This window comes from Diadema antillarum, unplaced genomic scaffold (genome assembly GCF_040938485.1).
Source record: "Diadema antillarum isolate AM-2024a unplaced genomic scaffold, OU_Dant_1.0 scf00000170, whole genome shotgun sequence".
Classification (NCBI taxonomy): domain Eukaryota; kingdom Metazoa; phylum Echinodermata; class Echinoidea; order Diadematoida; family Diadematidae; genus Diadema; species Diadema antillarum.
Genome location: NW_027271059.1, coordinates 4,147,963 through 4,220,051, shown reverse-complemented (window position 1 = coordinate 4,220,051; position 72,089 = coordinate 4,147,963). Strand labels below are relative to the sequence as shown.

Below are 72,089 nucleotides of genomic sequence, written 5' to 3'. Positions count from 1 at the left end.
CTCCAAATGTTAAGATTAAAACTACGAGTATTATCGTTTTGGAACCCTGGGGTGGAAGAAAGATGATAATATTGTTAATAAGGATGATAAAACATTCTCTCGTTTCAAAGCAAGCGATGTGTTTATTCACAAAAGACTTCAATCATGAAGAAAATGTGCGGAATTTCCCAGAGGTCATCATGTTGAACCTGATTTGGGGGGGGGGGGGCTAGGGAAAGGAGGCACTTGCAGGGCTGACATGTTTACTTTGGAAGTTTCAGTGAAAATGCAACGTAACGCTCTTTTTGCGTCACGTACGTGCAAATATTATTTTCTCTGAAGTGTGAAAAAGGACTGCAAAAGAGGAGGAACGGGGCACAGAGGAAAACCAGTAAGGATGCGTTCATTTTTAACTTTTTGGAAACATAATCAAGCTTTTGAAACACGTTTCGTATTTTTCTAAATATTGAATAAAATGAATAGAAATATTCAAAAAATATAAAAAGTACCTTCGTGAGCGGCACTTTAGATTAGTGTATCAAAACGCTGATATCGCCTTCTCAAATTGAGCATAAACGCACCACTACACTACACACATACAGGACTTGAACAGGTGTACAATGGCCAAAAATAAAAGCATTACCCTTCGTAGACCTCTCTGTCGTTACCTTGCTCTTAAACCTAAAAAGTTCAAACCAACCGGATAGATGGAGTTTCACACGAATATCGGTCACAATCACAAATGCAAATTAGATGACGTAATGATTTCATATGTCCATAGGTAGGCTATATTCTCCTATCTTTTCTGGACATGAATTCCATTTCAGTTGTTATGACGTACCACAAGCATTACATTCAAACGAGCGGGGTTGCAGTTGCCAGTTTATTGACTTTACATTGTTAATTTTTACATTGGTTAAATTCAGACGGTGATCCTTAACTTTGAGGATAAGCTCGTAATTAAGTTTGGGGCGCCGTGTGTCGAATGGTCTCTTTCGTCACGAAATCAGTAATTTTGGCAACGAAAGAGAACACACGACACTTGGCGCCCCATACATACATACTAACTCATCCTCGTAGTTAGCTGAGCCTCGAAGGATTACAAACCCTCTGTACGTCAGTAATGTGTGTCTATACTATGTCAAAAATACAATGCTCAATAGGAAAAGAATGGTGTGATTAATGAATGACATTTCAGTAGAGACACTCAAGAAAGAATGCGTGTATACTCGTATACTTCGCTCTGATAGTAGAGACTAATAATGCATCTGTTGTAATTTTGTGGACGCACCCTATTTGGAATGAGATCGGAAATCCTCTTCCATAAAACGAACATCCGCAGGGTGTTTCAACTGCTACAGGAAGCGGAAAGGAGTCTACAGTTGGTTTATACGACAGCTTGCCCCGACTGTCGTTTGAAATAATACGTGTCTAGGTCGTGTAATTCTGCCTCTTACACAATCTGTTGAGGTGACGTCTAATAAACATTTTTTTTCTCTTCATCTATAGTTTGTCCGTTCGTTTACTCATACAGCATAAAAACACGTAATATCTGTAATGATTCAAAGCTGTGTCTTTTTATTATGAATCTGTATCATCCTTCGCTTTTAGTTCTCAAAGACATGATATTTTTTTTTAATATGGACCGTATTTTGATAATGCTTTGTGAAAAAGTGCTAACCTATTGGAAGAGTGCGTTTATATTGCTAATTGTTGTGCTCAGTCTTACGTCTCCGGAGTAGCATCTTCAGAGTATACACTGGTGTACCGGAGGGCTTCGCCTCCGCCACCATTACCCCAAGCAATGCTGGTATGCGCAATGGGGTATCACATACCGCCTTGATAGAACCCGTCACTGTAGCTTTAAGGGACATCTCGGGCAAAACACTATCCCGACGATGTTAGCACCGACCAGGCTTCGAATCCTTTATTTCAAAGTCTTGAATCTTTTCCCCTTTACCATAGTGCTTTTTATGCAGAGGACAGTGCTCCCTGGTTTCAATTTCAGTATAGAAACAATGAACCTGACGTCAACACTGAATTACAACTAAAAATATCACTAATATTGTTTAGGCAAATCATTATGCATAGGTACCTATGCAATTATGTGTTAAGTCTCGGTACTAACCTTTCTTTTGGTGACCCGAAATTCATTTCTTTTGGCACATCCCCCGGGCCACCACGCTACGAACCTTATATATATATATACATATATAAGATTATGATTATTATGTATGTGTAAAATATTTCAAAACAAACACAAAGTCACGCAGGGAATATTAAAAAAAGCACGAATGAGTTCGACTGGAACAGGGCGAAATAATTGGGGAAACACTATCATTGATAAAGATCATCTTAGGTATCATGTCCCTATATATTTTATGAATAACATACATAGAAACAGATCATTTGTCAAGAATAAGGGCGAGAGTAAAAGATGTCATTACTTCTGTAAGTATAGTCTAGTATGGCAAAATAAAGTGGTAATTCTTTCATTAATGTCTTCCAGAATTTCTGATGAGGGAGAGGATGAGGGCTGAGGAGTCGCAGCAGAGGGTGCAGCTGTTGCCGGAGAGCAACGAACAAACTCACGCGGCTGCTGAGACATCAAACTTCATGTCTGGGAGCGGAGAGGGTCCAGAGAACGCCCTCAACAGTCTACCATTCTCCGACCGGAGGCCGACACCGCCCACCAAATCTCCAAGCAGCAGCATCAGTGAAATGTTCTCCACGCAGCGTCCACGACTTCCAGAAACGCGCAACACGTGCTGCGTGCTCGGCGCCAAGGCCGGCAGAAATGGCCACCTCTGCAACCCGGAGCACTACCGGCGCCAGATGCTCATGAGGTACGTTAATTAGCAGAAGAGATTCAGTTTGGTTGCTAAGTTGCAATCGGCCGCATAATCCACGGCCCAGGACTTCCGAGGAACCTACCTTAGTACCATACATGTTGGACAAACATCATATTTTGTCCAGGCGTGATATTGCGTGGTAGCCTGGTATTTGAAGATCTAAACTTTCGCTGTTGCATATTGTGTTCGTCGTTCTGACAATAAGCTGTGCTAGAACTTTGAGATTCAAAATGCTCGTGTCACTGAGTTGCACAGTTTTTGAGGGTTTTTTTTATCTTCTGTTACATTCTGGAAAGAAGAGAACTCTCCGTCTTAAACTATGAATTCCGAAGGACTCGAGATAAGGCCTAAAAAAGCGCAGCAACAATTTTGCAATTTGCTTTGCAGTTATTGCTGAGTGAGTGAATGTTGGTCTGTTTTGAATGATTCACTCTCGTTGCGTCTCCTTTTGCAGGCATGATCTGAACAGGCCGGGCAACTTCAAAGTCTCTAGAGTTGATCCTCAGCGTTACGTGGATATTCGGCAGTACAGCAAGTGCGTCTCAGGTGCCCTTCCGCGGTTGGCCGATGAGTTTCAGCGCTGCTGCAAGCAGGCCTACGTCGAAACCCTGGACTTCGACTCCAGCGAGCAGCCATTTATGCTCGAGCTCCCGTTGGGATTGGACGGCCCCTCAAAGCCGAGGAAACCTTCGCGATCACACCACAAGACGCACGTGAAAGTGTAAATTGAGTCGCCATCTCATGTCCCTTGAACAGACGTGTTCACCGATTACACGAGTGTGAATGTATACTGGTGTGAATGTGGTCGGGATTTGGTGTGAAGTGTGTGAGAGCGGTTCAGACTGATGTAAAGCGTGTCTGCACTGGCATGAAGTGTAACTCGGACTGGGTCCGATTACCAAAAAAAAAAAAAAAAAAAAAAACGACTCTGACGACCATTGTGCTGGTCAGAAGATGATCCAACAGATTACGAGTATAAATGATTATGATTAAGTTCTAATTATACAGATAATAAGATTTTTTTTATTTATGAGTTTTTGGAGATTATAGTGGTGTGGGTTTCTTATGTACGACGTAGATTGTTTCTCGGATGAATTTGGGCCTGAGAAAGAACTGTAGCAAATCAGCGTTTCCACCAATATGTTCTGTCCTTCGTCAGGATGAGCACGCTGTTGGCAATAGGGTACAGCACTACCCCCCCCCCCCCCCCCCCCCCCCGTCACCCCGGTCAAAAAAAAAAAAAAAAAAAAATCCCTCACACACACTTCCCCTATTGAGGGTTGCTTGTTACAATAAGGGGTCACAAACAAGGCAGAATCCACACCATGAAAGAGTGGTACCTGATTGACTTATCCTATATAGTAATATGGCTAATCGGCCATTCCAAGTCCAAACCTCTCTTCCTGTGTGTCGGATGCGTCCCCAGTGAACCTGAGCGATATACCCAGTCTCCTGTGTTATCAAGTATGGGAGTGCCAGATACTACTATTTTGGTATACAACTGAGCTGGAGGTCGTTGTCTTGGGGGTTAAAGTCAGGGTGAATCTCCAGACTCTTTCTGATTCTTTGTGTATGCCGATGTATAGAATGTCACAAGACAACCCCCTTACAAAAGAATGAAAGAAAGAAAGATGATATGATAATGATGGTAATAGTGATATGATTATTGTGAATTCATATTGCGTACCTGCTCATGAGTGTATAGTGTAATCAAAATAAAAGAAAAGCGAACAAACTGACAATTAACATAAATCAGTTCTTAACTGATAATTCCCTGTTGTTTTTATCTTTCTTTTTGAAGCTCGTTCATTTTTGCCGAGTTATCCAAATTCTCAGGCTCAGGTATTTCGTAATGATTTTTGTTAATGTTGTGTTTTCTAGTCTATTTGTATGAGTAGCAAAGTGCGCTTAGGAACGTCAGTATGAAGCGCCATATAAATGCAATTATTATTGTTATTATTAATGTTCAGCCAATGACGAATTGTCTTGATCCTCTCGTTTGATTTAAACTAAGTCACGATGACGTATGCGTTTTATATTCACAAGTATGACTAAATGGCTTGTAGTGTGTAATGGTGTCGGAGTAATTCGTTGTTATGAAATTTAGAGTATGTTTATACATTGTATGTGAGTATACAAAGTTGCCTCTCTGAGTACAAATCGATGAGCTGTGATCTGAGATGAAGATTTCTCTTTGGGCGGAGGAGGAGGACCAAGAGAAAATAAGATTAAATGTTAATCATCTAAAGGCATGGAATAAGTTTTGGTTGAATTGGCCGGCTTCAGGTTTTCAATGTTTGTTTGTTTTTTCTTGTTTTTTGTGAGATAATGGGAAATGTCTTATGAAATCATATGAAAGTGCATACAATTCTAAGAGGAATTCAAGGTTTCTTTGATGAAATTTGGTTTTGAAGTGGCTGAGATATCCAAAACAAAGCAATACTAATAAGAGGTGGGACCCACCCTTTAGTAGGATCGCTTTGTTTTACTGTGGTTTTGAACGTCTCGGCCATTTCGAAACCGACTTTCATCATGTAAACTTTTAATTCCTCTTGAATTTGTATACTCTTTGTTATTTCACAAGTGGTTTCTAGTTATCTTGCAAAAAGTTGAAAACTGAATCCCTATCTCAACCAAAGTATACTGTAAAACATGATATATTCGCGGCATGAATTTTTCGCGAATTGGAGCCGACGGCCTTTTTTGCGGCATGAAATTTTCGCGAACTGCCACTGGCATTCAGTGCATATAGTGTACAAAAGAACTTTCGCGTGCATTTTAATTTCGCGAATCTTCACGCTCGCGAAATTCGCGAAATTGAAATGCACGCGAAAATTTCTCGTTTTACAGTACCATTCCTTAAAAAAAAAACGACGAAGAAGAGTACGAGGTTATCTCCTGATAAAGTAGTACATCGCGGTTTTTTTTTTTTATGTATTCAGAAAGTCAAGGCATTCCGGATACAATGTACTTACATTCTGTCGATTTTCACCCACTCAGAGCGAGATATGCATCACTGTGGTTACCAGGTTAATGACGATGCGCTCAAAGCGCGTGACAAACCAAGACGGGAAACGGAAATTGTACCTATCATTGAACCCTCTGATTGTTGGTGACCTTTTTTTCATGATTCGAGTCTTTTCTTTTTTTCACGGAAATACCGTTTTGGTGTTGGTTTGTTTGATTGTTAAATTTCCCCCTCCGAAACTGTTGATGTGCAAGTGGATTCGTGCGAAATGCACTATTATATCTTTCCGTCGATTAACGTGTACATGCACGATAATTTGCATTCCCCTGCAGGCGACGGAAGAACACTAAATTTGGATAGGAAAACAACTGGCGTGATAGCATCTGGCCTATTGTAATGTCCCCAATGACTTAAATCCAGGTTCGCATTTACAGTCGTTGACTACCATTTTGTGCCGTACTTTCAGTCCGAATTTTCCCTTGTGCCAGGAAAGCATTGAACAAGAACATTGCGAAATATTGTATCAAGAGTTTAATCGCAAAACGAACCAATTCCATTATTGTTAAGTTGAGATATTTACGGTTACTAAGTTGCTACAAAAAGAAAATATGGGAATACGTAGGCCTATTTGTAATCACAAGTTCAGGAATATTCCTTGTGATGTTACCACTGAAGTATGTATGACTGGAAAGGGTTTATTTCGCTCTATCTGATGATGGACTTACTTTAAAATGCTAAAAAAAATGACAGTTAGCCCATTTTGTAGCGAACCTCTTTGAATATTGTGGTGTATTGAAAAGGTAGTATTGAAAAGGTCGCTCTAACTTCGAATTAAAAGAAAATAATGCTCGTTACGGGATTTTTAAGGTTTACTTCCAATTTCGGTTCTAACTAATTTTTGGGCGGCGGGGGGGGGGGGGACGGACAACAACAATAAAAGATGACCAACTTTCAAACATTTCAAACTGCGATGACGAAAGCTCGAGAAATTTGAGGAGCAATATATTGCCAGTATTATGTTTTTCATTGCATCTATATTTCATTATTTGGTATATGTGGTACGCGTATAACATAATGTCCTAAGCATAATACTGTACTTATGACTGTGCGCTGGCGTGTGTATGTGTGTGTGTGTGTACGTTAAAGCGTTTTCTTATTGTCATTGTTTTGTATTTCATCATCTCTGTATTTCTATTGTATTGAATAAATATATGAAAATGTGCATTTCTATCAAAAGGTGGACGTTTGTTTTGGCATCGCCCCAGTGTCTGATTTCAACATGTATCATGCAGTGGTGAATCTACCGTGTGAAATGGAGAGAAACCAACATCTTTCAGTATAATTTGGGCACAATTCATTTTCGATATCATATTAAGAGAGTATCACAGTGAGATGCAATAGGAATGTGGCTGATCGTAGAAACACAACGTCTGCACTGGGCAATTTTCAAACCCTGTCTAACATGGGCTAAATCATCGCGATGTTGAAAAGTGCATGCATACTGCTTTTGAAGAGCGTTTCCAGCTAAGGTGTGGCTGAGTACCAGGAGACAAACCCGTGGCCGAGGAAATGGAAAAAAAAAATCCCAAACATAATGAGAAGTTACCAAACGTTTCAGAGACGTAGTCAGAAACGTTGTCAAGAGACACGCAAACACACACACACGTACACAAATGAATTAAAAAAAGAAGCCTGTAAAGTATTGCACGACATTCATGATGAAGTACAATGTATATAATTATCGTTATTTTTGTCAAACTCCTGTTGCCGAGTATCCGTCATCTAAATTTCGTGTATACATTGTAGTTCCGCAAAGGAACGAAGCCCCAAACCTCTCTGACCCACAAGGTCCAACTCCTCCAGGCATTGACCCCTGAAAACAAAAGCATGAAACCCCAAGCCTAAGGCCAAGGCCAAAGCACGACACAATAACGAGCACGGGGGGGGGGGGGGGGGGGGAGTGGATATGAATCATTCAACTACGGAGTTTCGTAGAAAAACATAACACATTCTTCCTTTCTCTCCAGAACGCAATTAGTCGCACACAATAAAATATCAGAACCCTGCCATGGCCATGCACTTAGAAACACATGCCTTTGCTTGAAAAGAACGCATGGTACAATGTATTTGAAAACAGAAACAAAATCGAGTTGTTCTGAAGAATAATTACGCACTCAGAGGAATACCGCATGATGCTATATACTACACATACTGTACTTCTCTGTAAATGGAAAGAAGTTCTGAAAGTCTCTCGGGCCAAGGACACTTCACGCGTATCACGACACAAACAGCGTGATAAAGTACAGTACATGCAAACCAGTTTGCTTTCTGCAAAATCTATCCCAAAAGAACTTGACGGCAAGTGTTCTGAGCTTGTCGAGTTGCCTTCTCTTTCTGCTCATCGGAATGAAATCTGATGTCGTTTTCTTTTCAGGAAAATGAATTAGGGATGGTACAGTATTGGTGGAGATGAGAATTGGGCTTTTAACTTTTTGCGAGGTACCAAGAAAACACTTATGATATAGTACAGAGCATACAATTTAAAGAGGAATTCAAAGTGTATTTGATGAAAATCGGGTTTGGAACGACTGAAACATCCAAAAACAAAGCGATCGTGATTAAGTGTAGGTCCCACACTTTATTAGGATCGCTCTTTTTTTGTTGTTGTTGATATCTCAGCCATTTCAAAACCAATTTTCATACAATAAACGTTGAATTCCTCATAGAACTACATGCTCTTTCATATTTCATAAGAGGTTTCTCATTATCTCACCAAAAATGTTAGAAATCTGAAACAAGGTCTCAACCAAAACTATATGATCCCTTTAAGCTCTCCTCATATGAACATGGCAACGGTCCGGTTCTTTTTTATAGGTTTTTTTTTTTTTTTTTGTTCTGTCTTGGTTTTGTTTTGTTTTGTTTGTTCGTTCGTTTGTTTGTTGCTGTTGTACTATGTTGTGTTTTTGTTTGTTTGTTTATTTATTCATTGTTTTTTTACGGTGCCCCTCAAGAATCCATGCCTGGTTCAGTTTAAAAAAATCGTTAATTTGGTACAAAATCACCAAAGATTTTACACTAATGTCAAAATCAAGAGCAGCAAAATTATCAGTTGAAGATTTATTTTGTAGCATGATTATCAGGGGGAAGTGATATATAACAGAAGCAGACATGGTTCCTTTTGGCCCACCATAGCAAAACAAACAAACAAACAAACAAACAAACAAACAAACAAACAAACAAACAAACGGGGCACTGTGGTTACCATGCTCGGTGTATTGAGACTTTCAGAAGACAATATCATTTCATTTTGCTAAAGCGACTATAAGGTTTTGGTCTACCGTGCAATGGCATCAGAAATTGTTGTAACATGTAACATAAAGATTTAACTCTCGCAAAGAATCGACCATCCACTAGCCTATCACTTTGTCATGCTAAACACTTGCTGATATGTAAATCAAAGGAAAAATATGAAAAAATAACAAACAATAGCAAATTTGCAAGAACCCAGAAAACAATGATTAGTTGTGGCTGTAACTTCCTGTATACAAGTGTACCTCACTTTCTATGGCCTATTTTTTTTTCGTCAGATTGAAAGGAAATAGTGCTTGTTCCGACCTAGATTTCCAGTGATTAAATCCTAGTCTCTGTTCAAGTATGTACCTCTGAGCGGAGTTTATGGTACGATATCCCATGGGTACCAAACAGAAATCCGCCATTTTGTGGAATTTTTTGTTTGTTTGTTTGTTTTTTGGCGATGTATAATACCCTGGTTTTTTCCGAAAATGAGTGACAGTAACAGATTCCAACTCTCCCGTTTTCGACGGGAGATCTCCCGCCGAAAACCCATTTTTGCAAAATCTCCCTTTCTCCCGCTTGAGATTTAATTTCTCCCGCCCTGGCTCTGTGTCTCCCGTTGGAAAGGATTTCTTACTTATTGCTATTGTATGTTGAAAAAATAAGCCTTAGATAGCACCAGAGAGCATCTAGACCCCTAGGAACTTGGCGCTTCGCACACATCAACTTGGAGTCTCCCGTTTGCTAGGGGTTTCAGGCGGGAGAATCTCCAGATCAGAAGGTGCTTTGGGTTGGAGTATCTGCTGAGTAATCATTTCCTAGTGTTCCATGGAAAAAAAATTGTTGCGAGATGAGCTCAGCAGTGCAGCAGCTTCACGGCACCAGTGTTCATCGACACACACCCATTCGTGACCTCAGTGCTATGTTGCCAGAGTTGGCATAGTAGCCTATATGCTTTCTGGCATAATTTTAGACACTTCAGCATCTAGCATTATGCTAGGTGTGAATTCTTTGCTTTTTTAGCATAATTCTGAGCATAATTGCTACAGAAAGGAAGTCTCTAGGCGTTTTGTGGACTGTGGTACTTTATTTTGGTTTGTTTGTTAGTTTGTCAGCTGATTTGTACACGAGATTGACACTAGAAAACTGTGAAGCCCTGTTTTTCGTGTGTCTGTTTATTTTTCTCTTGTTTTGCCGATTGAGTGCCAGACAGCGGATTGGGCACCACAATGGGAAGACGACTTGGCACCACAATGCAATTGGTCACCAAGATGTGATTGGGCACCACAATTGATTTCTATTTGTGTTTTGCTTTGTTTTGCCAATTTAGCCTAATTTTAGGCCGCTTCAAGCACAATCCCATTTTTTTCGCTGGTCACTAGTCCACAGATAGCTGCACCCACTGAGCATGCTGAGCTCGGCTGCATCGCTGATTGATTAGAAGTGGAAGATTTGCTGAAAGTTGAATTTTTTATAATAAGTATAATGATTATAGAATTTATTTAAGTGAATGAATTGAATGAGATATATGTAACATGCAGGGCTCGACACTAACGGTGGCCCGGTGGCTCGGGGCCACCAAAAATGAAAGTCGGGCCACCAAATTTCAAAAAAGGGCAAATTTGGTGGCCCACCTCGGGCCACCAAAATATTTTGAAAAATGTCATTTATTTATGTTAAGATGTTGCAACCCATGTGCCTGTCAATGAATATTTATACTTAGTCTTACCATTCAGCAGTTAAATTTGCTTAAAGGATGGATGAAAAGGACTGAATGAGTGCCTGAGAGTGAGTGTTGCGAGTTTGTTGAGGTTTATTTATGAGTAGACATGTCCAACTTCCAATTCTTACTATGATAAAACTTAAATATTTGACTCATCAAAAAAGCAGGAATTTTAATGTTTTTTTTTTTGTTTTTTGGAGGTCACCAAATTTTTCTCTCGGGCCACCAACAATTTGAAATTGATGATTTTGGTGGCCCCATCGGGCCACCAAATAAAAAAGTTAGTGTGGAGCCCTGTAATATGTATTATGAATATAATGGTTATTTTTTTATTTTTCTGCAACAAATAATGCAAAACATTTATGTTTCATGTTATTTGTAATCTGTGACGTATAATGTTGTTCAATGAACAAATGTTATCTGTTTGTATCTCTTGTGTGTAACGCTGGTGGAAGGCGCATTTCCACTTTCGCATTGTGGACAATAAAGCAACCAATCAATCAATCAATCAATCAATCAATCAATCAATCAATCAATCAATCAATCAATCGATCAATCAATCAATCAATCAATCAGTCGCACTATATGCATGACCAGTCCACGGGAGACGTAAAATAAGTAGTCATAGCAGGAAGGTGAGACCAATCACCTCCCTTGTCATAGCAAGGTCATAGCAGGGATCTTAGCTTTATGGTCATAGGACAAAACAGTGGATTAAAATGACCATCAGCTATACATTGCTGCTGAAAATTTTCATGACAAAAAAAAAAAAAAAGATTATGCAAAACGACCCGCGGGCATAAATGTTATGTAGCATTAATGTAAGTATGGTCAAAAATCTCAATAACAGAACTGATTGGCATTGGGTTCATTATTACCGACTGCTATAGACGGAGAATGCAGTACGCATGCATGCAAAACGTTTCGCCCGCGTCAATTAGAGTCACGTCCACTACCGCTCTGCCACATCGCCATCGTAACATACTGCTCTCGGCCTTGTCCTGTTCGATGACAGTTTCGAGTCTCGATGACCTGGGTGATGACGGGTTAGCATATCAGCTGTTCGTTGGTTCAGTTTTGATTTATCTTTTCTAGTGTGTGGCTGTGAACTATGAATAGGGCCTAAGTGTGAGGGTCTATGATAAACAGTCGGATACCCGAGTACCGGTATCGGTAAGCCTATCTGGGAGACGGAGCTCGCTCCCGGGACTTAGGATCGTAACACATGTGGCGAAAGACTGCTACATGCGCACCCAGTGTGTGCTAGTCCCGGGTGCTATAATAGTCGCGCGGAAAGGCGTTAGCGCTTTCATTCCGATTTTTCTTTTCTAAGATTCAATGATGCAACAATATATAAGATTCACGAAATCAACACTTTATCAGTTTATTGATTGACCGACCAAGTTACCCGTTTTATGATTTAAATAACAAATCCATGCTCCCAACAAGGAAATCATTTCCTCTCTTTTATTGTTGTGCTGAAAAATACAGGCTACCATACATCATAGATGCCTGCATTTCCTGAAAAATTGCAGTTAATTTCTGCCAGCAAGCCGCATTCGCCACCCGACTGTTTAGCAAAAACGTTCATGGCAGTGAGTAACTAAACGATACGAACACGAGATGACAACATACAAAGCGGTACCCCGGGGTACCGCATGATGCATCATACATTGAGCAGATGTAGGCCCTATCCCACTGCAGATTTCAGGACTGAAGTGCAAGAACTTGGGTTCATGAAACATCAAAGACATGATTTCACAGATGTAGTTGTGAATACATTGTATCGAGAAATACTCTGTATCTTACTGGTGCATTGGTGCAGCGAGGTAAGACACCTCCCTGATTGGTGACTCGGATCTCTGCAGATGTATCTTCTTCAGTCATCAGTGACTGGTCTGCGGAAAACGCCTGTATGCTTCCCCGAGAGATGGCGCTGTTCAGGTTTTCAATGCAGAGCGCTCGTAATGAAGGACCCTGATTCAATGCAGATCACTTCATCTGATTCTTGCACAGTGCACAATATGGTGCGGTAGAAGACTCATCCCAAGCCCCATCACTGTCGCGCCAAAGATTCATGTGTGCTGAAATAAATTCGGAGGAAAAAAAGCAAGTATGTATATATATATGTATATATATATATATATATATATATATAAGTATATATATAAGTATATATATAAGTATATATATATATATATATATATATATATATATATATATAAAATAGCATACATACTTATGATACAGGCCGGCAGTGCATGACAAAAGTTTTATAAAATGGGTTCAAGAATGTAGCCAATTGGAAGCGCTGAAATGAGTCACGTGTGCGTGCATTAATTTCTTAGTAAATGCACGGCCGGGGCCTGACGTACGTCACAATGTTTACACTAGCAGTGCGCACTCAATCAGTTGTTACAAGTGCGTCACGCGCTACTATTGACCGATTCGGGTTCGTTGAGGGCAGCAGACATTTTACGGCACAGGGCGCAGCCATAGTGGGTGTATCAGCCGACCCCCCCCCCCCCCCTGCTCTCCCCCACCCCGGGGCGCGTTTTTTTTTTAAGACGGCACAGATTGGGGCATGGCGCGTGTTAAACCTATGGGAAAAACGTTGGGTTATGGTTTTTGGTTAGGGTTAGGGTTAGGGTTGGGGTTAGGGTTAGGGTTAGGGTTAGGGTTTGATGGTTAGGGTTAGGATTAGGATTAGGGTTAGGTTTAGGGATAGGGTCCCCAATAGATTTTTAGGGTCCCCAATCTGCGCCGTCTAAAAAAAAACACGCGGGGAAACATGTTTATCACGCACTTGTAACAAAGGTTCGCGCAGTAGCAAGCATTCGCGCACTCAGTACGAGACGCCTATTGGCTAAAGCAGTTTTTCATTCTGCGCGCGTGCTAATGTAGGGAGAGGGATGGGGGAGTGCGGAGGGGGGGGGGGGGGGGGGGTCGGTCGGCTGATACACCCACTATGGCTGCGCCCATGCCAAAAATACACATAGCGCGTCACAGAAGCGGTCAATACGCGCTGTCAATCCTGTAAACAACTTCTAGTTCGGGCTGCCACAACAGCCGGCGGCCTTTCTTGTGCATAACACGTGGCGTACGTATACTCTTATACGTACAACGTACGTACAGTATGGTAGGTGTCCAACCTACCGACCGGGTCCATAACGACCGGCCGCGCATTATAATGGCATTGCGCGTACAGAAAGAAAATGTACGCATGGGACTACGCGCAACGGTGTTCGATTCTTCACTGGGCTACGCTACCGAGTAAAATGTGGCGAAAACAACTAAGTATTCCCTCTAAATTACCGAAATTTAGCAAAATCGAATAAGGTTTATCGTGTAACTACATATAACTAGGCCGGCAGTGGCCTACCTTTGCTGACTCGTTGTTAGATGTAGAGTATCCTTCCGTAATAAATTTGACGATTTTGACCGCAAAATTGTCACCGCCGCTTGTACGATCGTGCACACACGTTACACGTACGTACACATACACATGACATAAACATTTTGTCGCCCGCGCGCTACGACCGTACTGGATGCAGAAACGAGAAATGAATGTGAAAAAACAAACCGACTCATCTAACGTTAATTTATTTCAATTACGATGAAAAGTTTCCTAATGTAAATCAAGTCAAATTCATCAAACAGTCCTTCAAAAGTAATATCGAAGGATTCTAAATATATTCAAATATTATTGGGGAAAAAATGACGGCTAGAGAAAAAACAGCGGCCTGTCGAAAAAACGCATTTAAGTGCCCTTTATACGTATTGTCAGGGTGGCCGGTTGAAATGAGCAGGGCAACTGAGTGCGGAAAAAATGACACCCCACGCGTTCGAAGCCGCCATCTAAGAGCGCGTACCTCAGATCGCATTTTCAGTGCGCGCTTGTGAATCCGGAGTATTTTCTCCACACGTGAGTAAAATTTCAGGCAAATTGTGAGATTTTTCACGTTTCTATTGATAGAAAAACGTTAGGTGTCCGGTATTATGAACACCCAACCATACTTATGTGCGGGATTTCCGAGTGCGACGTGCGTAAATGTTTGGGACGAACATCTTCGGACATCTTGACTTTTGAGCGAGTGCTACATGTAGCTGACTGGTATTGACCCACAAAGGTACGTGAATAATGCTGTTAGTTTTCGACCCATTTTATAAAACAAATGATGCACAGGATTATTTCGTGGCGTTAGTGAAGGTGCGGCTCACTCTCGAGTATTGACAACGGTTGCAAACATGCACTCGGCTGCGCCTCGTGCATGTCGCACCATTGTCAATACTCTCGAGCGCGCCGCACCTTCACTAACACACTCTATCCTGTGCATCATTTGTATAATAGTGCACGCAAAATATAACGATTGCAAACGATAACCCACTATCGATGTGACTATCGGTTTTTGCTCCCTCACTTTAATCATCGAGTACTTGAATCCCATATCTTATCGACTCGATTGCGCCACAACCGCGATATGCTTTGCTCGATATTATCGTTATTCTCGATCCTCGCTGGCTATGCCAGCAACTTATCTGTGTGGGACTAGTCTTTCAGCGGTAGATTTAAACATGAAAGCTGAAAACAACAGCAGGTTCGCTACTTTTACAGAGACTGATCTCTAGATAAGGACACAAAGAAAACAAAGGACGTCATCAAATACGCCCTACGAATTTTAGACTCCTACTGTTCTGAAAAAGGAATCAATCCGACGGATATTAAGCAAGTCAACCCAAGATTGTGCTGCTTTCTCCGTACATTCTACGCGGAAGTGCCCCTTAGATGGGCAGCGTATGTACGGTATGTACGCTAAGCGCTCTTTGATCACGCTACGCTATGAACTTCTAGCGGTTACAACACACTCTCGGCATCCACATTTTCAGCAATGGTGACTACAATGCCTGGCACGAGCCTTGTTTTTAAATCCAGTAGATCCCTATTAAAATCCTACAATACATCATCTAGTCCTGGTCCTGGACCCAGTGCAGTAAGTAGGGCGTCACTCTAACGTGTTACATCCATAACGTGTTAGACCTATTCGGTCTAACGTTATTCAATTAGTGTTAACTAGCTCTGTCACTCGTAGATCTAACGTTGGTCCTAACCTATCGTACTGTTACTTGCACTGTTATAGATCTAGATCTAGATTAGATATAGACCCTATATAGACTCGATAGTTGAATATTGAACCTTCGGGGCAAATTCAGAATTTGTCGGTGCTTATATTGTTATAATGCATTCAGCCTCATGCACTATATATATAATATGACGGAAGGAAAACTTGCAGTATAGACGTTGCAGTGATGTTCAGTCTTGCCTTTATTCCCCGAGCTTTCGGCTATTTCACTAGCCTTTTTCAAGGGCTTGATGAGACATAACATAAAAGCAAAATAGCAACCAATTTGCATGCCTTTGAATAGAAATAGAAATAAAAATAGTAACAAGAAGCCAATCAAACGGAATGAAGGCAGTGACACCAATTCGCATACATTTCAACAGAATAAGGCAAACAACAGAACAAAAACAAAAAACAAAAACAAAGCAAAATGGGCAGCAATATTACATTCGCTCCAACGGAAAGGTAGTATTATCACATACACTTGCAGTGAAAGAATACAGTTGTAGTGGTAGTTTAGTATAGGTAATACCAACGGTAATCGGTAAACACTTTTGTCCAAAGGGTTGAATTTCTCTCCCACCCCTCCCCTTATCGACACTCTTCAATTACAAGCAGATGTAAATGAACTCAAAAGGAAAATGAGTCTGAAAGCATACTATGCTGGAAAAAATCAAACTGGTCAAAACACGACTGATGCCGAAAGTCGGCACAACCCCCATCCTGAAACAGATAATCAAGACTTAAATCGCTAATCAAAAAGAAAAGTCTCTGGACCCCACGCACCGAAAATCCACGCCTGGGTCTGTTTTTTTGAAAACGTAGAGAGAGAAATCTTAGACTCCACCCGAAAACATGAATCACGTAGGTGTTCGGACAATCTGACCAAAGGTGAACGGAAGGCTTTAAGAGCTCTGAGAAACAATGATCAAATTGTCATCAAGCCAGCCGACAAAGGCTCGGCAGTAATAGTTATGTCATCCCAAAACTATGTCGACGAAGGTCTCTGACAGCTGTCGGACACGGGGACCTACAAAAAGCTCGACCACGATCCAACACAAAACAATCTCCTCAAAGTAAGAGATGCAGTGCAATGTTTGGACGAAGAAAAGAGCACAAAAAAAGCTCTGATACCCCAAATCTGCTCTAGTCCCAATCTGTATCTTCTGCCTAAACTACACAAGGAAAACAACCCGGGAAGACCGATTGTCTCCGGTTGTGCTTGTCCCACAGTACAGATCTCCAAATACCTAGACTTCCACTTGCGACCCCTGGTTGAAAAAATCCCGTCATATCTCAGAGACACTACTCATTTTCTACAACATGTTGAAAAGCTCAATGCTGAGTCTGCCCCATTTTCATCACGCACTATTTTAGTTACAGCCGATGTGTCATCACTCTATACTAACATACCCCATGCTGAAGGTCTAAAATCAATACAAAACGCCCTCTCGCGGCGAGAGCACCCCCAACCGCCCATACCACAGCTGATGCGCCTACTGGAGCTGGTCCTGACCCTCAACAATTTTCAGTTCCAGGGCACCAACTACCTTCAAATCCAGGGCACAGCTATGGGCACTCCAGTAGCCCCCTCTTCCACTAATCTCTTCATAGCAGAAAATGAAGAGGAAATCCTCAAATCGATGCACATGCCTATGCTGAAAAAATCATGGCGGCGTTATAGACGATATTCAATTCATCTGGATTGGTTCCCCACGCCAGCCTGTCAAAATTTCAAAATGACATGAATCAGAAACATGCAACCATCAAATACACGTTTGACTCATCTGAAACAAGCATCAATTTCTTGGATGTCACCCTCTATCTTGAAGGAGGCACCTTACAAACACAACTCCACACCAAACCCACCAACACGCACGCCTACCTACTCCCCTCCTGTCATCCCAATTATGTCTTCAACAGCATCCCATAGTCAAGCAACACGCATCCGCCGCATCTGTTCAGACCCCGACAAGACCTCTCACCACTTAAAACAACTAAAAATGCACCTCAAAGACAGAAATTACAATACCAAAATGGTAAACAAACAAATCTCGCGAGCATCACAAATCACTAGATAGGGAAAATCTCCTCTCATACAAGGAACGAACCACAACAAACAACATACACTTCCCTATCACATACACACCCGCCACAGCCAACGTCTCGCGCATCATCCACAAACATTTCTCCATCATCAGCGACTGCGATACCCTACGAAATATCTTCCCAAGGCCGCACCCATCACATCCCTCCGACGTAGTAGAACGCTACGGGACATGCTAGTGAATGCCAAATCACCCAAACAACGCACTCCAGCCACAGATCATGAAGAATATACACAAACACAAACAATATCCATGCTGGCAGACGCAATTCACGAAGACGCCCTACAGAGCTCTGAATCCACAACAAACACTAACTCACACAATTTTCCAAGCCCACCCCACCCAACCCCACCACAGTTCCACAGCACACCTACAGACATCAGCTCTTCAACGCCTGGTTTCTACCAATGTAAGTCAAAAAAAATGCATCCTGCACCAGTACATCCAAGACACACACACATTCACAAGCTCATCAACAAAGAAAACCTACTTCATCACAGACTACCAGTAAAATCATCTTGGGTAATATACCTCATCACATGCTGTCAATGTGGCCTACAGTTTGTCGGTAAAACTCAAACGTCTCTGTACACCCGCCTGAACAACACACGTTCTGAGATTATCAACCACAACACCTCCAGCCGCAAAATCCTTCCCTACACTACCAAATCACTCAGTTCAGGATGTACAAATCACAGGCATCGAACTCATCAAAAAGAAGGAAAGCCATATCATACTCAAACGAGAATCGTACTGGATATCTGAACTACGAACCCTACGTCCACATGGAATTAATGCCGATCCTTAATTTTTCATAGGTCCTGTTTTAATCTCTATCCAGAACCTACGAGAAGTTTTGAAGTTTATTGAGTACCCACTCACAGTGTCAAGAATATATAGGTGCACTTTATTTACTATAAAGACCTTGTACCTATATCTTATAAAAGAGTTTTACGGCCCGAATGACCTTCAAAAGCATGTATCCATTATTACTGTGTCATCGTCCCAAATACCCCCAAGCCACATCACCCCTCACACTTCACTGCCCCCGCATTGTCATGTACGAACCCCTCACACTCACCTTCCTGACACCACACACACCACACACAAGCAAATCCCCACGCCCTAAAGGTAACTATGTGCTTTAATTTATGTTGGTTTATGAATTACCGTTGGTATTACCTATACCAAGGAGGTAGTGACTCCAGCTTGCCTAGTACCTCCTTGCCTATACCAGGGAGGTGGCAATTCCACCTCCCTGCCTATACCAGGGAGGTGGAAGAGATCCACCTCCCTGAAACTCCCTGCCTATACTAAACTACCACTACAACTGTATTCTTTCACTGCAAGTGTATGTGATAATACTACCTTTCCTTTGGAGCGAATGTAATATTGCTGCCCATTTTGCTTTGTTTTTGTTTTTTGTTTTTGTTCTGTTGTTTGCCTTATTCTGTTGAAATGTATGCGAATTGGTGTCACTGCCTACATTCCGTTTGATTGGCTTCTTGTTATTACTATTTTTATTTCTACTTCTGTTCAAATGCATGCAAATTGGTTGCTATTTTGCTTTTATGTTATGTCTCATCAAGCCCTTGAAAAAGGCTAGTGAAATAGCCGAAAGCTCGGGGAATAAAGGCAAGACTGAACATCACTGCAACGTCTATACTGCAAGTTTTCCTTCCGTCACACATATACCAATGATGCAGTACCCACCACGTACGAGGCCAAGCCCGCTTCACATTTTATATATATATATATATATATATATATATATATATATATATATATATATGTATTTTGCAGAAGTATTCGAAGTACACATTTTAAAAGTTTGAGGAAAACCGACCGGTCCGTTTAGAAGTTTAAATTTTTTTTGAATGTTTTGCATTTTTCTAGCATAACGAAAGGGCGCCTGACTTAACCACTTCCAGAAGGCAAAAAGAATCATAATACCTCCTTTATGTTAGTCTTATTAATATTCTTGTTGCGCCAGGATCGTATACGCAATACTATTGTTCAGTTGTGTTCTCTACGCGGATATCAAAGTCACTAACAGAAACATTATTATGTTTGCTTCGGGGGTCCTGAATCGATTCGTAGTATCGGAGTACCTATTTTGACTTTAATAAAATGTGCTCATTGTAAACATAAAAACTAGCCTTATATGTTGTCCTGTCAAACATTTTAATCAATTTTTGATTGAAGTCAAATCGCAAGCATTTTTTGAGTGTCTGCTGTGTGTTTGTTTGTTTTATTGTGTGTGTGTGTGTGTGTGTGTGTGCGCGCGCGCGCGCACGACGCGCCTTTTTTTTTTAATTTCGTTTACGTGTGCATGTGAAGGCGTGTGGCTGGAGTAGCGTAATGAAACCAGAGATATCTAAAGGTGCAATCACACATCGCCGGTTTAGATGGCGGTTCATGGCGGTTCAGCAAATCGCCGTGCTCCGCCAAAGACCGTGTTTACACCGTACACAAACCGTGGTCATCCGTCACCCATCCGCCATGAACCCCGAGAACCGCGGGGAACCGCGGGGAACCGCCAGAAAAATTAAACATGTTTAATTTTTCGTGGCGGTCTTGGCGGTTTGAAATGGACCGTGTTCACATCGCCGTTCATCGTGTTAAGAACGGCATCCTCCGTGTTTGCACCGCAAGATCCGTGATAATACCGTGTTAACACCGCCATAATTTTCAAGCGAAAAGAAACAATGAACTTAAAAGAGAATAATGGCTCCGGCGACACTTCGTGGCGAGCAATAAAAAATGGAGATAAAAGCAAAGATGAACCCATAATGCAAGATCGGGCAAGTATATTGAATGCTACAGTTTCCTTACTTCTTTAACACATACACGCTTGTATATACAGTAACAAATAAAGTTTGATGTTCAAAAAGTTGTTAGGTATGTTGAATAGTTCAAGTTCAAGTTCAAGTTCATTTATTTTCATTTCCAACAAACAAAATAATTGGAAGTACAATGAAACACTCGTATAAACAGATGTCAGAAAATCAGTACCACAATGCGATCAACAGAAATAACATTGTAACACAGATACAGGTAAATTTCCAACATAGATACAAAAAATAACTCGTGTCGCTGTGGTAAATGCATACACAATATTGCTGGAAATGGAGGGGACTGCTAAAAAGCAGAGCTTGTAGAGTGCAGTCCCCTCGTATAAAAAAAAAAAAATACACACACATAGTAACAAAAACAACAAAACAACAATTTCCCTAAGCGGAAAAAAGAAAAAAAAAGACAGTCAAATACACACATACATGCACACATACCAATGCACATTGACAGACACAAGGCGGCTCTCTTGTAAGGAAAGATAGATGAGAGGATAGAGATATAGTGAGGAAGGTAGTAAGTCCCGAAGTGGGCAAGAGGGGGGGGGGGGGGCAGAGAGAGAGAGAGAAGGAAACGATGGGTCATAACCAGGGCACTAGAGGCACAGAAGTACGGGCTCACTGATAAACAAAGTGTGTATAGTGACACTACCGAGCAACAACAGTTTTGGAAATCACAAATATATATATATATATATATATATATATATATATATATATATATATAAAAGAATGAATCATTATGCTGCATACGACATTTTTAAATATTTCTTTAACTTTAAAGAACATGTATGAAAACTTAAAGCTTCTTTGATGTTATTATCAAGAGAATTCCAGAATTTTGGTCCAGAAAAGGAGAATAAGGATTTAGCAAAAACCGTCCTAGTCAAAGGCAAATGATATTCATGGGATTGACGGGTTGGATATGCATGAACAGTTTCATTCTTTAAAAACATGGAATCAAACACCAGGGGGAGAGAATTGTTGGTGAACTTGTACATGAATTGTCCTAATTGCAAACGATAAAGATCATAAATTTTCAGAATATTATTTTCGTGAAATAAATTATTAGTATGACTTCTCCACGATTCGTGACAAAGATACGAAGAGCTTTTTTCTGTAATAATAATATTCTTTCTGTATAAGTAGAAAAAGTGTTTCCCCATGCGAGTATCCCGTAGTTTAAATAAGGTTGTATCAAAGTAGAATATAACATAAAAAGTACATTTTTGGGAAGATAAAATTTGACTTTGTTTATAATACCTATATTCCTTGAAATAACACGACATACAGAATCAATATGCAAACCCCAGGTAAGTTTATTGTCCAGGATCAAACCTAAAAATTTGATGGAAGAGACTTCTTCTATGACCGTGTCTTCCAGAAGAACATTTCTCGGTAAATTTTCCAGCGAATTACTGAACAACATACATTTAGTTTTTTGCAAATTTATCGACAGTTTGTTCGCTCTTATCCAATGAAGTAACTTCATTAATTCACTATTTAAAGTATCAATTAATCGATCGGGATCAGAATCAGATAAAAACACATTAGTATCATCTGCAAATAATAAGAAAGAGAGGATGTTTGAAGAATTTGACATATCATTGACATAAAGAGTAAATAAAAGGGGACCTAGTAAACTTCCCTGAGGAACACCACAGTCAACATTTTGCGTAGTCGATGCGTGACCGTTGATAAATACAAATTGTTTTCGATTAGTAAGGTAACTCGTGAACCACTCCAAGGCCTTTCCCCTGATACCATAATGTGATAATTTGTGAAGCAGTATGGTGTGGTCTATGGTATCAAAGGCCTTGGAGAGGTCCAGGAAGACTCCAATAGTATGATGAAATGTATCTATCGCTTTTGAAACCCTGTCAAGGAAAGTAAGGATTGCATGAGATGTGCAATGCTTTTGCCGAAATCCGAACTGATAATCAGAAATTATTTTATGAGTGTCCAAGAACTTCAAGAGTCTGGTGTAAACAACCCTTTCTAACATTTTCGAAACGGAGGTTAGCAGGGATATTGGTCTATAATTGGAGACATCTTCCCTTTCCCCTTTTTTATGGACAGGAATTACTTTCGAGACTTTCATAGCCTCAGGGACAACACCGTTACTTATAGACAAATTAAATACATGTACAAGTGGATCAACGATACAGTCAATAACATTTTTTTAAAGGACATTATCAATGCCGTCATAACCAGAGCTTTTTTTATTTTTTAAATTCTGAACTATATCTAATAATTCATTTCTGTGCAAAGGCATGAAAAACAATGAGCTAGGATTCGGGCCTTCTAAATAATCTTGAAAATTCAGATGAGTATGTGGAATATTTTGGGCAAGATTACTTCCTATTTGTGAAAAATACTGATTAAAGATATCAACTATTGAAGAAACATCATCAACAAATAAATCACCATATTTGATTGATGTAATACGGGGTTTGTCCTTATTTTTGTTGATAGCCATATTGATAACTTTCCAAGTATTTTGAATATCATGTTTAAACAAACTTATCTGATTAGTAAAATATTTCCGTTTCTCATAACGTAATATTTGTGTGAGGACGTTTTTATATGAAGTGTATTGCTGGGTACGTTTAATTTTGTTAGCATAATACAAATTATTCTTTCGATTGATTGATCGCAGTAAAGACTTAGATATCCATGGAAGTCTAGGGGATCTCTTATAATTTCTAGATTTCTTTTTAACAAGAGGAACATTCTTATCCATAAGCGATATTAAAGTACTCATGAACGAATTATAAGCCTCATTTGTATCTTCGGTATTATATACAGAAGACCAATCCACATTACCGAGGTCGTTTTGCAATCTCTCTATATTTCCAGGTGTAACTTTCCGGAAAGTTGACACCGGGTCATTCATGGTAATGTCTTTCTGAAGGGGTATGTGAGTGAAAATAGGGTAATGGTCTGATAAATCTGAAAGAACAATACCAGAGACCGGTAAGGGGTTAATGTTACAAAATATATTATCAATAAGAGTTGCCGAGTGATTGGTTACTCGAGTTGGTTTGGTTATAAGGGGTAAAAAAGATGTGGACATCATGATATCAAGAAAAGATTGAGCAGTATTCATTGCTTGGAACTTAGATAAATCTATATTGAAATCTCCCATAATATAACAGTCTTTATTATGAAATACTGAATTATGGAATAAAATTTGCAAATAATCCAAAAAGTCTTGGGTGTTAGAATTAGGAGGTCTATACATCATGAATACAAGTATGTTTTTGGCATGGGCGACCTTGATTTCAACACATAATGACTCGATGACTCCGTTCATGCACATTAAATCTTTGTGCATAACATAATCAAGGTTTTGTCTGATGTATAAACCGACACCTCCGCCCATTCTATCGCGTCTACTATTTTCTATGAAATCATAGCCTGGAAGAGAATATGCGGAAGCAGAATCCTGAGTAATCCATGTTTCACTAAGACCTATTATAGAAAAAGATATATCATGAGTATTGTCCAGAAAACAACAAAAATTATCAAAATTCTTATTCAAACTCCTAATGTTCAAATGCAATAATGAGAAACAATCAGTAAGTCCGGTTAAGGATTTGAACTGATTCATAGTATAATACTTTGAACTTACATATTGTTCATGATTATCCTCATTAAATTCTACATCTGTTTCAAAAAAATCGAAGTCATAAACAGCAGGATACTCATCATTAGATTCATTAATTGTATATGACACAGGGTCTTGATGAAACATATCAAAAAATTCGTCGTCATTTAGTAAACTGAAAGCGAAGTTTTCAATTCGCATCATCTAAAATATATAAGATGAATGACAAGACCGAACTCGAGTTTCAGCGAGAACCATGCAGAGTGCGTTCGAGGGCACGAGGCGATGACCCAAAGAACAGAAGAAAAGGGATAACGGAAGAATGTGAGCATCGCTGCGGAAAGAATGAAGTCGGAATGGTAGAAGGGGGAGAGAGTACTAGTAGGAGAAGAATACAAGGTGAAAGGGTTATAAGAGAGCATATTACCGACAATAAACAAGGACAGCACAAGGACAAGAAAATAATACAGCCTATTATACATAATTCTATAGCTCTTATTCATGAGTAGTGAACAACATGCAAGAAAGAGAGCCCTTCCCACCCCATCAAAGTTTGCCGAATCCAAACTATAAATTTCAATGAAAATCAAATTATTTGTCAACTCTGAATCAAAACCAGAATTTTCCTAACAAAGGAGAAGGAACGAAGATTAAACCAATCCTCGAAAAAATAAACAAACACAGAAGTCAAACATCCATTACATTATGATATACTAAACTCTGAAAATACATCATCTTAACATTTCATTTCAACCAAATTATCCATATAATTTATCATTATACCTATAGTTCATCACAGAATCAGATTGACGCTACTCCACCAGGTGGAGAGCCTGAAATTAGAATCGAAGCTAAATGACACCTCATGACCCACCCATTTTTACTTAAATACATAAAAAACTCTGTGTATACTTGTGTCATTACTTATTTTTCTTAAACCGACAACATCACGCCACCAAGCTGAGGGATGACACGGGAGTTAGAAATTGCAGAAGAGGAAAAAGAAAAGGAGAAGAGAGAAACGAATGACACAGCAGCCCTAGTGACAGAAAGTGACGCCATTAACCACGGACATGACATGATATGAGACAGGGTCTGCAGTTTGGTTACCCTATTTACAAAAGAAAAACGGAGAATAAAGCCAAATTCGTGGCGTGTCATGGCATCTAATATAAAAGAATTAGAGTCAATGCAATTCAAATTCAATTTGTTGAGAGAAGAGAGGGAAAATAAGTACCACCCGGAATAAAGACATGACACCATTCCAATTGAACACGTTATTACATAACGCAATACTGCTTCTGTTCATTCTCCAAGATTGGTATTACAATATACGTGCCATAGTTGTGCCCTAAATTTACAGTTCGATGAACTGATAGCCAATGTCACGCCACCTATTCAGAGGATAGCAAAGAAAAAAATCCTATCTCATGTCACAAGACTGGTAATTGTTACGCGGTGTAACACGGTGCGAAAGATTGTCAGCTATTTCTTCATGAAAAGCAGAGAGGTGGAACGATAGAAAGAAAGTACGAACATAGCACGCTATATATTGTGAGTATCGTCTTAAAAAGGGCAACGAAATGAACAAACATAGAGGTATTTGGGTTATTATGCATGACACATAGCTGGGCGAGAAAATAAAATAAAAGTGCTAATGCTATTGACCCATAGGATAAAAGAACTGCAGATCATCTGTCAAATATACGACGTGTTTTCAAATTGAATCGGCACACTCAACAGTAAGAACATAGCACGCTAATTGTGAGTATCATCTTGAAAAAAGGCAACGAAATTAACAAGCATAGAGGTATTTGGGTTGTTATGCATGACACATCGCTAAGCAAGAGAAGAAAATAAAGGTCCTACTGCTATTGACCCATAAGATAAAAGAACTGCAGATCATCTGTCAAATATGGCCATTTTTACAATCAGTGGTGTAAAACACGGTTTTGGCACTAATTGGTGTATAACTTTCTTATACACTGACAGATATGCATTATTTTTTCTCATAAACTTACCACCCACAGTGTCTACCTTGGGTACCTTAATGAACTTTCCTCTCTTTTTCTTTCAGATGTGGCATGCACTTACATGCTTGAAATCCAACACTTTTGGTGTATGCACTCTGACATGGTTTTTTTGTCAGACCTAGCATATTAAATTGTTTATTCCTTTTCATTATTTTTGTTGTTGTGGTGATAGACAGGTATCCAACATTAAGAACTATTATGTTTACCAGGTTCTGCTTTGTCTTCTTTAAAGACTGAAATTGTCCAAACTTTATGTTTCGGAGGTGACATTTTCCGTTAACAATTAACCCCTCTTTTGAGTTAGCTCTTGCTCACAATTATAAAATTCAACTTTGCTAATTTCCATCAAAACAGAATAGTAATCTATCTGACTTAACTTCGATCCAAAGATCATTTGATTCAAATAGCTTATTATTTTTTGGTGAGTGTTTATAAATTTATGCAACTTTTCCGTTAACTTTTCTGTCACCTCCGAAACAACAGATTTATGTATTTGATTTTTTTATTCTTGACATCAGTTATACATTACATTTACAAAAATGTAACATATCCCCTCACATTATCTCTGAAGGAAGGTAGTAGAAATATAGCCTGTTGTTTTCATTTCGGAGCAATTTACAATTTTCCGTTAACACTTGTCACCTCCGAAACGATCGTCACCTCCGAAACAACAAGCGTATTATATTTGATAATTTCTCGAAGACAAAGCAATTTTGTTTGATTCTGTCCAATTGACAGGAATCTCTTTTGGATGAAAATAGTAATATGGCAACAGGAAGTGAGAATTTTCTAGAGATTAATAAAAGATCTAATAAAAACTAAGAATTACTGTTTCGGAGGTGACAAAACACTGTTAACAATAGTTTTTGCTCATTTCTATTGAAGAGAAACCATATCATGTACACCAGTGGTTTCATTTATTTTAGTAACATAAGTCTCAAAGTGGAGAAATCAACTAACACACTCTCACTCTTATTTTTATTGCTATACTGTACGTTTTAGGGCAAATTTACATTTTTTTTCACTTTTTAACAAAGAGAATGCACAAAATACACCCATCTGTTGTATATATACTATTGTAATCAAGATCAATTCTCCTGCTTTAGTTAAGTAAACATATAGATGCTTTCATCTTAGAAGCTTGATTTCCAATTTAAGCAATTTAGTTGTGAAGATTTACCAATCGCAGCTTTCCATGTAGGTTGCTTTTTCTTGTGTTTCGGAGGTGACATTGTTTGTTAACACCATATTGTTATGTGATAGTGAAAGGCAAGACTTCAGTTCCTTTTCACTATCTATTAACATTTTCAAATACATTTAATATCTACAAAATCATCACAATAGAAGTGACTTTTGTATACCTAGCTCACCAGAATTCCCTTGATACCAAAGTGATACGTGTGGCAGTTCATGCATGCCCTAGTCCACAATCTTAAAAAAATCATAAAGTAATCAAACTCCACCCCTATAGCTGGTGCACAACTTGTTCTTGAATTCTTAGTTGTTGTTTTTTTATGTACAACGTGGTAATCATAAACAAAATTATGTGATTTTTTTTTTAAATATGACAATAATTATTACTTTTTCCAAGCTGAACCAACTGTTTATGACATTGTATTTTTTAAGATTATTGAAGTTATCTGACAACCAAAGTGAACAGAGGAACAAGTCCCCAGGACTGGAAAGGGAAAGATCCAAAAACAAGATTTGTAGTTCTATCTCAATATAATTTTGATGACGTGTTTACCTTGTTTTGTTATTATGTTTTATCTTAGAATTCGGCTTTAAGTACTGGAATTTCAAGGAAAAGAAAATTGTTTCTTTAAGGACAAGTCCACCTGATGTGGATTGAGTGAATGCAACAACATAAGTAGAACACATCATTGAAAGTTTGGGAAATTGGACAATCCATTCAAAAGTTATGGGTTTTTTTTATCTATGCAATCACTGCTGGATGAGACGACTACGACAGTGTATGATGTCACATGCATACAGCGACATAAAGAAAATATAAGTGAATTTCACAAAACTTTACTTTTTGAAAAAAGTGCACATTTCTTCAACTTGCTACTGATGTATGTTAGGGCAATATTATTCACCCTGCCTTCCAAAAGAGAGAAGTCAAGTGTTCTTTTGTTATGCAAGAAAAGTGAAAATATGTTGAATTTTCTTGATACTTTCTCTACATCCTTGTACACGTGTGACATCACAAGTTATAGAAGTCTTCTCATTCAGCTTTGACTGAGCAGAAACTTCAAAAATTCATAACTCTGGAACAGATTGCCTTATTTTCCTCAAACTCTCACTGATGTGTTTTACTAATATTGCTGTATATACTCAACCCTCATGTCTATTGAGGTGAACTTGTCCTTTTTCGGTCCCTCATAGGGTTATTTGAGACCAGTTTGTGTCCGGGACCCTCTGTGAAGTTGATGGGTAAAATTTCTTAACAAAAAAAAAAAAAAAATCCCCATAAGTTCACACAAAAGCATTATGCTGCTCTCTTCAGCTGGGAAACACAAACTGTTGTCTTAACCAAACTGTAAAAACTTGCTAAAGATAAGTATGAATTACAATCTAAAACAAAATATGAACTGGTATCCACTATCATGAAAGAGAATAACTAAACAAAATAACAAGTAAGAACTGAAAGAAAGAGCTTATATTTGAAAATTAAAGCCATGAGGAAAGACATGAATGTTCACAATATATTAGTTAACACCTGAGAAGTTGGGTTGTCTCTGTGTTGTGTCACCTCCAAAACAATAAAATGATTTTTTCTTATCTTTTACTTTTTACTCTCAAAAGTGACTAATATCATGATTTGCTGGTAATTTTCAAGCAATTCAGAAAGATACATAAAATATTTTTTTAGTAATGTCAACAGCATGAATCTGGTATATAGAAAATTTATCCCAGATGAACCAAACACCTTTCAACAGTATTATAACATTTGTATGGTGGCTATCAAGAATGATGAAGAATTCATGAACATCCTTGAATTAATCTATTTATAATACTATGTGCAAACAAAAACACAATACAAGTCAAATAAGAATTTTTGCTGTTGGCATTCATAACCTATGTCCCCACCAAAACATTACAATGGTACCCTCCGCAACGATAACTTTAAAGATAGTGAATCAATCTACAATACAATTTGAGGGATTGAAACTATAACTCATTGCCCACACCTTACAGAAAACCCCATTCAATTTGCTTCAGAGGTCAAAGAGAAATGAGAATTTTTGTAGAGCATGTCAGGAATCCCTTCCCTCCATGTTCTGTATATTGTGTTTACACATTAATATGCAGTTCCAAGAGCATCCAAGTGCTAAACTTGGAAGAATCAGACTCCTGACATCCTTTATAACAATCCACATTTCTTTGCAACCACTTAACCAAATTGACTGGGGCTTTCTGCAAAATAGAGCTAAGATGTTATAATTCAAGACCCCAAAGTAGATTTTAGCTGATTTAATCATGTTGGGTGCTATCAATGCAAAAGTCTAATTGTAAATTGGGGGGGGGGGGGGGGACATACACTATATGAATACTTGAACACAATGTTAACATTGAATGTCACCTCCGAAACAAAGTTATTCTTCCCTGGTGTTGTGGAATAAAATGTTCTGAGAGCAAAGAAACATTACTGAAATGATCTTACACCCTCATTTCAATTTAAGGTAGAAAATGGAATGCCATGTTTCCTCAGGTTACAATATCTAGCTTATGTCCGTCTTATTCTTACTGTAAATGAATATTTCAACACAATGTTAACATTGAATGTCACCTCCGAAACGAAGTGATTCTTCCCTGGTGTTGTGGAATAAAACGTTCCGAGAGCAAAAAAACATTACTAAAATGATCTCACACCCTCATCTCAATTTAAGGTAGAAAATGGAATGCCATGTTTCTTCAGATTACAATGTTTAGCTTACAACCTTCGTCCAAATGGAAGGCAAACTACCGGAACCCATGCTAATTAATGAAGTGTAAAAAAACACTTGTTCTGTGTGGTTTATCTGCTTGAAACAGGAGTTAATTTCTTGTTCTCGAGTTATAATTATTAAAAACATTGATAAAAAGAAGAAGTTTTGTGTTATTGTCACTTATTCTCAAAAAAAAATGAGTGTTAATATTAATGTCACCTCCGAAACATTCTATTATGTTAACTGTCACCTCCGAAACATCCATGTGTGAAAAATCCAAGATTTAAAGAAATGATTGGAATTTCATTAAACCTACATAGGAAGGTAGCCCTTCTTAAAGACTTGTTATAGTATAGAGTTTGACCTGGCTTGCCCTCCAATAAATAGTTAAAATCTTAAAAATTGCATGTCAATTGGTATTTTTACCAAAAATTTATAAATCTCATGTATTTTTTTTTAAATTCACTTTATATTCAACCCCCAAATAGTTTTGATTCACAAACTATATATTGTTGTTAACCATATCAACTTTGCATGGTGAAGTTTGACTACAGAGTTTTGTCATTATGGTGCAATTCATGAAAACAAAATTTTGCTTAAATTTACTTCAGGTGCCAGGGTTTTCCTTAAATTACACCAATAACTCTTCAGCTTTAAGGTCTGAAATGTTATTTTTTCAAAAATTTGAATACTTTCCAACAGGAATCAAACAGAATAATGAAAAAATATTTTGTTTGAAATTTTGACCCTCGGAGTACAAAAGTTACACCACTGATCGTAAAAAAGGCCATATACGACATGCTTTCATATAGTATTGGCACATTCTAACAATACGAACATAGCACGCTACATTGTGAGTATCGTCTTGAAAAAGGGCAACGAAATGAACAACATAGAGGTATTTGGGTTATTATGCATGACACATTGCTGAGCAAGAGAAGAAAATAAAGGCCCTACTGCTATTGACCCATAGATAAAAGAACTGCAGATCATCTGTCTTATATACGACGTTCTTTTGCGTAGAATTGGCACATTCTAACAACAAATAGTGCATATGCAAATCAGATACGTTGTGCTGGGAGTTAAGATATCACCTAGCAACAAACAAAGCAGAACAGAATCAGTCAGAGCGATAACCCCGCTCCATCATAACTCTGGATTACATAACGTTTTAAATGAGTCAAACCTATTGAGTTGTATACATCCTCACCCCAAATGAGGATGCATGTGATCACCTGTTGTGTTTGTACAAATTAGACTGGTTGCAATGAAAAGAAGAGAGGAAGCGTGAAAAAAGAAAACAATGAAAGGCGAACAAGCAGAGGAAAGACCCAAGTAATAAACAGGTGCAGGAGCATGCTTCATCACGTACCTCATTATATACATCGTGTGGAAAAGTGACACATTGCTTCACACGAAATAAAAACCATTCAAATCCAAGTTGCAGAAGTTTGTATGTATATAAAAGATAAACTCCGTGATTTCCTGGTCAACAACAAGGGTATAAGAGTTTGATTGCGCGTACGTTCGTGTAAGAATTGAGAATCGCAAAGGTAAAGGAGTTGAGTGCAAGAGCACGGGGTCAATCGACTCCATCCAATGCGGAGGACGAAACAATTTAAAACCCCATCAAAAGAAATGAAACAAAATAAAGCAAAACAAACCATGCAGTGATGTCAAGCGCCGCGTACTTATCACTGTCAATTCATTCCTGACCAGACTTTTTAAACCTAAGTAAGTTTCAGTAAACTATCTGAAGTAATCAACAATTAATCAACGTTTATGCCGATTAAATTTGTCGCAAAAAAAGAGAGAAGGAAAGGAAAGTAAAAAAAAAACCAAAGTATTAAACAGTGATGCTCTAAACGGGATCATGCACTTGAATTACTTACTCATTGTCAGGATTATCAGCACCAACTACAACACATAACATTTAACTGAGTTGTGGTATTCATCCAGATTCAGGGCCAATTGCGTAGAAAACGCACTCAAACAAAAAATTAGACATGACGTTATTATGTCCTACAGGAGAACAAAATTAAGGTTTGTCCCAACCGAGAGGACAAAAACGGGAGGACAAAAACAAAGCTTGTCCAGATTATGCGTACGATACCAATTTCATTACTGCATAGATTGATTATTCAACCTAATGATTTTCTTTCAAACGGGTATGATTCATTTGAGGGAAAACACTCCGAGGTTTTGGAGACCTGGCAATTTGATACCAACTTTTCCTCCGTCAGAGTAATATAAAATATGCAAATTTCGCAGACATTTTGTTAGGATACACACAAACACACACACACAAAAGATCATTAGATAATCAACCAGTGGTCATTATACGTCACATTCACATTTCCGTCGAACCTTGATTTCACTTTTAATCATGCGTTTGAATAATATAGAGCTTAATGCCAGTTGTTGAAATCAAAATTCTATATTACCACTTATAATTATATGCAGCCATCATGCGTTTGAATAATACAAAACTTAATGCCAGTTGTTGAAATCAAAATTCTATATCACCACTTTATAATTGTATGCAACCATCAGAAATCAAATTGTTCAAAAAAAAAAAATGGCACACTGCAAAAGCATGACATTCCTTTAGGATTTGTATGAAGTGATATGTGTCGTACAGTACTCATTTCGTGTAATAATTCTGCGTAGCAATTTTACATTCAGACAGATATGGTTCCTTTGAGAAAAAAGAAACAAAACTTGCCAAGGTTATGGAGACCTGGCATTATGATATCGTATAATCTTATCATCCGTCAAAGTTATACCAGACAGTTGAATTTGGTGGACCTTTCATCAAAGAAATAAAACGTTTGACAATCTGTCAGGGGTCATTATACGTCACATTTACATTCCCGGCGAAACTTCCTTTCATTATAATCCTGTCGGTTTAAATGATACCAGACTTTCAATACCAGTTAACCAAATTAAAATTCAGTGTTACCATTTATAGCTTTGTACCAAATTATTCAAAGCTATTGACACATACTCACACACACACACACAAAGTGGTGCCCTGCAAAGCATGGCATTTTCTATACAGGGTTTGTCTGAATTGATATATGCCATGCAGTGCTCGTTTCATGTAACATCTGTTATACCTAACCATTCTACATTCACACACATAGGGTCCATATAAAGAAAAAAAAAACACATACACTTTATGCAGCTATCAAAAATCAAATTGTTCAGAGTTTTGACACAAAAGAAAAAAAGCAGGAAGACAGTGTACTGCAAACACATATCACCGTCTTACTAGGGTTTATATAAAGTGAAATGCACGTACAGGGCTTATTTCAATTCCGTGAAATTATTCTACCTATGAAATTCTACATTAAAACAATTACAGATTATTCGAGAAAGAAACATGCTGAGGTTTTGTAGATCTGGCAATAATATATCATCTTATCATCCGTTAGAATTATATAAAACAAATAAATTTTGCGGATCTTTATTTAAAACAAAAGTCATTTAACGGTCTGTAAAAATTCATTATGCATCATATTCACGTTTACATTGAGCCTTAATTTCTTTTTCTACTTGCAATGCCAGTTATTAGAAGAAAAAATGGTGCACTGCAAAAACATAGCATTACCTTATGATTTGTATAAAGTGACATACATATGTAATACTCATATCTTTTCCTTGTGATTTGATTATTACAAAGGATATGCTGTAGTTCCATTATGCCACGAAACATAAATTATCACTCCGATATACACAAAATAAGCTTTCCGCTGTAGCTGAAAATATGTATACGTGCACAAAATCGAAGACTAGGTTCTTTCTACCAACTTAACAGCTTAACATGGCTTGAAACACAGGAGGCCAGTGTACTTGTTACGCACCTTATTTCTCATGTTCCTTCAAAGTGAATATTGTTCACTCAAAAACTACTCGCTCCTATCCTTTCTCCAACGGGCTCAATAGACTTACATTAGGTGCAGGCTACTTGGATCTCGGGGTTGCATCTCTTCCATTGGCGTCATCCCGGTCTGGGAGATTTTCCACGAACTTTGATTGCTCCGCGATAGGTACCCACACCTTGTCCACGAAAAGCTTACTCGGTTCGCTGTAGGAGAAGTACGCCATCTTGCCTTCCTTCCGTGCCGCAATCAGCGCTGGCATCTGAGCGCGCCGAGACATACGGATAGTACATCATTTACATTAAAAGGTAAGTTCATAATTTTATCAAAGCTTAACAGCTTTTAAGATGGCCAGCAACGTGTTACACACAGAAGACTTATGTTAATATGTTGGGTTCTGCTTTCGTGATTATGTATGCCATTTTTGTAAGACTGCATGTTGATACAGGTATGTTGAAACTTAAGAGAGTAGAGGGAAAAGCAATGTTGAAACTTGAAAAAACACCATTATTATGTTACATGAACCTGTAAGTAAAGAGGAAACTATGCACATGTATTATATGCTTCTTTGATGATGTATAATGTACATAATATGTCTTTTTTATTGACTGTTGTTAAAGATATTATTATTATGTTATCATCATTACCATTCTTATATAGCGCATAATACCTTCAGCAAGGTCTCTATGCGCTTTAGAGGGGGAACAAAAAGATAAACAGGAAAAGGTAATTTCAGAAACAGTAACATGCTGCATAAATCATCATCTACAATCACTATGTTACTATTTTAACAGTTAAGTATTCAAAAACATTTTGGACTTATTGATGGAACTTGCATGTTCTACCACTTGGGATGCTGTTCCACAGTTCTGGGGCGGCATAAACCACGTTTGCCATAGTAGTTTGTCGTAATGGATCGAGGGTATCACATACAGATTCCCTTTACGATTTAGAAACTCTCCTAGGCTCATATTTCACAAGAAGCTCTGAAAGATAAGACGGAGCAATTTTGTGAAAACATGGATAAACAAGCAACAAGATCTTAAATTCAATACGCGAAATAATTATGTGAAAACTTAATTAAGAAAGAATTTAAAAAAGAGAGATGTTGAAACAAGCAAGTACTTGTATATCACTTGATAAATAAACCTACAAATGAACAGGAACTTTGGAAACTATTTTAGATTCTGCTTTGATATGTATGTGTTTTTAATGACAGTTAATACGGATATTTTAGAAATTAAAAGAGAAAGAGAAAAGGCACATTGAAACCTAAAGATAATTGCTTGTTGCATCACTTACATCAATCTGTAAAACACAGGGGGTTACACCGTTTCATAATTTCTTTAAAATTGTGTTTACCTAACAAAGCAAAGCGCTCCTTGTTGAAACCCATTGAGGACAAGTGAAAGGGCTCTGATTGCATCCAACTACATTTTGTACATGGGCTTGGTATGGACTCCTCCACCTTCCGGGGAGATCCGTGTTACTACCGCGTCAATCCGCGTTTGCTCCGTGTTCAAAACGTGTTGAGAACGTAGTCACATCGCATTTAAGTGCTTTCCGCCATCATTGGGACACGGGGAGAACCGCCATGAGCCGCCATCTAAACCGGCGATGTGTGATCGCACCTTTAAGTAAAATGCAAGTGTGCTTCTTTGAAAAGATAATTGTAAAGAAGGCTCCAGGAGTTCGTGATATCATTGTAGTGGAATTCCACATAAATAAAACTTTTATTTTCTTGCTAAATATAAGACCATTTGTACCTCCTTCACAAGGAAGGGAAAACAATACTCTCACAAGTGATTTAAAAGTCGAGGGAATGCGTCCTTTTTATCAAACTGGGGGTGTTTCATCAACGTTTGTCAGCGCTGACAACTTGAATCGCCATAGTAACAGTCGGTGACCAGAGCATCTCAGCCAATCAAAACCAAGGATTTTGCTGAAATTGTCAGCACTGACAAACGTTGATGAAACACCCCCTGATCTTGTGAAATTTTCTCTCTTATCCAACGTTGGCAACAAGGGAATTCATCTCTAACTTTTAATGACTTTTAATTGGATTATTGGATATTCCCCAGACTGATACGTTTTCTAAAATTCTGTATTCACTGAATGCACAATGTGATAATAAATAGAAGGTAGGGATTTCGCTTTAAAGGGACTGTACAGTACTGGTTGAGGTGGGGATTCATGTTTTGAACATTCCTAAGTGAGATAATGAAAAGCCTCTTATGAAATATGAAAGAGCATGTAATTTTAAGAAGGTTTCAACGTTTATTTGATGAAAATTGGTTTTCAAATGGCTGAGATGTCCAAAAAAGTGCTAATAATAAAAGGCGACATGCCACAACTTTATTAGGATCTCTTTGTTTCACTTTGTTTTTGGATATCTCAGCCATTTCAAAACCGATTTTCATCGAATAAACTTTTGATACCCCTTAGAACTGCATGCTCTTTGACATCTCATAGAGTGGTTTCTGAATATCTCGCAAAACGTTAAAAGCTAAATCCTCACCTCGACCAGAACTGTACACACCCTCTAACGACAACAAAAGCCGAACTTTGATTCTTATCCCTTGACACGGCCTTGGACGTGATGTAAAACCCCGGCGACCTTCACCTTGAGGTAAATCTTTGTACCTCGATCTGCTTGAGTTGCAATAATGCAGGATCCACGTTAAAAGTGCATGTTATAGGCTATGTATAGGATACCCCTTATCAGTGAGACCGAGATTACTATAGGCCTATCTTGTTACCCATTGGCCAAGTCCAGTCACATGGTGTCAAACTTAGTTAAGTGGTTTTCCAACCCCTCTTCTGCACTTTTTCGCGTTCAAATATTTTGGCGAAAATAAATTAATGGTTTATAGAATTGTACTGCATTGAATGTATTTTACAAAACTGAATACAAAAAAAAAATCAACGCAGTGTCCTCTTGAATAATATATTAGCAAAAAAAGTGGTTTGAGGGGGGGGGGGGGGGTCACAAGGGGCAAGTGACCTTTCTGTTTGCCGTCCTTGTTCGATGGCCTGTGTATTCACAAACATTAATTTTCACCAGCACGTTTCTGAAAAAAAAAAGAACGCCAACAAACAAACATGCCAAAAAGCCGGCGGCGAAATGATCAAAAGGCACTCGTTATGTGCTGAGACTGTGTGCCAAGGATGATAACAGTACCGTGCGAGTGACTGAATGCTGCCCTTATCTGAACTAAGGAGGTATCACGTACTCATCTTATCTGAACTGTATTCCTTTTAGGCTGCGTTCACATAGAAGTATACTATTCGGGTATTCGGGGCTCGTTTTCCAGGGCACGCGAATAGCTTGAATGGAACGATAGGATTTCCTCACACCGGTTCACATAAGAGGGCACTATTCGAAAGTACCGAATAGCTGCGAAAAGTATAGCAAAGTGGGAATCGAGCTTGTTCGATTTTTTTTGCAGCGTATACCGTCCCTCGTTTAAATTATGAAATAATGACAATTTTGGTCTGGATTTGCCCTTTAGCAAATATAAGTATGTAGACTGACATTCTGATGCAGTTTAGAAATTGTTAATAAGATTTGCTGGGATGTAGGAGGAAGAAATCCTCACTGCATGGGATGGTGAGTTGACGGTGCGGGTGGTGTACTCGGTGCCCGAATAGCGAATAGCGAATACCGAATACTTCTATGTGAACGCAGCTTTACAGTACACGAGGAATTCTTGTCTAGGACAGCAGCAACCTGCCAAATACTACCATAGTATATCTCACCCTCTGTGTCTATTCAGTCTCCCCATGAAGTGAAGGTGTGCTGGAACCACCTCCCTGAATGAATTAGTGAAGTGAAGAAGAAAACTTGTTTTAGGTCCAAGGTACCAGACGATGGAGACTTACGCCACTGACCATGCCGCCCAAATCGAGGCAACATCTCGACTTGCCACTGTAATCCACGCCGAGACGCATGAACAGGAGATCAAGCAATATAGTCAATGGGTGAACACCTATGACCAGGTAAACCATTTCAAACTTACAGCGCCCAGACTTTCGAGGGATGCGCCGTGTGTTACATTCGTCTGCCATTCAAAACAGACATGCGAGAATTGGAAACGGGTTTATATTTCTATCTAAAGTTCTATCTAAACAGTGGAGCTACAACAGCTCCACCCACCCCCCCCCCCCCCTGCTCCATGGACCAACAGTCAGTATTAGTCAGTACACTGTATTCCATTAGCTTTATGGCGCCATGGTTATCTCAACCACCTCTCTGGTATTACAACCGTGGTAGTTCAACCGTGGTAGATAGGACTCATACAATTCCAACCTATTAGCTGCCATCCAGCTAATATATGTATATAATATAGGCCTATATATATATATATATATATATATATATATATATATATATACAAAGGCAAAATATTCTAAAAAAGCATGAGAATGCTTGTGAATGCCTTCTTCCTGGCCCGGGACCCTTCCGGAATTCATGACCTCACTTGGGAAAGGAATTAGAAAGAACACGAACGTATGCTAATCGCTTTGTGCTATACGATGGTGCTACAACTGCTCAGGCCATGATCATCTTATACCAGTTGCCCTCTGTAACACGTTTTGTGCACTCTTTTTTCTTGTGTGTACGTGTGTGTGTCAGTGTGTGTGTGTGTGTGTGTGTGCGTTGGTGTGTGCATGTGTTAGTGGGAATGTGCGCGGGGGTTGGTGGGGATGGGGTTTTTGATTTGAGAAGGATAGTTATAAATTGTATGATAGATATTGGTAGAATTTAATATTTAGGATAAGTGTAGATTAGATTTGTTTTCGATTGGGAGGGGAAGGGTTGGTCAGTTTTGTCTTCTTCTTACGACTTACGTCTTATGACTGATTTCATTCTAGATTTTTATAATGTATTTGCTTTTTATGTATACGCCCTTGTATTAGTGAGAAGGAGTAACATGATTCAATGTATTCAAGGGATATAGGTTTGGTATATGTCAAAACTTTTTCGTGAAGAAATTTTTAGTAGGGTTGACTTATAATCGAGTTATCTATGTTGAAGAGAGATTATTTGCAGTATAAATTGACAAATGGATTTGTTTGTGTTTTGAATTGCATTTGGACTGATTTTTGTTCGTGTTACACCCAGAATGGGTTGATTTATGAATGATTTGGATGAAATCAATAAATATCAAGGAAAAACAAAAAGAATAGTGTTGCCAGCGTGTGTGGGAGCATATGATACTATGGATGTCAACTGAAAACTGAAGAATATCTGAAAGGCACAACTGCGTTAGCTGGTTAAAAAGAAATGATAATTAAAGAAAAAGAAATAGCAACATTTGACATTTTAGCGTCGAAAGGAATGTATGTTTGTCACCACCCTCCAGTGGCTATAAAGGCTACCATGCATGCAGGAATGTTCCATTTACCCTGTCATGCCCGTTGGATTTGACGGGCATTATCCTTTGATTAATAAAAAGAGTTACATAATTTCTGATTGGAAATGGGCTGCTTTCAATTGTCAAATCCACCATCACTGCGGCCGGGTATGTCAAAACACATTCCAACCCGGAGCTCTTTGGTTGATAATTTTCCTTTTTCTTACAACTTATTGTTACTGAGCAAGAACATCTGAAGTCAACCAATTGTCAACTAAGCTTCCATACATTTTCCTTGCTTTAATATTCAACCATAGAACTCAATTGTGCCTATTAGCCTCACTACAATGTGTGGCCAATTACGTGTCTTGTGCATGCGTAAACCAATGTCAGGGCGAGGTTTCCCCTCCACGCCTCTGCTATCCGACCTCTTCGTTGATCCACTGTGAATCAATGTATATTTACAGAGATTCACGTCATATTATATTTAAAGAAATCACTTCATATTATAAAGATTTTGATGACCGGTAATATGAAAAACCTAACGAGAAAAAAGGGAAATCATTTTCTGTCATCACTGTGGGGATACACAGTTCAAATCGGCGAGGTTATGTTCATCCGCCACCAGCCTGCGAGCTGAATGGTGACAATTAGTACCTTATGTTTTCACGTATTAATTGTAAAGCCAGAAATGTTCACCCGCCTGTTTCACTTTAAGTTTCAAAACTTTTTTTGAATCAATATCTCCAACTTTGTGAATGAAAGTTACTAATCAATTTTAAATTTACTGATAACTGGTAAACGGTTTTTACAAACCTCCATACTTCCTGTTATTGAACCTCGATTTTCCCAGTATAGTATCTCCTGCACTGCTTTGGCAGGCATTTATCCCTCTACTTGCCCGACAAAATTATTTTGTTTTGCAAATCATCTTTGTGAAAGTCAGAGGTGTTCCCACTGACGTGACGTTCTTATTCTATGCAGGCGTACTATCAGAATTTTGCAAGAATGTGTAATCGTTCACATGTTTAGTGTAGACACTGAGCGTGGCTACTCTTTCACACCTGACCTACTTATATGTCTGTATGTTAATCAGGCCACTGCAAGTGGCACCTGTGTTTGACGCATGTTGAACGGGTTCATGTTTGTACTCCCTGGTTTCCATTCAATATTTGTACAATATTTTTTTTCTTCTACGCGTCTTTTAATGGGTACGTGTTTAAAGTCTCGTATTTGATAGTCAATACAGAGGTTGCAAGAAATGTACCTTCACTCCCCCTTTACTCCCCACCCCCCCCCCCCCCCCCCTCCCTAACTGGCCAAGGGTCACGGTCCTTTGGTTTTCATATAAAGGAACTCTAAAGTTTGTAATGAATTTGTATAATGAATTTGTGTCAAGCAATGATTTTATTCAGTTATTTCTTCAACGTACATAATTATATATAAAAAACAAACAAATATGTAGTCGTTATAGTTGTCCACACACGTCTAAAATATAGACACAGGGCGTGGCTCCCCTTCCTCACCACGGTAAAATTATAGCCAATATCTTATATCGGTCTTTTGGGCCATCTTTTTTGTTCGTATGGAGGGGTCAAATACTTCGACACCATGACTCTCATAATCAACTTGTATTGGTTTTATTATGGCTAAGGATATTATGTAAGGCACAATTGCGTTGGTTGAGTAAAAAGAAATAACAAGTAAAGAAAAAAATCATTTAACACATTAGCCACGAAAAGAATGTATGTTTGTCACTACCTTCCAGGAGCCATTAAAAAGCTACCATTCAGGAAAATTTCATTTACCTTGTTGGATTTATTGACGGGCATCGCCCTTTGATTCGTAAAAAAAGTTACGTAATCTTTGATTGAAAATGGTTGCCTTCAATTGCCAAGTCCACCATTACTGGGAATGGGAATGTCAAAGCTCTTTGGTTGACAATTTTCCCTTTTCTTACAACTTATTGTTATTGAGCAAGATCATCTGAAGTCAAACAATTGTCAACTAAGCTTCCATACATTTTTCCTTTTTTGATATCTAACCGTAGAACTCAATTGTGCCTTGTAACCTCACTACAAATATATGTGTTGCTAATTACGCGTCTTGTGCGTAAACCAATATCAGGGCGAGGTTTCCCCTCCACGCCTCTGATATCTGACCTCCTTGTTGATCCACTGTGACTCCCAACGCTGAGTGTATTGAATGATAGAACCATGGCTTGTTATAACCATTTTTATTTCCTATTATATACATTCATGTATATATATATTTTTTGATGGCGGTTATCAAAAAAGTTTAACGGGGAAAAAAGAAAACCTTTTTCGGTCATCATTTTAGGGATACACGGTTCAATTTTGCAAGGTTATGCTCATCCACCACCTGGTCATTCTCCACAGTATGGTGACAGTTAGTACCTCATGTTTTCACGTATTGATTGAAGCCAGACATTTCTACCCACATATTTCACTTCATAGTTTCAAAATGTTTTTGAACCCATAACTTTACATTTTTAAAGAAAGTCAGTAATCTGTTTTAATTTATAACTGGTAAATGGTTCTTTTAAACCTCCCACACTTTTTGGTATTGAACTCCGATTTTTTTATTATTATTTTTAGTACAGCACATCCCACACTGCTTTGGCAGATATTTATCCTACTGTGAACTGTCCGAAAAAAAAATCCCTTTGTTCTACGAATCACCTGTTGAAACTCCGAACCCATTGATAAGACGTCCTTATCATACATGTACAGTAAGCAGTTTCCATGAATGTATAATCGTTCACATGTTGTGTGTCGACACGAGGCGTGGCTGCTTTTTCGCGCCACGGCCGACTGATCTCCAATGGTAATTAAGCCACTGCAAGTAGCACCTGGGTTTGACGCATGTTGAACGGGTTGCTATTAAAACCCTGATTTCCATTTAGTATTTGTACTGTTTTTTTTTTCTCTGATACGTGTGTTAATGGGTGCATGGTTAAAAGTCCCGCATTCAATAGCCAATACAGATGTTGCAAGAAATGTACCTTCACTCCCCTTTACTCCCCTCCCCTCCCCCCCCCCCCCCCGTATACTGGAAAGTCTCCCTGAACTTTAACTGGGCAAGTGTCACGGTCCTTGAATTCTCTATCTGTACGTGTTTTAAAACACAACACCTTTATACTATCCCCTGGTGATCTGTTGTAATTGAGTAATAATTGTAACTGTGACCAAGATGGGTCTAATTGTACCAAATTTTGTATTGTATATTGAAACCCCACACACATTTGCACTTTGTACACACACCTGCACAGCAGTATGCACTTGCAAAATGCACATTAGCACCTATGCAGTTGTTGTCTCTCAAATCTCCGGTAATTTACATTTCTGTATTACAAAATGGCGTCACAGGTGAATACCCCCGATATTCTTGCTGACGTTATGCCTATGCGCGACAGTAAGTACACACCCCTTGAATTCAATGATATTATACCGTATAGTTCAGATAATATTTCACTTCTTCATATAAACTCTATTTATTTATTTATTTATTCAGTTTTCTTTACCCAGGGTAGCCCCATCAGTGGTTTAAACACTGTTATCCTAGGGGGCCCTGCAACAGAATGACAAAATATAACAGTTCAACAAACACAAAATAACAAATCAAGGACATTCCTTTTTACATCATAACATCAACACAATATCAATACTATATATAAGTAAAGAAATGCAAAATTAATCCTTGACGATAATAATACTAAACTCATATTATTTGAGAAAAAGAATCCCGGGCGAAAATGATACCTTAACATAAACAGGAATATCAAAAATACCCGAATTCTACCCCAAGTGAGATATGTATGCTCTTACGAACGCTTGAAGAGAGGTGACGTTTCGGACTTCAGCGGGGAGCTGATTGCAAATACATGATGCATAGTGTGAAAACGATTTTTTTTTCCTGCTTGAGTTTTAACTTGCGGAATTATGAGACCATTATAACTCTAGGAGTTTGAATAAAAATTTTGAATATTTGGAAAATCTTTTGCACTCTTTAAAGGACAAGTTCACCCTCCTAAACATAAGGATTGAGAGAATGTAGCAATATTAAGAGAACACGTCATTGAAAGTTTGAGGAAAATCGGACAACCCGTTCAAAAGTTATGAATTTTTGAAGTTTTTGTGTAGTAACCGCTGGATGAGAAGACTACTGCAGTGTATGAATAACTTAGATGTCACATGCGTACAACAATATAAGGAAAATATAAAGAGAATTTCACAAAATTCCATCTTTTGAAAAAAGTACATATTCCCTTGACTCGTTACCGACATATGTTAGGGGTGATATTATTCCCCCTGCTTTTAGAAAGAGACAAGTCAAGTGCTCTTTTATTATGCAAAAAAAGTGAAAATATGTTGAATTTTCTTTACATTTTCTTTATCCTGTTGTACGCATATGACTCACAAGCTGTAGTAGTCTCCTCATCCAGCGGTTCCAACACAAAAATTTTAAAAATTCATAACTTTTGCATCGATTGTCCAATTTTCCTCAAACTTTCACTGATGTGTTCTACTAATATTGTTGCATTTTCTCAATCCTTATGTTTATGAAGGTGAACTTGTCCTTTAAACAATTTTGAATTTTCTGTTATTGGAATAAGTGAAACTTGGTTACATCAAAACTCCCCTGATATCTTTAACTTACCCAATCATAAATTAGTTAGGGCTGATCGTCAAGGAAAAAGGGGTGGCGGTGTTGCGTTTTACATTGCGCAAAATTTACAGTTCCAAAATCCGTTCTGAAATCACATTAAGATATGCAGAAACGTTATTTATTGAAATTGATAACCCAATTTCTGAAAATGTTATTATAGGTTTAATTTATCGACCCCCTGATCTGAATTGTGAATTATTTTGTGATGAATTGGATTTGTATCTCCATAAGATAGATAATGAAAGTAAACATGTTTTTATTTTGGATGATTTCAACATTAACTTTTCCCCCACATCCGATAACAATAATTCCCTTAATTTTATGCATTTAATGTATTCATATGGTTTTATGTCGATTATCAATAAACCCACCAGGATAAATCCACACTCATCAACTCAGATTGATAATATATTTTCGAATGTGTATAATAATACAATTACGGGGGTATATTATGTTCTGAAGTTTCTGATCATTTACCAATATTTCCAATTTGTGAATGTAAATTGGGTCGTAATGAATTATGTGATAAAATATGGTATTATAAAGAGTCAAAACGTAATGTGCAATTATTGAAACAGAATTTATTTTTAGAGAAATGGACAGATATTTATAGTATTAACAATGTTAATTTGGCATATAAATGTTTTAATGATAAATTGTTGTATTATTATGAAAATAATATTCCTTTATGTAGAACAAAAAGTAACCGAAGTAAACCAAGAAATCCTTGGATTACAAAAGGTATTTTGAAATCCATAAACACTCGTAATTTTTTTTTTGTATAAGTTACATATTCGTAACCCAACTGAATTTAATTGGAATATGTATAAAGTTTATCGAAATAAATTGACAAAATTGATTCGTTTATCCCGCAGATTATATTTTTCTGATAGAATGAAAAAGGTTTCTTCGAATATTAATGCAACATGGAAAATCATTAAAGAGGTCCTATAGGTAAAAAGCCGGATTCTCCGCCAACGGATGATATCACATTAAACGGCATTAAAATAAATGATCCCAATATATATGCTAATTCATTTAACTCATTTTTCGTTAACATCGGTCCGGAACTTGCTACTAAAATTAGCAATACTTCTGCTCATTTTACAGATTTTCTTTTTGACCAAAATCAAGAGTCTGTTTATTTTAATCCAACAAGTCCCAGTGAAATCATAAGTATCACTAAATCTTTAAATAGCTCTAAATCTTATGGTTTTGATAAAATAAGTATGATGTTATGGAAAGAAATAGTTTATCCACTCGCAGAACCGTTAAGTCATGTATTTAATCTTTCTTTATCACAAGGTATTTTTCCTGATCTGCTGAAAATAGCGAAAGTTAATCCTGTTCATAAAAAAGATGATCCCCATGAAATTAGTAATTATCGACCTATTTCTTTGTTGCCTAGTATATCCAAAATTTTAGAAAAAATTGTTTATAATACACTTCTTAAATTCATTAGTAAGTATGATTTACTTATTCCCAATCAATATGGTTTCAGAAAAAAATTATTCAACTGATTTAGCACTAATGCAAATTTATGATAGAATTACGAGTGCTTTTGCAAACAAAGAACATGTTGCAGGTATATTTTGTGATTTGAGTAAGGCATTCGATACTCTTGATCATTCTATTTTACTCACCAAACTGAGTCATTATGGTATTCGAGGACAAGCACTTTTATGGCTTAAAGATTATCTAACTAATAGAAGACAATATGTTACTTTTAATGGTTGTGAATCTGACCCCCTTTTAATTAAATGTGGTGTTCCTCAAGGCTCAATTCTGGGCCCACTATTATTCCTTCTTTATGTTAATGATATCATAAATACATCCTCTCTTCTCTCTTTTGTTCTATTTGCTGATGATACGAATATATTTTATTCTCATAAAGATCTTAAGATTTTAAATGATACTTTAAATATTGAAATTAGTAAAATATCAAATTGGTTTAAGTCTAATAAACTTTCTTTGAATATAAAAAAGACTCACTTCATTTATTTCAAACTTCATTCTCATAATGAAGATACGTTGATACATATTAACATTGATGATATCCCATTAGAAAAGAAAACGAAATTAAAATTTCTAGGAGTATAATTATATAGATGAAAGTTTGACTTGGACGGAGCATTTACATTATGTTACAACGTGAATTTCTAGAAATATAGGGATAATTTCCAAGCTGAAGTTCTTTCTTCCTCGTTCAACTTTGTTTCAATTATATAATTCCTTAATTCTCCCATATATAAGTTATTGCAATGTTGTATGGGGTATACTTGCGGCTCTACCAAAATAAATTCTATATTCAAATTACAAAAGAAAGTTATACGTATTTGTACAGGATCGCATTTTCTGGCTCATACTGATTCTTTATTTTATGAGCTTAAAACATTGAAGGTTTTTGATTTGAATATTATTCAAGTAGCAGTAATTATGTTTAAATATATACATGATCAACTTCCATCACCGTTTGATAACATGTTTAGGTTCAATACTTCTGTCCATTCGTACCCTACTCGTATATGTAGAAATTTCCACCTTTTGAATCCCAAATTATTAGTGACACATAAATCTATAAGACATTCGGGTCCGGACATTTGGAATAATCTCCCGGATAATATAAAGTCTTGTTCAAGTATTTATTCTTGGAAAGCTTCACTCAAACGATATTTGATACAATTACATTCTCCAAACCAATTGAGCTAACAAATATTTATAGTATAGATTGTCATCTTATTGTCAATCTCTATTTTCTTCCTTCAACTGCATCTTGCACTCTCACCTGCAACTGCACTGCACTCACCTGATCACCTTCCGCCAAGAGAGTTATGTCGTTGGATAGTCATTTTATGAGGCCTCCATCCATTTCAAGCTTAATCGCTTATGATGGTGGTCTCCTGCATTCAATGGTCTCTGTTGTTTACTGAAAAATACTGTATATCTTATTTTATGTTTCTGTGTATCTACATTGCTCAATGCAATCACCTATGTGTATCTATTTATGTACTGTTATCGATTTATTTCACTGCACTTGTTATTCTTTGTCTTTGTACTTTTTGAAGTTTGCATTCAAAATGCATCTGATTGAATGCAGAAATAAAAGCAAGCAAGCAAACAAACAAACAAATCACTCGGTAGCAAAAAAGTGTTTGAAGAGTGAGTATCACAACGTACCAATTTACCAAATGTATTCAGTCCTTGTGCAGAGGTATAAGCAAAAGAAGGAAAAAAAAACCCCAAACAAACACGAAACAAAACTTTGCATTAACTTTGCCTGGAGCAGCAGCTAGCCTGCGTAAAATAGTTGTTTCAGCATATTAAAAGCATGAGAGCACTGGAATTATATTGCATTCCCATCCTTGTTTAAAGATCTAAAAAAAAATGCGTAGATTTGAATACATGTTTTTAGCGAAGCTGATGCCCATTCACCATTGAAACTGTATTGCCTATATGATCAACTGCAAGAAACTGAGAAGAAGCCGTAATGAAATCTTTGTTCAATCGTGTGATAAGAACTGTGTTTTCCATTTCCATTATCTGTGTATCGATTATAGCCTTTTGTAACGAAGTTTGAGGGTTGCTGGAAGGGCAATATTCACGGCAGTAAAACTTTATGGGAGTGTGTGTAAGACAAACAGTTATACTCCATGATGATGTGTAAATTTTGTAAATTTTAAAAGGGATCAAAGATCAACGGATTGTTGGAGGTGCACATCCGGTCGTATGCATTCTCCCATATTAGGCCACAAAAGATTATATCTGCCTGAGGTTGAACAATGGGCGTACTTTAAACGAAAGCGATATTCTTTCCGTCACCCCAGAATTACCAGATACCCATCCACTCCCGGAGTTAAGAAAAAGAAAAGAAGGAAAACAACAACAAATTCGCTAGATTTCGGCTCCAACAATAATCGTGTCATAATTTATGTAGGACTTGTCGGCCTTTTGAGGCTCGCTTTAAAATGTCATTCAAAATCATTCAAAAAAAAAATCATGTCCTTAGAACATCTCTTTGATGACCAGCTACCAAGGTGCACTTGAAGTTTGCCCCGTCTTCCCTATACCGTAGCAAATCAAATGAGTTTCTCAAATTACGCGGGAAAAAAAAACTCTTACTTTCTCCAGACAAATTTCTACAGCAGATACCGGTCCCAGAATGTTCTTAAAAGAGCCTATACATAGGCTTAGCATGTAGCCGCTATATATTGCTTTCCACAGTTGTTCTCTTGAAATTTTATTTTACAGCTCTGCTTGAACTGAAGAAAAGGGGGGAAATGAGTGTGTAAGGTGCTGCTATAGCATTAAACGTCAAACGGTTTCTGTCAACATAGATGTGGACGAACCGGCATATCTAACTTGGCTTTCTTCATTTTTTTCGTGTCTTTCTCATTTATTTATTTCTGGTGCAGGACATGGTAACCTTAGGTTTTAATGGTTACAATGCATGTTCCAGAAAAGTTGCAGAGGTAGCCCCCAACAAGACAGTCAAGATACTGGACCTTGGATGTGGTACAGGCCATTTTGGAGAGACGGTAAGTTAAACACGTTAGTATTCTTCATTCTGAAAACAAATCTAATTCTGTTGGCTTATTTTCGAATTATATTGATGCAATTACCACGTTTATTGACAATAACAATAAGGCAATAGTGGTGTGGCCAGTTTGTTTCTTTGTTTGTTTGTCTGTTGTTCTTGTTGTTGTTGCTGTTTTGCAGTATATCTCCCGGCAAGGACGGAAGTTGTTTCAAGATCACAAACAGTGATGTCCTTTCATAAACAAAGGATGCATGTTCTCAAAATTAAAGTGTGGAAACTATTGACGAAAAGAGATAACAATAGTGTCATCTGCTATGGTGAACTCCAAAATCTATGATTCACCACTCAAACATTATTGTATAGCTCAGTATTTTGTGGTGGACTCATGAGAATTATGAATTCTTAGTGGTCGGATATACCGAAAAATTAGCAACTGAATTAAGACGGGTTGAAAAACAAAGGTACACTTTGACTGATGGAAAACAACGGTGAATACAGCTGTATTACGTTTGCATGGTACAGTATGTCCCCAAAAAAATTACAACGGGACCCCCCGCAATGATATCTTTAAAAATAGTGAATCAATCTAAATACAAATTCAGGGTATGAAACTATAACTCATTGCCCACATCTTACAGAAAACCCCATTCGATTTGCTTCAGTGGTCAAAGAGAAATGAGGAATTTTGTAGAGGATGTCGGGAATCTCTTTTGTCCAAGTTCTGTCTATTATTCACGCACTAGAGCATTGAATTGCTAAAATTGGAAAAATTAGACTCATGACATGCTTTACAACAATCTACATTTCTCTGTGACCGCTTAACCAAATTGAATGAGGTTTTCTGCGAAATAGAGTTAAGATGTTATATTTTAAGGCCCCGAAGTAACACTTAGACAGGTCAATCATTTTGGATGTTATCAATTCGAAAATTTGATTCTAATTTTTGAAGGAAATACTGCAGTATGTCCCACAAAAATTACAATCAGATTTTCGCATTGATAACATCCAATATGATTTTTTTTTCAATGCTACTTTAGGGTCTTAAAATATAACATCTTAGCTATATTTTGCAGAAATCCCATTCGATTTGGTTAAGCGGTCACAGAGAAATGGGGATTGTAGTAAAGCATGTCATGAGTCTGATTCTTCCAAGTTTAGCACTTCGATGATTTTGTGTGTGAACAATAGACAGAACTTGGACAAAAGAGATTCCCGACATCCTCTACAAAATTCCTCATTTCTCTTTGACCACTGAAGCAAATCGAATGGGGTTTTCTGTAAGATGTGGGCAATGAGTTATAGTTTCATACCCTGAATTTGTATTTAGATTGATGCAATATTTTTAAAGATATCATTGCGTAGGGCCCCGTTGTAATTTTTTTTTGGGGGGGACATACGGTACAGTGTTCCATTCCCGTTGTCTATTTTCCGCGTGTTCTAAGCTACTATAAAGGAGCGTCCGGATGCCAAACTCAAAATAGTTAACGGAAAGAGAAGAGCTACAACGTGAGTTGTATAGATTGGCATCATATGTCACATTACTTTTTAAAGACTCACTTTAAAATTTAAAAAGAAAAGTGGTATCCATTGATAAGTAAAAAAATAAGGCAGGACCGACATGAATCTTTTATGTTTAAGGGTAACTACATAACTTCAGTCTGAATGGAAGGTCGGGTCGATATCACCCTTGCTTATTCTTATACTTCACGTTCCGTCTGTTATAGCTCAAGTTGATGGGATATGAAAACATATGCGGCATTGACGCCAATGAATCGTTCGTCGAAAAGAGTCGCGCGAGAAAAATCTATCGTCAGGTGGAAATCGTCGATATTGGATCTAACTCTGGTATACCCTTCGACGATGGTATGTATGGATTCAGGATAAACGTATCCTCTCAGAAGATGAACAAAACATGTAGTGCCCTAGTTGATGGATTGAAAATAGCAAACATTAGGAGTGAAAACAGAAACGTAGATCAATCGTCGATCAGCCAGTTTAAGAGAACTAAACAAAATAACGAAAGGAAATGCGAGCAATTAAAAGCGGACGTGCAGGTGCAGGAAAGTTATGGCCATGTTATGTGTCTTATGCATGGTTATACTGATGATTGTATCTTACACATTATTCTTTTCTTGTAGTTGTCTAGAAATGACAGATATGTATTACATAATAATATACATATACGTAGACTATTACACTCCCTTATAAGGTTTGATTTTTGTGCGTGTGTGTCGAAAGAAGCTTTTGTCATCACGCCTCAGCAATAGAAATCCCCACCACTATCAAGGACAACCAATGATTTGAAACATGTTGATATCTGTCGTCGTTACATATTGCTGAATCTCGTCCATCTGCAGTTGATCTGTGATTTTTCTGCAATCCGTATCATTGATTAAGAGGTCGTTGTAATATGAAACGTAACTGAAAAGTCTCCTAGAAAGAAGTACCGTACTGCTTATTAAACCTGCGAATAGATGACCTCCAGACAGCATTCGGATGACTTGAATGTTATCATCTTTTTTTTTTTTCAATCTTGAGACAGCATATTGTTCACTTACTGTGCGGTTATCATGACAGTCATAGCAGCTTATCCACTTTATGGATAACTCTGTTACAGAAGTATGCGTCATGCCTTGTTCCATTTTGTTTAGTTGCGCGTCTGTTGGGGCGCTTTGGTATATAGTGGATAAGACTTCTGACTCTTAATTGGAGGACCCGAGTTCGATTCCTCGCCCAGTGTTTGTGTCATTGGACAGGATGATTTCACCCACCATGTCCCTCTCAACCAAGGTGTATGAAATGGGTACCTGGCAACCAGGCGCGCCGGAAGCAGTTTTGGATTGGGGGGGGGGGGGGGGGGGCAAACATTGGAGGGGGCTCAAGATTAGACCATGCATATGTTACACAATATACACATACACACACACACACATATTATATATATATATATATATATATATATATATATATATATATATATTATATATATATATACACACACACACGCACACACATCTATTTTATATATATATATATATATATATATGGGTGAGAATTTTGAACGATGTACAATTGCCAATTTTCGTACCTTATGACATTCTTTCCCTTAGAACACGCCAGGATGATCTAAGAAACCAGATTTTTTCATGTCATCTCAAAGATTGGTAAATTTCCTTTCAGGAAATATATGGTTTGGTTAACTTTTGCCTGATATTTTTCATTTCACAAGGACTTAAAGCGTAAAAATACGGTAAAAACGCTATTTTCACAATAATTTTTGTTTTTCAAACTAATGATGTGCATTTTTAATGGTACGTGGCATCTAATATCTGACCATGTTCTGGATCTGACATATCATGGGTATGTACCACAAAATTATAAGAACTTTATGAGCACGTATAAAATTACAGAGAACAATTGAAATATCAAAGTCCTAAACAGACGAACGTCCGTGATGCTTTTATTTCTATCGCTGCTGCAAATTCTACTTTGTTGTCCCAACTGTAACGTATACGAAAATTTGGTGTTCCACCTAATGAACATATCCTGCAAAAATTGTACGTCTGCTGGCTGTACATGGGACGTAATATTCTTTTATGCAAAATTATACTCAGTTTTCGTCACGGACGTGCTTCCGTTATTTTCTAATACAGATCGTAGCCCATGGAACGTTATTGGCGATATTGTTCTGAGTCGTAATCAACTAAGATCTAGCAACATGATAATATGTTTGTTTTGAGTTTCTGTCCATCCTTTGTCAAATAGGAACCGAAATTATATTTTTAGACGAACCTCCGAGAAAAAAAGAACGTCCGTGATGATTAAAACGTTTTCGAGTGGGACACCATCTTGCCTTGATGGCGAAGGTGCATTTTACCTTTGGCTCTCTAGCCGAGGAGCTGCATGTCATTTTTGGAGCGGACTGAGGTACGTCCGCAGTTTTTGGACCATGCAATTCACCAAAAACCAAGCAAATAATTGATATTTTCTCTGAAAATTCACCTCCTGATCCCCCTCTGAGCAATACATATGTTGTAAGGATGTAAAATTTCTTATAATTTGCATTGACAATACCTTTTCAAATTTTTGAAAGAGTTAGGAAGGCTACGCACTCTCTGTCGATTAGTTATCCGTCCTGGAACATGACCCTAGTAGTAGAACGAACGTCCGTGACAATTCCAGCGAACGTCCGTGACGTATGCAATCCCTCCGATAGGGATAACTTGTCCCGAAAGTGTCCTGTATTCTTTAAAATTTTTTGCTCCAATAGCGACAAATAAAGTTTTACAAAGTAAACAATGAGTTTAGAGCAGTAGTTTCAGAATTTTTAAGGCGTTATGTGATCATGATGAACAAACAGTTGAAAATTTACTCATAATTTTACGCTTGTTTTCCCTCTAATTATACAAAAAAAGCTAAACACTGAAAGCAAAGTTATAGGAAAATGGAATTTTGCGTAATCTGTAATTTCTGTGCATTTAAATTTCTTTCTATTGAGGTTCGGGAGACAATTTGTACTGTTACAGGTTCTGAAAGTTTCGCTCACGGACGTTCTGTCCGAGAAAGGAAATTTCTGACAATTACAAATATATCACTGCACATAAGATTAATGTTAGTTGAAAATATTACCAAATCACCGAGCCGCTCATACCCGAAAGTGAATAGCGTTCAGCACTCAATTTACCTGTAATAACAAACGGAAAACGTTTTTTTTTTTTCACGGATGTTCGTTGGTTGAATAAGTCAATGGATTACATAGTAGGAGAAAGAGGATCAGTGCCACTTTTTACTGACAGGTGCTCTAAGTGTTTATCTTTTTAGTATGGTAGCTGCCGTCTCAAACAGAACACATCCAGTTTTGGTCTCCATAACGGACGTTCGCTGTAATTGTCATGATATTAAATGCCTTAATTCATTCTTATTATTCTCTTCATGACGATTTTTCTCTCATTCCCTCAATAGCCTGAACATGCTGCGACCAAACAGAAAACAAAAAACAAAACAAAAACAAAACAAAACAAACCAAAACAAATTCGAAAAGTGCTACGCAATCACATTCAGGATAATGACGGAAGAAGTCTGTAATGGGCATGTGTTGAATAAGAAACGGAAAAGTTTCAAAAAGACGTGGAAGCAGTTGAATGAAAATGACTGAGAAACAGAGAAGGGATCGAGCTCCAACACACAGAGAAAAGAATTGCCAGCGCACTCCCGTTATACCAAATTCCTCTGGAGAAGTTTTTGTTTGTTTGTTTATGTTTTTTATTCATCGAAATGCCGTCACAAGTGAACAAAAATAATGCAGTATACAATTATTGTCTGATGAAAACACACAAATCCTCCGCTTATCATCACATGGTGTTGTTTTATACTCATCAATGAAAAGCAATATTCATTTGTAATTATTTCCAAGATTTTTTTTTCATTTTACATTTAAGAGACAGAGAGATCGTCAATTTGTTTGTGCTTTTGTGCTTTACTTTGAAAACACATGTTAAAAAAGTAATGATTAAGAATAGGTTTAAGGTTGCACTTTGATACGTTCGCTCTTCCAAAGATTCGTTACTCCAATGTCCAAAGGTTTGTTATTCCGCAATGAAAAAAATTGCAGTTAATTCAGGAGGTTTGTTATTAGAAATGTTCTTCGCAAAATAGATATTAAGGATCATTATTCTTAGGTCAGTTCTTCTAAAAGTGGAATGGGCCTGATATTCGTTTAGGTGAAAACGGTTATTATGAGGTTTTGAAATTGGAGGATTTTAGTTGTTAACTTGTTTCTCCACATTTGGATAAGCGAACATGATTTTTCATGTTCCAATTAATAAACCTTTCGGTTAACCTTCGGAAATTCCTATCATTTACCGAATAAAAAAGCTTCATAATTATATCAATTTTCGTATTGACAAACTGTATGAATAACGAGCCTCCGAAATGACGCGCTACAAAAGGTTTGTTATAACAAACCATATTGTATAATATTGAAGTCACAAACATCCATCCAAGTTATATGGACTTATTGTGTCTTGTTATGACGAAACTTCGCAGTATCGAACCTATTATCATTTCTGACTAATATAATAACACAAATTCTCCTCGGTAACAGTGTGTAACACAAGGAGCAAACACAGAGGGATTTCTTCCTAATGTATTTGTTTGTCCTCCCCAGCTAAACTTCGTATTTCTATAACGGAGCACATTTCTGATGTTTTTCTGTATTAATTCTTTGTCATAATTTTAGCTGTGACCATGTTCGTTACATAAGCAAATTTTGAATTGTAGACTTTATATAACAAGTTTAGGACCTGAATCTTTACTTCATGATAACGAAATTTTGATAAATATATTCGTTCTCAAGGATGGACTACGTCACTGAGATTACACGTACGTTTGTACGTTCATTTACGAGAGATGGAAAAATTGTGTTCTTTGATTCCTCAGTATGAGAAGATAAGCAAACTTATATGATTGAGAATTGGTAATATCTATTCAGGATTTTGCTGAGGAGTTTGTTCTCGACATGAAATTACTGTTTGTTGTGAGTAGAATGCGTTTCCAACTCAAGAGAGCTGCATTGTTCAATATCCTGTTTGTTCCGAACGTCCGTGAGCTACATGCGAACCTCCGTGATGAAAACTATGCTATGTTTGTTGGGTTATAGAGACTGCCCAGATGAGATACATCTTAAAAAGGTATGTTATTATTTGGGAGTGAGGATTAAAGTATGGGATAGTGAAATAAGAGGTGAAAATATTAAGTTTCTGTAAAATGCGCGTAAAGTGGAGAAAGTGTTTAGCGGAAGAGCAATATTTCCACAGAAATGACAAATTTAGTTAAATCATCAGTTGTCTACCATTACGTACAGTTTAAGAGTACAAGCTTAATATTCTGCAAGCACGTACACATGTCCCTTAAGATATTTCGTTAGGATTTTGAAGTGAATCAGATCTTTGGAAACTACGTTAAATGGTATTCAAATGTATGTGCAGTACTATTCCTCACGGACGTTCACTGCTCTGGACATGGTAAACTTCAGCGGTGAATAAAAACTTGTTCCTCTGGGAAAATCCTAGTATAATTGGGTTCATATTAAAGCTTGAGTTATACTCTTTCAGGTAAGATGAATGATTTGGAGAATTCCCTACTTTTTAAATTTTGCCTTGTTTTGGCTCAATTGTACATCGTTCAAAATTCTGACCCATATATGTATATATATATATATATTATATATATATATATATATATATATATATATATATATGTAAAGTGGCGTACGGTGGGTCGAAACATGGGGGGAACCATTAAGTAATTTTGACAGTCTGTGTGCTTGTGCGTGTGTGCGTGAGCAATAATGGGACTACAATACATTACGGAATGTGATACATTCAACAACGCAGTCATTGAGGAACATTGTAAGTTTTCCTTACATGGTTTATGGAATGACGGTGTGAAACGATCGACAAATTATATACTGTCAGCAACATAAGGTGAATGGCATAACAATAAAATGCGAGCAAGCTTGAAAATTTTGATATTCTACAGTTCCAAAACTGGAGTTTTAATTGTAGCTATATATTTCGCTTTGGAAATAAATGGGGGCGCATCGGGCGCAACTGCTGGCAATTATTGGCAGCAACATTAGGAGAATGGCATAACGATTCAATGCGAGCGAGCGAAGCGAGCAAGCTTGCAAATTTTGACATTCTACAGTCCCAAAACTGGGATTTGTAGCTATATCTTTCACTTTGGAAATTAATGGGGCGGTGCATCGGGCGCAACTGCTAGCAATTACTGGCAGCAACATTAGGAGAATGGCATAAAGATTCAATGCGAGCGAGCTTGAGAATTTTGACATTTTACAGTCCAAAAACTCCCGTTTGTAGCTATATCTTTCACTTTGGAAAATAATGGGGCGGTGCATCGGGCGCAACTGCTGGCAATTATTGGCAGCAACATTAGGAGAATGGCATAACGATTCAATGCGAGCGAGCGAAGCGAGCAAGCTTGCAAATTTTGACATTCTACAGTCCCAAAACTGGGATTTGTAGCTATATCTTTCGCTTTGGAAATTAAGGGGGGGGGGGCATCGGGCGCAACTGCTGGCAACTACTGGCAGCAACATTAGGAGAGTGGCATAAAGATTCAATGCGAGCGAGCGAAGTGAGCGAGCTTGAAAATTTTGACATTTTACAGTCCCAAAACTCCCGTTTGTAGCTATATTTATCTTTCGCTTTGGAAATAAAGGGGTGGGGGCATCGGGCGCAACTACTGGCAATTACTGTCAGCAACATTAGGAGAATGGCATAACGATTCAATGCGAGCGAGTGAAGCGAGCGAGCTTGAAAATTTTGACATTCTAGAGTCCAACAACTGCCGTCGTAGCTATGTTTTTCGCTTTAGAAATTAAGGGGGAGGCGCACCGGGCTCAACTGCTGGATGCGAGCGAGCGAAGCGAGCAAGCTTGAAAATTTTGACATTTTACAGTCCAAAAGCTGCCGTTTGTAGCCATATTTTTTCCCTTTTATTCATATATGTACATTTTTTTTAAATTCATTTATTTTTATTATTGTTATTGTTATTTTTTTTTTTTTTTTTTTTGGGGGGGGGGGGGGGCTTTTTGGGGGGGCAAAAATGCGTTTTGCCCCCCCCCCCCCCACCACTTCCGGCGCCTATGCTGGCAACGGTATAGGGCACACACGGGTAAATAATTCCCCATAGAGACGTGTGTTAAAATTAAAAATTCAAAAAAATTCTGTAAAATACCTGGGAGAAATTAGGTGTTTCATCTTTACTAACCTGGATAAGTGAGCTATATCCTGTCATCCATCAAATTTCCAAGGCGGGTTCTTCAGCTCAAACTCTGTCCAAGGGTCCGCAAAGCCAGACTACGAGTTCTTTTCACTCAAATAATCACCTATTTTTATGCCTCCGCCACGAAGTGGTGCCGGAGGCATTATGTTTTCGGGTTGTCCGTCCGGCCGTCCGTCCGTCATTCCGTCCGTCCGTCCGTCCTTCCGTCCGTCCGTAATGAATTTTGTGGACAAGGTAACTATCAAAACCTGTTGGGGTATCCTAATGAAACTTGGCATGTATGTGTATTAGGGGGTGAAGTTGTGCCTATCAACTTTTGGGTGCACATGCTCAAGGTTAAAGGTCAAAAGGTCAAGGTCAAATACATAAAATGTCACTATTTCCACCATATCTATTGAATGCCTGAAGATATTTTCTTGAAACTTAGTGTATACATGTATTACCCAATTAAGATTCTCTGGTGAAAGTTTGGGTCATGAGGTCAGAGGTCAAAGGTCAAAAGGTCAGGGTCAAATACATAAAATTTCACTATTTCCACCATATCTATTGAATGCCTGAAGATATTTTCTTGAAACTTAGTGTATACATGTATTACCCAATTAAGATTCTCTGGTGAAAGTTTGGGTCATGAGATCAAAGTTCAAAAGGTCAAATAAAAATGTTAAAACTTTTTTTTTTCCGTACCTTGGAAAATTGTTCAAGGTATCTTCATGGAACATAGTATATACATGTACTGACTGGAAGTGATTATCTAGAGAATGTAGGGTTCATGGGGTCAAAGGTCAAGTGCAACACTTCAAAATTTTACTATTTCCCTCATATTTATGCAATTCCAGCAGGGTTATTTTTTACACTTGGTGTATGCATGTGTAACCTAATAGAAATTCTCTGGAAAGATTTTTTTTCTTCTTTTTTTTTTTTGCCTCAAAGGTCAAAAGGTCAAAGATCAAGTGAAAGTGCTGAACTAACTTTTTCCTCCATATCTCGGAAGTGGCTCAAGTTATCTTGAAACTTAGTACATATTATGCATGTTCTACCTGAAAGTGATTATCTTATGAATTTTAGGGTCAAAGGCCAGATGAAAATGGTAACAATTTACTATTCAATTCAGAAATTGCACTTTTTCTCCATACCGGTACCTTGAAAATTACTCAATGCATAAATGTATGAATGGGTCAAAGTCTAGTTAAGGTCCTTAAATCCCCAAATACATGCTCTCCTATTCATCCAATTAAACCTAGGTCAAGGAAGGTGAACATTTAACACATTTGTGACAAACTTGTCATTTCAATATTTTGCCAATTTTGTGAAAATGTAATCACACATTGTCCACATACTATCTAGACCTATTGGGAAAATCATGCATTATGGCGGAGGCATACCAGTCGCCAAAGCGACATTTCTAGTCTGTACATGCACCAAATGAAATATAGTCCCTTCAAATTCCACGAGAAAAGCTTTCATTTTCCAACCAAAATGCAGTTTGTATAGAGGAATTCATACTCAATATCTGCAGCTATTCAGTTTTATGCCAAACTGCATTATTGATTTTTAATTATTTTTTTCTTCATTTATTTTGGTATCTTTGGTACGAATTTGTGAAGGGGTCTGGGACATTCCATTTTATTTACAGGTGTGAGCCCTATAGGAAAATAATAATGGCAGGCCCTCTACGGTAGAGCAGTGGAAACACTGAAGAGGCTACCCTGGATAAAGAAGACCTTATTATTATCATTATTGTTATCATTATTATTGCATTTATTATTTTTATTATCATCATTACCATCATCATTATTATCATCTGTTGTCATCCTTTCATTTGAAATCTGTATATAGAAAGCTTTGATATTATCATCGGTATCTCGGTGATTGGTCCAAGGGCGATGGATCAGCACACTCTCCCTGAAGTCAATCGAATTCTCCGAAAAGGTTCGTGAAAACGCAATTACACGTTGTATCATAACAATTTACTACTTCCCCATAATTTCGTTTTGCATTTATAGAGTTACAATGTCTATCGTATTTTATGTTCAACGTTACCACTATGCAGCTAAACAAGAAGAAAATCACATCGCTGACTTTATCTTACAAGAAACCATCCTTCAAACAAAATGAAAAGTGACAAAATGATAATCAAATGAGGTAGTGGTATAATGTCCTTACAAGTCTCCCATTGATTTGCAGAGAAATATACAAATGATTCTTTCCTTACGTGAATTCAAAATATCGAAACGTTATACAGTGCGTTTTTGTTCCCACGTAATCACTACTTTATGATACAAAAGTACGTTTGTATGTGAAATAAAAAAGAAATATGAGAATAATCATTGCTATACTTTCTCACGTAATCGCCGTATAAATCACAAGTACATGTATATGATCCTTTTAATGAAGTTATCATAATAGATCTTGAATAATTTAATTGAACTGAATTTATTGCCACATAATGAGGTGGAACACCCTGATCAGCAAAGCCGGTTTCCATGGAGGTCCATCCTCACATACAGGAGATTCTTGGACGGAAACAAGGGCTGGAATGACCTTCTTTTGCGTGTGTTTGTGTGTGTGCGTGCATGTGTGTGTGCGTGTGTGTGTGCAAAATAACTCTGAACTTTGACTATCACCGTTAACCTTTCAAACTATACACTTATCTAAAACTAGTCTATTATATGCACGTATGTCTGCGCTCCTCACATATTGCCCCTATACTGGCCATCCCTACAAATTGAGGTCTCAGCTGATGGAAACGAGCAATTTTTAGGCAAGGTTCATTGACCTGTGACCTTTATTACCTCATGACAGGTGGCTACTTTATAGCGTTCATGCGCAAAAGTCGACTGGAGATGCAGACCGAGGATTTCGATGTCAAGTCAGTGTTCGAAAAGTACGAAGTCGACGGAATTTGGGAGCGACAGGCCGACCACGGTGTTCCTTTCTACCAAAACGCCGTCGATGGAGATGTCGTTGAGATCGACGGCGTTGTCGTCACCGTAAGAAAACGATGAATTAGGGTGTTCATAGCATGCTCACGTGTATGATACAGAAATACAATGATCACGTGATGAAGGGGATGGCTTCTGTGTACGTAATTCGACGTCGAAAGAATCTGAAGCAGTTCTTAGCTGCACATGGGGAGTGCTGTCATCATTGAAACAAAATATGTGAATATCTTTGTGTTTGTGCATGTCTTTTCAAGATAGTTAGAGCAAACCTGTGTGTAACATTAATTTGCAAATTATATGTGACTGTGATTTTACATGAAGTTTCAATAAGCATTTAATAAGCATTATAATACAGTAAGTTTTTGAATCTCCAGTAGTTCAGTTCATTTCAGTTCATTTATTTTCATTCTCATTTTTCTTCCAACAAAACATAACACAGAATAAATCAGGAATTATATCATAAGCATAATTATATACATTAGAATGTGCGAAACGAAAATTAACAAATAGAGATATCCCATATCGGCAAAATACTAAGTTATGTTTGGAGGGATAAAAGAGAACTGAGAGGTCCACTAAAAAGCAATGCTTGTACCTAGTGAACCACTCAAGTGTTTCTTTAAGAATGGTAAGAATGGTCTCTGTTCAGTCTTGTCTCAAGTAATCTTCTTGTTGTCCTGGTCTGGTTTTTTTTATTTCGTGTTTGTCTGTTACTGTCCCTTAGTGGGCTTTCAAACCTTTTTTTCAACCTGTTTCTCTATTATATTGCGTTCTCTGAGGGGCCCGTGTCACACTGCAAGAATTGTCTTTTCAGTGGCTCCCTCCATTTTTCGTACATTGTATATTGTTCACATCGATCACAATAATCAGTGATTAACAATATTGTTCATTGCAATTATGTTATTACTGTACGGTTTCACTGTTGTTGTATAATATACTCCGTTCAGTTCACATAGTTGTCTTGTTCATATTATTCTCTATTACAAAAGATAGCGAAGTGTGTGTTTTGTTTTGTTTTTGTCGAAAAATTCAGATATACTTGAATTGAAATCGAATTGAAGGGTAAATAAGAATGAATGATTAATAAAAGCCTGAAATGACAAGGATGAAACAATGATCATGGTCACCAAGATATCGCTAAAATGTCACTTCTGGCCATAAATTCCACTTGGGCAGAAGTCCAAAAATTATGTTTGTGTGTGTGTGTGGGTGTGTGTGTGTGTGTGTATCATTTGAAACGAAATAGACTGGAAATGTTTCCTTTATGCAAGAGAGTTAAAGGTTAATCCTAAGTCAGTGGTCAAGATCAATCAACTCCATAAAAATGCAACTTGACACACCCTAATCGACTGTGTGTAATAGTCGAATCACTCCAACGTTTCAATCAAATTGATAACAGTCGTAATAAGTTAGCACTGCTTCCTCCTTTATGGACTTTATAGTTACCAATATGTATATCATAACTGACATGCTAAATGCATGGTTGTTGAACATGCCCATACAGTATGCCCCCCCCCCAAAAAAAAAAAAAAAAAATCAGATTTTCGCATTGATAAAACCCACTATGATTAAATTGTCTAGATGCTACTTCAGGGTCTTAAAATATAACATCTTAGCTCTATTTTGCAGAAAACCCCATTCAATTTGGTTAAGCAGTCACAGAGAAATGTGGATTGTTGTAAAGCATGTCATGAGTCTGATTCTTCCAAGTTTAGCACTTGGATGCTCTTGTGTGTTAATAGACAGAACTTGGAGGGAAGAGATTCCTGACATGCTCTACAAATTTCATCATTTCTCTTTGACCACTGAAGCAAATCAAAATGGGGTTTGTGTAAGATGTGGGCAATGAGTTATAGTTTCGTACCCTGAAATTGTATTTGGATTGATTTACTATTTTTAAAGTTATAATTTTTTTTTTGGGGGGGGGTGGGGGCATATGGTATTATTGTCTCCCCTACAATTCCTTACTAAGTATTTTGCATGTTTTCGTTTCACTCGGAGCTGTGGGTATATACCCACATTAATAATGTCCCTATATGACGACCTTGTTGGTATTTTCTCTCTTTCACTGTCTTTCATTTCTCTTTGTTGTGCATGTCGTGCTATGTGTGTGGGCGTGTATGTGTGTGTGCACGCATGCTTGTCCAGGGCCCCATTTCATAAAAAAGTTTATACGATAGCATCTCTTGCTGAAATGACAATTGTAATGTTAACAACAATAATCCAGCTTCCTGATTGGCTGTTGCTATGAGAAGTTGCCATTTCATTTATGAAATGGGGCGCAGGTGTACTTGAGTGCTTGCAGGATTTAGTGTGTGTGTGTGTGTGTGTGTGTGTGTGTGTATGTGTGTGTGCATGAGTGTGTGCGACTTCTTTTCTGGGAACATGCGCCCCCCCCCCTCAAAAAATGCCTTTCTGTATAGGTTCCCCGCACATTACCTTATTTTTCAAATATGAATATGACGTAGGGCCTACTTTAGACCGCTTTAGATACATTACGTATTCATGTATCTTGTAATATTATGTAAAGTTCAGTCTGTGTACACGGAATTTTCAAATATTTGTTACTATTCATTGATCTCTAGGCCCTAGATGTATGTAGCAAATGTAATATGTGTGGAAAATGAAATGAAATGTGATGAAATGAAATAAAATGCTAATTTCGATACTTTCATTATATTATTTTGACTGCTAGCATTGCCGACATTTTTTTTCTTCCGTCGTTGATATTGTATGGGATAAGATAGAACGGTAATGTAATTGTCAGGGAATCTTCATACCTTTGGAGTTTGAATCCTTGGGTTCTTCCCAAATGTATCTTGTGGTCAGGCAACGATCAGATTTTTTTTTTGGCCGTTATGTCAAACAGTACACATTTTCCACAAAGTCTTTTGAAATATTTAATGATAAAAGCAGAATATGAGTGACGACTGTCTTTCATTGGTCATTACTGTGACTCCTTGTCTATTGTATAATACAATTCATTTAATTCAATTCAATCTTTATTTCCGATTCAGTATATAATATACAAAAATACATGTGAATATGAGCAAATTGTACAAAAAGTGAGTTTAAAAACAATGGAAACGACAACAAAACAAGGTGAGATTATGATAAAGACAAAAGAATAAAAAACCACATCGGGAAAACAGATATCACAGGTACATAAAAAACGGAAACTTATTAACATTATGTGTTTGGTTGATCGGAAAATGGTATGCGCGTAGAAAGCCAAAATAGGCTTGTTACGTTGCACATACCCCTCGTTATAATCATTTGAAAATTACTTTAAAAAAATCAATATTTAATTAATCATAACAAAAAAAGAGAAAAACATTAAACACCATAATACAAATAGAAGAAAGACCAATACATCCATACATAATAATCCAATCAATACTTACTAATCAATAACTTCTTGTACTGCCTTTTGAACTTAAACTGTGTATTGAATTTGCTCAGTTCTAACGTATTCCATAAATCGGGACCAGTATGACGCAACGAATATTTAGATTTATCGGTTAAAAAACGCCATCGATGAAAATGATTTGACGATCTCGTATAATTATGATATAATAATAATAATAATAATAATAATAATAATAATAATGATATTATATTCACAAATCGTAATATATTCCTCACAATTTCCTGTCATCACACAAACTGCGCCCATGAATTAAGTTTATGCCTGATGATAAGAGGGACACAACTTATTGAACTTATACTTGAATCCTATGATATCTTTATGCATGATATATTGTATATATGTGTAATACATCAAATGTAGGAGTGTTGTTGCTACAAACCCGAGCTTCAACCACTACAGACATGAGGGAAAACTCCTTCATTGTTATTCCCAGAATTTTGTCCAACCCGACCGGTCATCACATCCTGTGGTCAGTCCACACACCCTACCTCCCTAGGAGCCTAACCTCTCCCATAAACATTTCTGGATAACCTGTCTCCCCATTGTCTACCAGTGCTAAGTTTCTCCCCCATCATCCCCATCTTGTAATATGTGAGTCACTGGTGTCAGTGATCCATGGATTGACAGTGGTCATTATTAACCTACACCTTTGTTTTATTATAATCTGAATCCCTCTGTTTTGAATATTTGAATATTATTTAGATTAAGCCCCTCCTTTGAGTATAGATGTACTATAAAAGTGACCATGTGCTTTTGGTCAAGAGTTCTCTCTTTCACCCTCTTCGGGTAAAGGACATAAGCGTTGGTCTCCCTTGCCATCCCTCTTTAGGGGCGATATATGGCCGTTTGATGGGGAGTACCTGTTCATATATATCTCTGCTAAGTGTTATATCCCACTGTGATTAAATAAAGAGCCTGTATACTTTGTAATAAGAACTGGTCTCTTGATCTCTTCTGTGTGCTGTCGTCGAGTGTCGAGAAACTTTACCAATGTAACACCGCCTATGGTACGCCATCGAAGAATAACATCAAAACTACAAAACAAAGGTGTTACATTCTGGTGGCAGCGGTGGGATGGATTTGACGAGCCCATCTTCACGTTATACCGCTCTGGATTTTGCACTTTGTGGATTGTTTTATACCTTTTGTTTCTCGACTGTGGATCATCTTGCGACAGCGACCTATCTCTTCTGTGGAACTGAATTCGAGCCTTTGTGCAGTATAGGGCTCCTGCTGACACAATTTTTTTTTTTTTTTTTCACTGTGAGATTGCAGTTTCACACAGTGAACAGCTGTGAACTATCACTTCTGCAGAGTTAACTATTATATTCATCATCACTTTCGTGGATTTTGGAGCAGTGGATTGATATCCGTTTTATACTTCAAGCGACGTGATATTGTGCTCCTTAGCGGATTGTATCCTGTCGTCATTGTGGCATCATCATCTATATGCTGGAGTGTTCTGTATTTTAATGTAAGCTGTTCGCCACTGCTGGAGAACCAACCTTTGCTGTTTTACAGTGCTGAGCTGTTCTTCATCCTGGATCTTTTTTTTTTTTTCATCGCTGACTTGTGCTGTGAATGCTGTTTAATGTTACCGGGAGTTTACCTGTGCTGTATCTGGCTGTGTCTCCTGTTCAGTCGTCATCAACCAGTGACGTCATACATGGACTGTACAGAGCTACCGGTCACCTACGAGGGATCTGGATGAGTTCTTCTTATTCATATTAGTTTTTCCTTTTTCACTGAACATTAATTACTAAATTTGGACAGACTCTTATTACAAATAGCCTTTTCTTTTGTCCTAATCCTGTCCTCATTTTATGAGATTTGTTTTTGATATTCTGAGTGTTGGTACATAGATGGTTTACACTCTGTTGTTTTAACATTTTTTTTTGCTTTCATTTTATGCGCATGTTGATATACATATTTAATTGTAATTGTTTGACGTGTGTTTGTTTGTTGATGACATTACTTGTTTTTCTTACATTGATTACGGTTCATGACATACTGCTAGTTTTGTATGTCAGTTTATGCTTGATTGAGCATAAGTTTGTTTGCTGATTTTTTCCTTTTTATGTTTGCATCTAGGGTGATTTATTCACATCTGCATATTTTTTTCTCTTCATCTTTCTTTTTCTTCTCTCTCTCTCTCTCTCTCTCTCTCTCTCCTGTGTAATCAGTTAAGTAGGTTTACATAGTACTCGATATTTCTTTCTCATTCTTGACTTGGTTAAACCTGTTAACTTCTAACAATGGCTACTGAACAACCCACTCCTACCACATCTACATCTCCTTCCTCCTCCCAACCCCTCATCCGCATTGATCTCCCTCCTCCTTTCAGCGGCGATGGGAGAGAAGATTTCTCCCAGTGGTGTAGGAGATTAGAAGTAGCAGCAGAAGCATGGCCAGGCAGTAGTCAGATTGATCTGGCCAAAATCCTCCCCTCCCGCTTGGAAGGCTCTGCCTTCACTGTCTGGGATTCCTTGCCAGCTGCTGACAAGTGTAATTTTCCAAAATGCAAGACACATTTGTCCAAAGTGTTCTCTAAAACGACAGAAATTTCAACATTCAAGCGAATGTTGAACGCCCGACCCCGCGCCCAAAATGAACCCCTTGAGGTTTATGTTGCAGACCTCACCAGATTAACATCCCTTGCTTTCCCTAATTTTGACGAAAAGGCGAGGGACGACGAAGTTTTCCGTCGATTTTTGGCAGGATTGGATGCGGAGTTGCAGCGAAAATGCCATGAGCATGGCGCTGCAACTCTCGACGATGCACTCCGCATCGCTCATCAGATCCAAAGAGCGGATGAGGCACTTCGTCTCCCCTTTCCCCATAACCGCCCGCAATCCCCAGTTGTTGCTGCTGTTGCTGCCCCCTCTGCAGATGTTTTGAACACAGTAGTTGAGTCGCTTGCTCAACTTCAGGTTCAAGTAGGTGATTTGGCAAAAACTGTCAACAGTCGTTCGCACCACGACCACCCTCCCAATACAGCCGCTCGACATCGTTCCCCCTCCCCATACTCTCGCTCATTGTCACATGCACACCCCTCCCATTCATCTACATCTCGCAAGCAGGATACATCATATCGTTCCCCTTCCCCATATTCCCGCTCATTGGCACACTCACATCCTCACCACTCGTCTACATCTCGTCGGGAGGATACATCATATCGTTCCCCTTCCCCGTACTCCCGTTCTAACTCACCAATTCGATATCTCCCTTCATCCTCCTATTGTCACCATCCACGTACTCGCTCCCCATCCGCATATCATCCTCACAATTCATGGCAGTATTCCCGTCGGGAATATCGTTCTCCTGATCGGTCTTCCAGTTATGGTGGACCTGACGTGCGATTTTCACGCCGAGATTACATGCGATACAGGACTGATAGTCCCGCTCGCCCCCCTCCATCTCACTCCCCGTATCGTTCCCATGACTACCGCACCCCCACTTCCTCTCGCCATGTTTCATTTGCAGACAATCAAAATGGCGGCCCCCATGGATCTCAACATGCCTTTTCTCAGCCGGGAAACTGGTATTAGCTGGTACTGCGGGTCGACTACCAGCATCCATCTCTCCTGATAGACCCACTGATTCCCTTCGCTCCGATTGCCTTCCTCGTATCTTGGTCAGAATTGACAACATGCAAATTCCTGCCCTTATAGATACTGGTACATCTGTCTCTCTTGTTAGTGATCAGCTGCGTTCAGTCATTCCTAGTTTGCGTACACGCCCTTTCCATTCATTACCTCTTAAGGTAAATTCTGTGTCTGGTGTCCCCCTTGACACGTTAGGTACAATTAATGTGGATTTTTCTGTGACCTCTCATTGCTTCACATTTCCATTTCAGGTGGCCCGTGACATTGATCCCCCCTTAATCATTGGCTGGGATTTCTTGCTTCACTATCAGACACAGCTTGACTTCACTTCAGGTGTCCTCATTATTGACAATGCCACTATCCCTCTCATGCACCCACATGAGTTCACACCACTGGTGTGTAATGCTGTTGTTGAAGAACAGATTGTGCCTGCATGGAGTGAAATGACAATACCACTGTCTCTCGCTGATGCACCACTCTCTATCCTCCCTGGCGGCTACGATGCCGTTCTTGAACCATCTACAGATGCCCCCATTCCTCCTCCTCCACCTTTTCCACCACCTCCTCCTCCACCTCAAACTCCACCACCGCCCCCTCCACCTCCCCAACCTCATCCTCCACCCCCTCCTACTTCTCCCCTCACTTCTTCAATATCTGACAGTGATAGTATCCCTCCTTTTTCACCTGTGTCTACCTGTGATACTCATGACCCAGATTTCTATACCCCGGAAGATAGTAATGACCTCTGTTTCTTGTTAGTTAATGAAGGTTTCAGATTACATCAAGCACAACACCAGGACCCCATCATTCGTGAAGTTCGGTCCTGGGTGAGATCTGGGAAATTTCCCCACAAAATCATCTATCCCTCGTTATGAGACTGCTCTTCGCAAATTTCACTCAGAACGTGATCGCCTAGTGCTCCATGATGGCTTACTTTGTAGATTAAGACGTGCTTCAAATGGTTCCCTCGATCGTCAGGTTGTCATACCGCATTCCCTCGTTTCTAATGTGTTGGCTATTTTGCATGGTTCCCCATTTTCTGGACATTATGGTGCTGCTAAAATTATCCAGCAAGCTGACAAGGTTTGCTATTGGCGGTCTATGCGCCGAGACATTACAGATTTCTGCCTCCGCTGTGCGCCGTGCCAAGCACGTCGCAATCCCGTTCCCGCACTCCGTGCCCCCCTTCAACCCATTACCTCTTCTCGTCCCTCTGAACACATTGCCGCTGACCTGACTGAACTACCCCTCATCTCACGAGATGACAAAGGCATTCAATGCCATCTCATTGACCCATCCTCCCCTTCTTCACAGCCGAAAGTAATACACTATAATCGGCTCAAGCCCTATCTCGACACTTCCCTGCCTCTGTCATCCCCGACAACTCCACAACCCTCCCCCGATGCCCTCCCCCCACCAGTACCCCCACCATCACTCTCTACTAATATATGGCTTGTCCCACCTCCCTCCCCACCTGTCCCACCTGTTGCATCCCCTCCCAGTCACCCCAACTTGCCTCCCCCTCCTCCCTCACCATCCCATGATGCTCATGCACGTAACCATGATCCTCCGAACCGCACTCGAAGCGGCCGGATTGTACACCCTCCCGATTACTATGGTAACCCCATCTCCTCCGACTTCACCTCTTTCTCTCACTAGGCCTTGGTTAACTTAACTTTCGGACAACCTTAATGAAGGATTGTTGCTATTTTGAAGTTTATTGCGTCATTTGTCTTATGTTCACTTATGTTTCTGTTGTCTGATTTCTCAATGCAAAGTAAGGAGGTATTGCCTCCTAATGCCATTCCTTTGTATATTTTCATGACCATCAGACGGTTAAAGCAGGTCATGATCTATGTTTATAGACAAGTGTAGTTCCTACCGATTAATGCCTTAACATTCGTATTTGCTATAATTTCATGTGTGATTATCTTTTAAACCATCGATGTCTTGCTCATGTCTCACACGAGTGTTATGTAGTTTAAGTTTTAATAATTGACTTTCTATTGCTTTGATTTTTTCTTTGTTCTGCCTGTTCTCTGACTCCTCAGCTTTTGAATCTCCTCTCTCTATTTCATTTCACATGATACTTTCAACATATTTCTGTCTATCCACAGCCCCATGTGGCCCAATTACTACTTGTAATTACTGCACATTTCAGTGAGATTTCAATTTTCACACAAGTACTTATTACTTTATCGCCATACCTAGATTGGCCTATTTCTAATATCTGTTTGAATGTGTTTTTATGCCTCCGCCACGAAGTGGTGCCGGAGGCATTATGTTTTCGGGTTGTCCGTCCGTCCGTCCGTCCGTCCTTCCGTCCGTCCGTCCGTCCGTCCGTCTTTCCGTCCGTCCGTAATGAATTTTGTGGACAAGGTAACTATCAAAACCTGTTGAGGTATCCTAATGAAACTTGGCATGTATGTGTATTAGGGGGTGAAGTTGTGCCTATCAACTTTTGGGTGCACGTGCTCAAGGTCAAAGGTCAAAAGGTCAAGGTCAAATACATAAAATTTCACTATTTCCACCATATCTATGCAATGCCTGAAGATATTTTCTTGAAACTTAGTGTATACATGTATTACCCAATTTAGATTCTCTGGTGAAAGTTTGGGTCATGAGGTCAAAGGTCAAAGGTCAAAAGGTCAAGTAAAAGTATTAAAACTTCTTTTTTTTTCTCTGTAAATTGGAAAATTGTTCGAGGTATCTTCATGGAACATAGTATATACATGTACTGACTGGCAGTGATTATCTAGAGAATGTAGGGTTCATGGGGTCAAAGGTCAGGGGTCAAAGGTCAAGTGCAACACTTCAAAATTTTACTATTTCCCTCATGTTCATGCAATGCCAGCAGGATTATTTTTTTTTACACTTGGTGTATGCATGTGTAACCTAATAGAAATTCTCTGGAGAGTTTTTTTTTTCTTTTTCTTTTTTTTTTGCCTCAAAGGTCAAAAGGTCAAAGATCAAGTGAAAGTGCTGAACTAACTTTTTCCTCCATATCTCGGAAGTGGCTCAATTTATCGTGGAACTTACTGCATATTTATGCATGTTCTACCTGAACGTGATTATCTTATGAATTTTAGGGTCAAAGGCCAGATGAACATGGTAACAATTAACTATTCAGTACAGAAATTGCACTTTTTCTTCATACCGGTACCATGAAAATTACTGAATGCATAAATGTATGAATGGGTCAAAGTCAAGTTAAAGTCCTTAAATCCTCAAATACATGCTCTCCTATTCATCCAATTAAAACAAGGTCAAGGAAGGTGAACATTCAACACATTTGTGACAAACTTGTCATTTCATTATTTTGCCAGTTTTGTGAAAATGTAATCACACATTGTCCACATGTACTATCTAGACCTATTAGGAGAATCATGCATTATGGCGGAGGCATACCAGTCGCCATAGCGACATTTCTAGTTAAATAATGTTACGCTAACAATATCTTGGTTTCAGGATTTTCATTCCATAATTCTTCGAATTTTTTAATTCCTTTTTGTGTGTTACACCCTATTACACATGGAGTTAATTGTTTTGGATCAATGGGTTCAATATTGTAGTTTTGTGTATTGTTCATATAAAGCTGATTTTTGTTTAGTCGTTTAAATTCATTGTGCACACATTTTTTCCCCTCATAGTTTGAATCAGTGTTTGTGCGATTCTTTGATTTCGGCCTCGGTTTTACAACTTTCAGTATTGCAACACGGAAACAGGAAAATGTTTCATGATTTTTCACATGTGCTCATTGCCTTGTAACTATGATTTCACTTGATATTTTTGTAGTAATGTTAACACCATGTTGAATTTGATGTTTCTATGTTCTTTTGTTTCCTTCTACCCCTTTCCACTTTTACCATTCCTTTAGTTATGCTTTATTATTCTGTTTATTGTATTTCCAGTATTTTCTAGTTTTACACAAGTTACATTTTGTGTCCAGTTCCCTCTCTCATTTTCTCACTGGAGAATATTTTCGATTGGGTTTTCTTAGGTCATTTGTCCCATTGTAATAAACCTCCTTGAAACGAGGACGTTTCATTTTGAAAGATGGAAGTAATGTAATACATCAAATGTAGGAGTGTTGTTGCTACAAACCCGAGCTTCAACCACTACAGACATGAGGGAAAACTCCTTCATTGTTATTCCCAGAATTTTGTCCAACCCGACTGGTCATCACATCCTGTGGTCAGTCCACACACCCTACCTCCCTAGGAGCCTAACCTCTCCCATAAACATTTCTGGATAACCTGTCTCCCCATTGTCTACCAGTGCTAAGTTTCTCCCCCATCATCCCCATCTTGTAATATGTGAGTCACTGGTGTCAGTGATCCATGGATTGACAGTGGTCATTATTAAC

The 72,089-nt window shown here is 38.2% G+C and overlaps 2 protein-coding genes across 2 annotated transcripts in view; both read left to right on the top strand.

Annotated features, from left to right (window-relative positions):
- Positions 1 to 4,045, top strand: part of LOC139722750 (uncharacterized) — a 22,015-nt gene extending 17,970 nt beyond the window's left edge. Inside the window, exons 2-3 of the mRNA XM_071634032.1 lie at positions 2,489 to 2,825; positions 3,286 to 4,045. Coding sequence (XP_071490133.1) covers positions 2,489 to 2,825; positions 3,286 to 3,556 — 608 coding nt within the window. The 3' untranslated portion in view covers positions 3,557 to 4,045. The remainder of the gene's footprint in view (positions 1 to 2,488; positions 2,826 to 3,285) is intronic.
- A 34,180-nt stretch (positions 4,046 to 38,225) lies between these two features.
- LOC139722716 (methyltransferase-like protein 27) lies at positions 38,226 to 60,751 on the top strand. Its single transcript, XM_071634006.1, has 5 exons — positions 38,226 to 38,354; positions 48,814 to 48,936; positions 50,663 to 50,801; positions 59,583 to 59,675; positions 60,549 to 60,751. Exons 1-5 carry the CDS (start codon positions 38,226 to 38,228, stop codon positions 60,749 to 60,751), a joined length of 687 nt encoding a protein of 228 aa, XP_071490107.1.
- Positions 60,752 to 72,089: the final 11,338 nt, after the last annotated feature.

What these genes read in the sequence shown, in the direction of transcription:
- LOC139722716 (XM_071634006.1), top strand. Translation starts at nt 38,226, where the DNA reads ATGGAGACTTACGCCACTGACCATGCCGCCCAAATCGAGGCAACATCT. An exon ending in GGGTGAACACCTATGACCAG is followed by an intron (nt 38,355 to 48,813) that starts GTAAACCATTTC and finishes TTTCTGGTGCAG; the next exon opens with GACATGGTAACCTTAGGTTT. An exon ending in CAGGCCATTTTGGAGAGACG is followed by an intron (nt 48,937 to 50,662) that starts GTAAGTTAAACA and finishes CGTCTGTTATAG; the next exon opens with CTCAAGTTGATGGGATATGA.